The 54,268-nt window shown below is 43.5% G+C and overlaps 5 protein-coding genes across 8 annotated transcripts; 2 read left to right on the top strand and 3 right to left on the bottom strand.

The window, feature by feature from the left end:
- Positions 1–2,720: 2,720 nt before the first annotated feature.
- Positions 2,721–15,452, bottom strand: tmem245 (transmembrane protein 245). 3 transcript variants are annotated; one of them, XM_086218558.1, is made up of 18 exons: positions 14,811–15,452; positions 13,324–13,441; positions 12,725–12,820; positions 12,438–12,545; positions 11,614–11,823; positions 11,340–11,509; positions 9,075–9,098; positions 7,391–7,495; positions 7,027–7,109; positions 6,856–6,946; positions 6,673–6,771; positions 6,476–6,604; positions 5,474–5,596; positions 5,250–5,395; positions 5,025–5,125; positions 4,769–4,943; positions 3,795–3,989; positions 2,721–3,710 (listed from the first exon to the last, which is right to left on the bottom strand). In XM_086218558.1, exons 1-18 carry the CDS (start codon positions 15,408–15,410, stop codon positions 3,662–3,664), a joined length of 2,622 nt encoding a protein of 873 aa, XP_086074684.1. In that variant the 5' UTR covers positions 15,411–15,452; the 3' UTR covers positions 2,721–3,661. The 3 variants fall into 3 exon arrangements, with proteins under 3 accessions (XP_086074684.1, XP_086074685.1, XP_086074686.1); XM_086218559.1 differs by having other exon boundaries at positions 12,456–12,545; XM_086218560.1 differs by lacking the exon at positions 9,075–9,098.
- A 98-nt stretch (positions 15,453–15,550) lies between these two features.
- Positions 15,551–19,420, bottom strand: frrs1l (ferric-chelate reductase 1-like). Its single transcript, XM_086218561.1, has 5 exons — positions 18,815–19,420; positions 18,389–18,473; positions 18,124–18,262; positions 16,944–17,190; positions 15,551–16,868 (listed from the first exon to the last, which is right to left on the bottom strand). Exons 1-5 carry the CDS (start codon positions 19,017–19,019, stop codon positions 16,696–16,698), a joined length of 849 nt encoding a protein of 282 aa, XP_086074687.1. The 5' UTR covers positions 19,020–19,420; the 3' UTR covers positions 15,551–16,695.
- A 12,232-nt stretch (positions 19,421–31,652) lies between these two features.
- On the top strand, positions 31,653–33,034 carry LOC147253387 (phospholipase A and acyltransferase 2-like). The gene is made up of 4 exons (XM_086218781.1): positions 31,653–31,706; positions 32,320–32,443; positions 32,539–32,840; positions 32,945–33,034. The coding sequence occupies exons 1-4, from the start codon at positions 31,653–31,655 to the stop codon at positions 33,032–33,034; spliced, it is 570 nt and encodes a 189-aa protein (XP_086074907.1).
- alg2 (ALG2 alpha-1,3/1,6-mannosyltransferase) lies at positions 32,950–38,102 on the bottom strand. 2 transcript variants are annotated; one of them, XM_086218554.1, is made up of 5 exons: positions 38,000–38,072; positions 37,218–37,389; positions 36,885–37,022; positions 36,291–36,458; positions 32,950–34,790 (listed from the first exon to the last, which is right to left on the bottom strand). In XM_086218554.1, the coding sequence occupies exons 1-5, from the start codon at positions 38,011–38,013 to the stop codon at positions 34,050–34,052; spliced, it is 1,233 nt and encodes a 410-aa protein (XP_086074680.1). In that variant the 5' UTR covers positions 38,014–38,072; the 3' UTR covers positions 32,950–34,049. The 2 variants fall into 2 exon arrangements, with proteins under 2 accessions (XP_086074680.1, XP_086074681.1); XM_086218555.1 differs by having other exon boundaries at positions 32,951–34,790; positions 37,904–38,102.
- A 219-nt stretch (positions 38,103–38,321) lies between these two features.
- sec61b (SEC61 translocon subunit beta) lies at positions 38,322–42,405 on the top strand. Its single transcript, XM_086218556.1, has 4 exons — positions 38,322–38,478; positions 39,002–39,099; positions 40,156–40,260; positions 41,869–42,405. The coding sequence occupies exons 1-4, from the start codon at positions 38,476–38,478 to the stop codon at positions 41,954–41,956; spliced, it is 294 nt and encodes a 97-aa protein (XP_086074682.1). The 5' UTR covers positions 38,322–38,475; the 3' UTR covers positions 41,957–42,405.
- The last annotated feature ends 11,863 nt before the right edge of the window (positions 42,406–54,268 follow it).

Here is a 54,268-nt window from a genome sequence, read left to right as displayed (position 1 = left end):
CTGGAATTGTTCACCGCTGTGGCATTTTACATTCAGTTGTTTGGTTTGGTTTTTCTTTTTGAACAGCAAGACAGGAAAAAAGGAGGATGTGAACTGTGATCTGTGCTTGAGCTGCAGGAGGAGGAGGAGGAGGAGGTGCGTCCGGGTAGAACACCATCCGTCTTGTTTGAGAAATGGAGCTGCTCTCTGTCTCCTTAATAAACACGTCAGTGCGGCGTGGAAGCTAATGGAGTCAGGCAGCAGATGTGTTTTGGGGGAAAAGTGGATTATTCAGACTCCTGGACGTGATGGGATGAATTATTCATGTCTTAGGGTATGACCTGACGAGAGCCATCAGGAACAACTTTGAGGCAACACTTTTTTTGAGTACACATCTTGAATATTACATGTTTATTCTCCAGTTCCTTTTCAGGGTGCGTCTCCTGTGTTGTAAATAATAGATCGGGATATTTTTATACGACTACAGCTTTTCATCTCCGATCATTCCGGTTGAAATTTTATCTCCTATCGAGCCATAAAACACACGTTAGATTCTGTTGCATTCAGGGGCTTTGATTTTCTTCTGTTTATTTATTTAGATGCAAGAACGTGAAACTCTTGGATGTTCAACAGAGACCTTTACTGTCTAAAGCAGTTGAAGAGAAAGAAACTTGATTAAGTGCTAAACCAAAGAAGATAGTCTTCAAAAACAAACGTAGTACTCTACAACTTGGACAAAGATGGGAAACGAGCATCAAAAAGAGAACCTGCTGAGTTCTACCTGAGTACTAAACATACCTTTTGTCAAAACTGGATCCTCACATCTGCTGCCTTTTGGTCGTTGTGGCGATCAACCTGATGTAGATCCGGGCAAGACTGGGGCCTGACCACTGTTGTTCTCTGTGAATGAGATGAATGATTCTGCTGTTACGGAGGCTCGGCTCTGCTTCATGTGCTTCTAACTTCAGAGGAACTATGTGAAGTCTTTGATCCCAGGAAATAGATCAAAGCTGAATCAGGCCGCAGCCCAAAGGGAAGCAGAGAAAAGACAGAATATTGAGCAGTCTTCCGAGGAACACAGCGAACGTATGAACATGAATTTGTGTTAGTGTTTTATAGATTTTGTTTTGTGAAACAATTTTGATATTCTGTCAAGATAAAATCTGAATAGTAATGGCCTGAAGTGAAAGGCGGAGTGAAGCTAAGGTGTTAATCCTGCAAAAGAGAGACGTTCTATCAAGGAACCCCCTCCAATCAATACATACCAGGAATTAATTTGTTCTTCACAGGAGAACACCAGCAGGTTCTCGGGGTTGCAGCAGCACCCATCAGCCTCCTGTACGGGGGAGACGTTGTGCGTGGCCCCTGGGAGTCATGAGAGATTCCTGTGGAGGTGAGAGTAGAAGAGGCAGCAGCCAGGTCGGTCCATCACACTGAGCTCTTGTACTCTCAAAGAGGTGGCTCACATTAGCTCGGAATTTCTGATTTCCAGAAGCTGAGAGCGGCCGCGCTTTTCGTGACTTTTTCAAGCTTGTCTCCGGATTAGGAGTTTATTATGGCCCAGCAGGTTAATTTATCCACAGAGTTGGTTTTCTCCACGCAGCAAAAGCCTCAACAACACTTGTCTGTTTTGTCTCGTCAACTTGAGGAAACACATTTTTTCCCCTGTTTTCTCAAGATCCATTTGACAGTGCAATAATTAACTTGAGATCTTGAGACAACAAATTCAAGACAAGTCAATAAATGGTTGGCTGACGTCTTTCTAACATCTCTTTTTTTTAATTTCCAACAGACATGGGAACATCTTGGGAAGGAACCTTGAAGTTTGTGTGGTTTATGTAGAAGAGTAGAACGCTTCATCACGTCCGATGTATTCGTTGACATCCTTAGAACAGCACATGTAACTATCGCTTTCAAGTACATCTTGGAAGATTTATTAGTTTTTGTTATCTTACACACACACACACACACAGACACACACAGAAAACTATGCACATTCCGTCTTTCCCCAAACACGGACATCTCACTCACAGCAGTGACTTTGAAAAAAACCCTGTTTTGACCTTAAATGTTGACTTCAGTAAACAGATAATTGTCCTGTTGTTCATGTTTGTTTGGGCGCATCCAGCAGCCAAACTGTAGCTTTCCAAGGATTCAGTATTTATTCCATCCATCTGTCTGGAGCGTCGCTGTGACACACTGACAATCTGTAAAGCCTTCACACACACGCAAACCCCAGATGGCTCAGTGTGACTCAGCTCAACACAAACACACGCTTTAACTTTTATCCAGGGAAACTTCTAATGCTACAGGGAAATGCTAACAATCATGTAAAAATTTATATATATATATATATATATGTGTGTGTGTGTGTGTCTATATGTATGTATATGTGTGTGTGTGTGTGTCTATATGTATGTATATGTGTGTGTGTGTGTATATATATATGTATATACACATATGTATATATGTGTATATACATGTATGTATATATATACACACACACATATATACATATATATATACACATATATATATATACACATATATATATATATATACACTCACATTTAGATTTTTTTTCTTGCCAGTGCTAATAGTAAGTTCAACATTTGAATAATCAGCTGATATTCTCCACTCAGATTTGTTTTGGCCCTTGTGTTTTGATGTTTGATGATGGTGACATTTACCATCATCAGAAAAGTGTTTGTGATTAGTGAGATGAATCAACAAAGAACGAGCCAAACGCTAACGTTTATTGAGTCAGTGCATATCCAGTTATTAGAAAAACACAGCAACAGTGCTGAAACAACTTTTCACTTAGATGAACAGTTTATCTAGACCACGTTTGTCTCAGCTCAGAACACACACACACACTCACACACACACACACACTTACAGCTAACACAGTAGCCATGTATGATCAAACATACACAATTCAACTGTGCAGCTTATTTATTAAAGCCTCAAGTGTCATTGACTACACATACACACAAACACACTCCTATTTCCAAAAAAAGTGCCTTCTCTTCTTTGAAAGGATGAAGTGGAGGAGTAGAGCCGTTGAGGTGTGATGATGAAGATGCAGGTCAGTCATTCACTTCAAACTGCTCCCAAAACAAAACTGTGCTTCAGTGACGACAGGTGAGGTTTAAAATGATAAATTACTTATAAAAATAAAACAGGAAATTGAACTGTGTGTAAAACTAAACAACAAACGGAGTGAGTGAAGCACGGTAACAAAAGCCTGGTCCAGGAGAGCAGGCGGTGATCTGATGATCACCGGAACACTGAAAGCATGACCTCATTCTTTCACAGCAGACGTGAGGACATTGTGGTAGCAACTGTTGCGTTTGTCTACACTACAACTCCACGTGGAGGAAATGAGGGGCTTTGTAGCGTCTGACAACTCAATCTCATTAACCGAGACCTTGCTCAACGTTAGGAAATTCATTTAGGCACAAAGATCTGCAACTTTCCAGTTCGCATCAACGTCCCGGCTGTCATAATGCCCTGGTGGGGTTTCTCAGGAGAACAGCCGGAACCATGTTGGTCAGCAATAAAGCTCTGGCAAGCAAACGGCATCACGGGTATCCAGCCATCACGGCGCCATAACATCTTGGTCAGTCCGACCCTGAGGCTTGCAGGAGCATCACAGATGGGAGGAATCGGCCTGGTGCTGTCACTCGCTGGTGGTCTTCAGGACAGAGGGGGTGGAGTCTACAAACGGCCTGCGGGTGACAAAGAAACGGTACTGTGAGAGGTCCTTGGCATGTTCCCTTGCAGCGTGTGTTTCTGGAGCGATGTGGCTTAACCTGCTGGGGTGGGGAGGCCAGGTGGACTGCACCGGCGTCTGCGCCGCCGAGCTGGGGCTCATCAGCATGGCGCTGTAGATGTTAGCTGCCACCACCAGGATGCAGAGGAGGATGGGACCGATGATGGCCCCCTCCAGACCCAGATAGTACGCTCCCCCGGCCACCGCCAGACCTGTCAGATACGGGTGCCCGCCCCTGAGATGAGATGTAGATTAAACACGTTTGAAGGCTTCGTATTACAGCTCATGGTTTTGGACAATTTATCTTTTCCTTTTTTTTTCCAAAGCTCACCAGGAGTTTCAGACAACTTGAATGCTTTCATCAGTTTCTTGTCAACAGCTCTGACAGTTTTGCCTGTTTGTGTAATCAGCTTGTGACATTTTACCTCTTAATCACTGGTGTGTGACTGTTTGAAGGGTATTTCAAAAACAACAAAAAAAGAGGAAACTGGCTGAAAAACACAGGCAATATTAGAAGAGACAGCTATGAAAAAAACAGATCCTTGAATGCACCGTCTCACAGACTTCTGAGTCCAGCTGCTATGATGATTAATGATGACATATGTGACTGACTTTACCCAAACATACCAAAAAAAATAAAGCACCATTTCTAGTTGCAGTTTAGAAATCAGTGTTTACTTCAGTTATGATCTGATCTCCGTCCATCTGGGCTCCTCGTCTCCGTTCTTCCGTCAGCCTGACCGTCATTCTACCAACGCTTAAATTAAACAAACGTGAACTTTGAATTCCCGGCTAAGTTAAACACCCTTCCATTAGCTTGCCCGCTGTCTACTGCGGTTTCCATGACCTCAGCTGAAGGTTTACAAAACTGACTGTGACAAATGTGCTGTTTATGGACTTCACCAACAGTGTGGTTTCCTTTCAAAGCCTCAAACGGGACCACACGATTCCCGACAGGTCACAGGTGATGATGATGATGATGACACGTGTTGGTCAAATGTTGCAGCTACGTACCCAGAGATATCGGAGTAGATGGCCGTATCCACGAAGTATGTTGGCAGCAGATGGCAGATAAGCAGCAGAACAGCCTTGACACCTTCGCCCTGCACCAGCCACAGGTCACACACTGCTGGCACTGCAGCCCAGTAGGTCCCCAGGAACGGGACCGCACCCAGGATAGCGGCCAGAGCTGTAAGGGGGGGGGTGAGCATGGTTTTTGGCAGGTGGAGAGATACCGACGGCGTGATCCGCTGTGAATACGCTGACTCACCAGAAGGAATGAACACGATGTTGATGCCAAAGATGGTGTGAGTGAGCCAAGTGTAGAGGCCGTAGAAGCCGGCCATTTTCAGGGAGGCGTCGAACACTCCTCTAAAAAACAATCGCACAAGCTCATGAAAAGACTTAATGTGTATTTTTAGCTTCTTTATCCCTCTGACACACACACACACACACACACACACACACACACACACACACCCACACACACACACACCTGATAGCCTCCTCTACTGACTGGCCTATGATGTTAGACGAAGGTCCCGGCTGAGAGAGGGGGGTCAGGCTGATCACCCACTTGACAGGTTTGTAATATTCCCCGCTGGAGCTCAGCAGGTAGAAGAGCGTGGTCAAGAAGATCACCTGCACAGGAAGGAGCGACTGTAACACCACCGAAGGACACATTTAGGAGTCGGAACGTTTCTGTGACATCACTCATACCAGGCTGAGGGCAAAGTTGAGCAGAGCCGTGCCACTGTGAAACAAGACTGTGAGGAGTGTGGTCGTCGTGGAGATGAGGAGACCCACGTTCCTGCTCATCACCACCCACAGGGACTCCAGGATCTAGCCAAAATTATTATTATTAATAATAATAATAATAATAATGAAGACAACAACAACAACAAAAAACAAACAACAGCGACCTTTGAAGGAAAACAACAAACTGAAAATTTCATGAAATATTTTACGGTTAACTTGTTTTCAAGTATGTGTTCTTTAAATAAATGATGTTTGGGAGTAAAGGAAATATTGCAGGTAGTATTTTACAACCTCTTAAAATTATTCTTAAAAAGTATTTTATTTTTCGAAACAAGTGACAATCTCCGGTATTGATTTGGTGTCGCTAGGTCACATGACATAGACGCTATTGAAAAAAATATTTGTATAAAATAAAAGATGTAAATAAGAGCTGGGTTTTTTTTTTTTTGTTTTTTTTTACAACCTGGCACTTCCACTCATAATGCTAATCTATATGAGTGGATTATGATTAATAAAGGCTTTCAAAATAATATTAGCACTTGTGACTCAAACAGTAATTTACTGACGTTCCCTAACTCATGAGCGGACTCATGTTCAGCTTCTGCTGCAGCACTAAACTTCCATTCTAATCCAGCGATGTGTCCACAGCAGGTGTGAGAGCCGAGTGTCACTAAAGCAGAGATCTACTCCACACACACACACACACACACACACACACACACACACACACACACACACACACACACACACACACACACACACACACGTGCAGGTCGTGGCAGGTACAGGACGCTCACCCAGGTATATTAGTACTGTGGGGAGCTCTGCTATTTTTAGTGGATTACGAAACTGAACAGGCGGCTGATTAATCCTCTCCCTCTGGAACTCTTCTGACGGGATGAATGCTATTCTGTGTTTTGATGATGAACACACACACAAATACACACAAACACACGTACTTACAGACCACAGAGTCTCAATATTTTCCTGCAGAAAGGAGGCAATGTCCTTCCAGTCCAGGATGTCCACTAACCAGCTGCTCTGTCTCGGAGCCATCTTGAGTCCGCGATGGCGTCCTGAGTGGGTTATGTTCTGGAAACCAGTGCATCATTAATTTGTGTCGATATTAAGTGTAAATATTCCGGGAGATTATTAGCTACCTTCACAAACCAGGAGTGGTAAAGTCTGTCCCAAAGCTCCAAAACCTGTTTCTCAATCACGGCCGTGTGGTTCACCTTGTCTCCTAACATCTTATGAAGCTGCACACAGAAAAAAAGCAAACAGATGTATTATATAACACTTTGTTTGAGTATGAATTCTTTACAATCTTACGGTATTCTAACTTTTTGAGTTATCCACTCTCTCCCGTGCTGATAGACATTCGTAGCGGCTGAATTCAGAGCTTTCTGGACCACGCGAGCCTCTGGAAGCCAACTAGAGGGAGCAGAAGAGCAGAAGAAGTTAACACAGGAAGCAGATCATCTCCACACGGTGAAGAGAGGGGACTGTCATACTTGGCCCATTCCGGGTGGTTGGAGACGGTCTCGTTGATGAGGTTACTGGTCACCTCAATGATATGAACACTTTCATGATGAACCTGGAAGAATATAAAGCTCGTTAGTAATTTTTCCATGATGCTGTGACCATGAGAGAGCAGCAGGTGGCAAGCAAACCGTGCACCAAAAATTCACTTCAGAAGAAAAATAAAAAGTCCCTCACGCATGCATGTATGTAGATGATCAAGCTATTATCTTCATCACTGATTAATGAGCCAATTATCAATACAATTAATCTATGAAGTGTGTTTCCAGATTTGTGTGCGTAGGAATTGACTTCTTCTTTGAAACGAAGTGTAAAGAAGGAAACACTAACGAGTACCATGGCGGTGAGCAGCAGAGCCATGAGCAGGGTTCCTGTGACCAAGAGGAAGATGATGAAGATGCTGATGATTTTATCCAGGGATCGCTCCAACCACACCACCATCTGCAGCCAAGAGGAGGAAGATACAGACGAGAGGAAATAGAGGAAGAGGGGAGGATCGGAGGGAGAGTAGAGGAGTGAGAATCGGGAGGAGGTGCTGATGAGAGATCAGTGCTGTTGTGAGTGACGGTGTTAAACACGGACAGGGGTGACGAGACGCACGGAGAAACCAGTGTTCTTCCAGTATGAAGACGCTGTCACCTTGGAGCAATAATGAACTACCAGCATGGGCAATTTCTGGACAGTTTCCGGGAGTTAGGTTCAGTTAGCTTCAAGCTAAATGAATGTGGCTGGCTCACAAAGAAGCAACACAGCTGTGAAAAGACACATAAGATGCACCTTTTGGGTGGAGTATCGCTTTAAGGACTTTCAGAGTATATATTGTTACACAGAGTGGTGCTATTCTTGACTCAGGTTTCTCGATGCTCCAGCAACTTCCATCAACTTTAGACAGTGTGCGTGTGCGTTCGCATGGCCATTGGACACCTTTTGGTCTGAATATGAGGTCTGAATAGATTTCAGACAATAGTCTACAAAAGGAGATCAACTGTATCTATCAAAGCCAGTTAACCAGACAATGGAAACACCACACACAAAAACACAACTGTGGAATCCAGTCGGTCAAAACCTCAGCTGGAGCACCAACTAGCAGCGAATAGTTCCTAGAGGAGGCAGGGTTCCACGCAGCCCCTTCTCCTCTCCTGAAATAAAGACCATTAGCATTTCAAACACTGTGATGAGAAATCTAATGGCACCAACACCTCTGTGACAACGTCTCAACAAAAACTTGACAAACTGTCGTCCCGGAATCACAGCGACAAATAAACTGGAAAAGGACGATCTTCATTATCATCTTCATTATTTCGCCTGCATGCAAATCAGGTCACACCATAAGGAGGCTGAGACGGTTCTGGTTTAGAGGGGAAACTGTACCAGCATCCCAGGACTCAGGAGCTCAACTCAGCTGATATCACAAACACACTCTTGTTTCCTTAAAACAGCCACTATCCTCATGATGGCACCACGAGGCAAAGAGCGGTCGCAATTTTTCAAACTAGTGTTTCCATTGTTTTGTCCCACCCTGAAGCGTGAAGACATCTCTGAGTTCTACCTGGGAGGCCACGGGCAGTGTTTCTCCTCCACCTTCATCAGGGGGTCTCAGAATCACTGCCCTCTCCCACCCACTCTTCATCCGCCATCTCTCCATGCAGCTCACACACTCTCAAGCCAAACCTGCCGCTTACATCACAGCAGCGAAGCTACAGATGCGGCGACGGGACTCATGAATCCCACCTCCTTCGCTGCAGCTTCCTGTGTGAGTGGGGGAGGGGTGAGTGGGGGGGTGGTTGGGTAAAAAGCAGGAGGCAGCGGGAAAGCAGCAGTGAGAGGATGAACGTGTAGACGGCATGAGAGGGTGAGAGCAGTGGATGGGTGAAGCACAAGTCCAAGCTACTACAAAGGTGAGATTACGCCTTCACACACACTTACACACCAACAGATTAATTCCTTTCCCCTCTCACATTCTCACACAGAACCTCAACAGTCTCTCGCTCTCTCAGCACTCCGCCCCCCCCATCATTACCTGCTTGTTAAGCCAATGCCAGAGCTTGGGGGAGGAGACAAAGAGGGAAGATTATTATTGGAAAGATCTGTGCAACAGTCAGCACATGTACCCGTGCAACTAGAACACAACCTCCGTTTGGGTACAGGGCAGGTGAGGGCAACCTTGGGGGACGGGGGATGAGGGTGGGGGGACGAGGGCAGGGGTGTGTGCAAGCACGAGGAAACTACAGGCCAAACGGGGACTGTGGACTGGCTACACAGTGGGATGCAAATCATTGTGATTTCAAACACTCAACGTGTCAAGAATACTACTCAAAAGTGTTGGAACACCCCAATAACTCAAGTGTGTGTAGTTCCGTTCCAGTTCCTAGAACTAAAAGGTTCTCAGGAACCATTGTTGTCTGTGTTTCCGTGGCTCGATGTCCTGGGGAGAGTGTGCAAATAAGGTTGGTGATGTGTACAACACCCGCAAGTGCTACCCGTATCAGAACTCTTCAGCATTGCAGCCCCGCCCCAAAGTTCCTGGGCCATCGGAAAAAGCGAGGACCCAAGCTGCAGCGGTTGAAGTGCCTGATTTTCTTATGAAGGCTCTGTGTTCCTGGGTAAATTTTGCCAAATTTGAAGACTTTTCCCTCCCTGCGTTCCTGAAATAATCACATCAACGACAAGACGACCCAAAATCTTTGGCCGACTTTGCTCACCTGCATAAAAAGGGATCAGCAGTATAGTTTTTTTCTGTTATAGAGGAAGTAAATGCCACCTTGAAAGCTGATAACAACATTCTCACAAGTGTCCCGATCCTTGATGAGGACTCTGAGACTTCTGCAGGAATGAAATCAGTGTTGGAGCAGAGCAACTTCACCCTCCTGAGTGTCAGCTGGACAGTGTTTCACTGCTGGATGTCACATCACCACCAGAAAGCGGACAGACGAACCATTATAAGACTTTCATGTTCAGATGCTCCTCCTAATGAAAGTGAATAATTAAGTTTTCCGAAGCGTCACAAGGCTGGTGGTAATCTATCAGATCTCTGACGGTCGGGCCGAGCCAAAGCCACAATACAATCACGAGACAAATTTCTGAGAGTGGAACAACAAGCAGCTTAACAGTGTTTTTTGTCACTTTTAGTGAGTTTTGACAAGAGGCAGGTTTGACAGGCCGAGTCGATCAGTGAGAGGACGGTCAGGGCCATGAAGATGTATTAGGAATGAAACACACAAAGATCTAAGAACTGGAAGGACTGGGGTGCTCGAACCATTTTGACTAGCAGGCAGCAGCACATCTCTGACGTTGTAGTGTACAATCTGAGAAAGACACAATCTGAAACGTTATGACTGGAACTGGAACATTCTTCACTCAAGATGGACCTGTTCTCTCTTGTTCAGCCACGTGTGTGTGTTTTTTACACACTCTCTCTCTCTCTCTCACACACACACACAAATGAATACAAGGGTGGACCAGTTTAATAACTGCTATCATGACGGTCCTGGGTCCAAAGTGAGGTAACCCGCCCACTGCCTTTTACAGAACATATATACATATATAATATATAGATAGATATATGTATGTGTGTGTGTATAAATAATTTATTGAATCTGATCACCACATTCAAGTGTTTACCACTTGAAGAGAGTGACCTGGCCTCTAAAGTTGCAACAGTCTTTGTGTGATGAGGTCAAAGTTTGGAGTTGTTGCCAGCCGTGTTGTAGAGCGACGGAGAAAAAGTTTGATAATACGGAGGAGCGCCAACAGCAGGTCAGTCGTAAGTTAAAAGTTTGCTTGTTCAGATCTTGTCACTATCATGACTATCATCACTATTACTGCTGCTGTTCTTATTATGGTTTTAAACAGTGCTTTCCACCTCCTATGTTATACGCTGTCAACATCTGCTAAAACCACCTCAAGCGAGCATAAAGCCAATTTTTTAAAGTTCAGGTATCATCAAGCGTTTCTGATACAATTCTTCAAAGAACGCAAGAAAAACTGTCCCGTTATGACATCTGGTTTCGTCGCTGCACACTTTGACTCAAAGGAGGTCAAAGACAAGACTTCGTTACAGCACCCAACCCTGAGGAACTACATTACATCGCTGACTTCATATTAATCCAGCCCGTGCTATTTAACAACCCCACAGACAACGTCGTTACGTCAGTGGAACCAGAGCTTACTGAGGGTCTTTGTTGGGGTCCTTGAAAACAAAAACAACAACAAAAAAAGGAAAAACACCAGTACAACAGAATGTGTGTTTAGCATCACATAGGGAGGGAAAACGGGCGGGTGTTACCTTGGTGTCGATGCGCAGCAGGAACTGAGCCAAGCCTTTGATGGGTCCGGGCAGCAGCGCCTCCTCTCGCTCGCGTCCAAACTTCTCCAGCACAGTCCACCACGAGCTGAGGGTCCGCTCAGCAAAGCTCTTCAGACCAAAGTGGACCACCAGCTTCTTCAGCACCCACACTAGAGTATCACGGCAACAGTGGCGTGAGCACAGTGGGTCTGGGCGGGGTGTGCGTATGCGTGTGTGCGTGTGTGTGTTCATGTGTGTTTTGTACTCTCTTTACCAGCCACAGGGATAGGCAGCAGTTGTAGGATCCAGAGGTTAAGCCAGACCTGAACCAGGACTATGGCCCAGGCCAGCAGGATGAAGTAGATGTCACTGGCCCTGTGGGACCTCTTCTCTTTCTGGAAGAGTCCTGCCGGAAAGGAACGAGAACCTCGAGGGAACCCAGGAGTGGAAGAAATGTGTCCGGCGTCCATAGACTGGGCGCCATCTTAGAAGAAACGAGAGAGAAGGAGAAGAGAGAAGGGTGCTGAGTGAACCATCAGAGAGGCTGTTGATTCATCGGAGGGTTTATTCAAGGCTCGCTCCAAATCAGTAAACTCCATCTCATTTTACATTTCCACAGTCCAGAAACAGCCATAAACCTAGTGGGCAGTACTGCCCCCTACTGGTGGAGGTCCTGTCAGAACATTAAACACCATCATGTCAGGGTCTGAAACGTTCTCCTGAGGTGGTTCCAAAGACACACTGATTTGGAAAAGACACACACACACACACACACACACACACACACACACACACACACACACGCACACACGGCCCTTCTTAAGAACTGGTGCTTCCACCAAAATGTTGCTGTAACTGAATTACAATGAACTGATTAAAATAAAGCTGAACTAACAACATCATGAAGCCAATTTGTTCCAATCATGCATTCATGCTTTGTTTTGTCTTCCCACAAGCACACAGCTATTAAAACGCTTGTTTTCTTAACGGACAATGGCAAATGGGTCCGAGCTGCCTGTGATGTCACTTTTCCTGTTGACATCACAGACAATCTTGTGACCAGTTGGACAAATACTTCACAGAGTTGAATCAAAGTACCTGCGGCAGAGTTTTCACCTGAGCCAGTTTTTAGCTGAAGGTTGCCACAGGAGATGGCCATGTAGATAGTGTTGGCAGCAAATGATAAAACCTGTCCCGACAGTTCTCCTGAGGAGGAGGAGGAGGAGGAGGAGGAGGAGGAGGAGGAGGAGGAGGAGGAGGAGGAGAAGACAGGAAGCATCAACACATGAAGCACAGCAAGAGAAATAGAAACACACTCCTTAGTAGGAGGAGAGAGGCTTGATACTGTGGTGAGCGTGCGCGTGTGTGCGCTGGTTAACTCTCACCTTGGCCCGGGACGGGGGGTTTCTCCTGAGAGCCCACGATGAGGAGTAAAACTACAACCACGAACAGGGGCACCCTCCACGAGCCAGTCAGAGACACTGAGGAGAGAAGAGGGCGCGGCGGTGAACTAATCATTCTGTTTCATCACCTCCATCTTCATGTTTTTGGGTCATCTATCCGTCCTGATCTCATTAGGAGTTGTTAGTTTAGTCGGCGCCATTTGGATTACGCAAAAACAACAACAAAAAAATTAGCTTGATTCTTACAAAACTATGAAAATCAACCGTGAAGCTTTTCTCTGATTCCCACAAAGCCCAGTAAGAACCCCCCCCCCTCCTCCTCCTTCTCCATAGCTCTCACTAACATTTCCCGCCTGAAGGTCAACATGTCTTTCCAACATGTCTTAAGCGCGCTAAAAATACTGGCGTCTTTCTCATCTTACGATGCGTCTCTGTGCGTCTGTCTGACGGTCTTTGTGTTCCTCTGCTGCTGCAGATCGTTTCAAGGGTGAAAAAAAAAGAAAGAAATGAAGAGAGTTTACCTAAAAGTATGAGACAACAGCATACGCGTCTCTGCATTCTTCCCCTGCTCCTCTACTTACCGATATAGAAGAGCAGGACGGCCCAAACAGGAAGAGCCAGGGTCCTCAGGTAGCCCCCAGTGTGGTGACTCCACTTGAAGCAAACCGCCAGCAAGTAGCCGAGCACCACGGTGCACACCTGAGGAGAGCAGATGGTCAGGCCTCAACAGAACCATCACTGGGTCTCTTGTTTTTGCACAAATTCCTGAACTTTCTGGCCATCTTGTTCATCAACTGATGGTGACATCAGCGAAAATGTGAGCCATAGCCGACAGGTAGGAAAAAATAACGAGACGGATGACAAGCCCCAGACCTGCGCTCTTTCTAAGCGATTGGCTGCATGATCCATGAGGTCATCGCCTCGTTAGCTCAGGAATGTTTTCACCTCCCGATCATCTCCAACGCCACGTTCACGTAGAGTTAGAATGAAACACAGCGGATGCAGGAAAGTGGCTACTTTGTCGGTGAGGATCTGACAACACAGAACTTTTTTTTCTTCTCTGTAGCAAAAAAAAAAGAAAAAAAATGAATAAGGAGTCAGTAAAGCGAGACTCTGGCCGATTAGTGGAATTGCTGAGTTACGGGTAAAATCGAATCAATTCCTGATGTGCTGACCACACTCGTCTGCTCAACAATGAAAGTCACTTGTCTTTCAAATGTTCTTTTCCCAAGAACTGTCGCTCATTAACTCCTAATTTAATTTCTGCCTCCACACTGCAGCAGGAATCTGTATGTGAGGTGAAAGTGTGTAACAGGCCTGTGATTAAGCGGCTATCATGAAGGACATCGTTCCAGCCTGGTGTCAGACAAAGGACCCTCGTCAGGGGACCTTCGATGGGGAGGGAGTGGCGTTTAATGTGGTTTGCCTCCAGCGGAAGAGTGTGCCCTCACCCCCCACCCCGGAGCTGTTCTGGAACATTAGTATCGACTGATCAAAGATTAGATCAGAGCACAAACGAGTCTGGGCGCACATTCCTGGGAAATCATTCATCAATGACGTTTGTAAAAGATGCTCCGGGAGACAGAAGTCAACAGAACCGCTTTTGATGATCAGCAGATTATGTTCTTGGTTACATGGGGGGGGGGGGGGGGTGTCTCTCTGTATAATGCATAGAAGCAAAAGGTGACATATTCCTGGAGACTGTTGACAGTGCTGGTTTTTCTTCCCCAAACTTAAACTTCAAACCAAAGAAGGAATTCTCTGACCTTTGGGACTATGAAACCAAGCACGTTGTCACATTTGAGAGGCAAAACCAGGGAGTTTGGGACAATCTCACTTTAAAAACTGATCAGTCTGATTATGAGACATAAACGTCAATATAGCTATCCTGACAGAGTGAGTTCTCCAATATCTGCTGTATATGAATATACGTACGTGTGTGTGGGGGGGGGGGCGTGGCCTCTCTAGGGTGAACCAGTCTGGCCTGACCTCTCCCACACAGAGGGGCTTTTGTCAACATTATGGGGTGGAGGGATGGAGGGAGGGAGTCAGCTGTTTGTTCACTCACCCAAGCGGCGTGGAAGCAGTCCAGCGTGGCCCCGATCATCCCACACACGTGCCCGAGGATCACCTGCATACCGATGACGCTCCAGAACAGGTAGAGGAAGTAGACCAGGGGCGCCCCGGTCCCGATCACCAGCAGCATGGTTAGCCTCTCCATAACCAGCCTGCCCATTGTCTCTACTACATAGTTGACACACCACACCGGAACCAGTAGGGTCCCCACCACGATGGGGGTCCCGGTGTCCTGCAGGCCGTTGAGCCACGAGCGGCCGAGCCGAGCCAGGGAGTGTTTGAAGGGGTGCAGGAAGGTCCCGCAGAGCACTGCCCAGAGGAGCGGACGGAGGAAAGCCTCCAGGATGAAGTAGACCAGTACGGCTGCTCCGCAGCAGATAGCCACGAAGATCATGGCCCCGGTGTTGTAAAAGGCCTGCTTGATGTTTTTATCAAACTTGAGGGAGGACGGCTGGGTCAGCAGCTGGCTCACCATCCCGACGGCCGGCTGGACGCTCTCGGAGAAGGAGACCAAGTGAGGCCGCCTAGTGCGGGGACTCTCCACGGGAGAGCCAGCGGCGGGCTCCGGCGCCGAGTCCTCCTCGTCTGCCATATTCCCCGATTCCGTCTCTCGGACGTGCCGCGTGAGGGAGGAAAACATATGACGACGCACCCAAAGGCCTTATGGGCAATGTAGTGTAAATACATGTAAATAAAGCACAACCGCTTCCTGGGTTTTATTTAAAATTTCTGCCATCGGTTCTCGTTTATTTTGATGTTCATCTGTAATATATACATTTATTGTGGATTATGTTCCCCATATTGATTCCAAATATTTCCTCCTTTGTTCTTCAATTTGTATTATTTCAATTTTTGTATATTTTGTTCATTTAAAACTATGCCACCTTATGTGGTAGAAGAGTGATGAAACACCACCAGCTATACTATAGAACCACCAGCTGATCATTACAGACACAGAATATATTTTTAAAGGTAAATATATATTTTCAATAGTGCCTCTAAGCAATAAACCAGGTTCCTTAAAAGTGTTGATATTTACTATTCTATATTATAGCCTCGCCATAATAAAATGTCAGTCTGCCTCTTCCCATACAGCTATATCATTCATTTCTAGTAAATACTGCATTGTCTTAGTTTATTGATAATATGCACAGACATTATAGACTGTTGTAATAAGGGAGTCATCTTAACACATCCAGCCTTTAAATACAGATAAAGAGCTGCAACCTGTAGGAAAACAGATCATGTTCAGGACAAATGTCTCTTCATCCAGTTTGCTCCCGTTCTGTGTGTTATTGCCATAGAAATGTCATCTCTGCGTTGTAAAGTACCGTCACAGTGTCACAGCGCTGATAAACAAACCCAACAGCCAGCAAAATTTCAAGAATAGGATGAAAATTAAAAGGAAATTATGGAAAAGTGAGATGAGCAATGCGTTTATGTGCCATTTAAAAAAGTAAAGTAAATAAACATGATGGCTGAAGGCTGTTTGGTTTCGTTTTGTCCAGCTTCAACATGACGTTTGCTCTTCACCGGTGCTCCTTTTGTGTTTCTTCTCAACAGTGCCAGTCGAGTGCATGCAGTAATTTGAAGACTTGTGAGATTTCTTAATTGCAGTCATACCGTACATACTGAAAATGAGTGGTTTATTTTAAACTAAAACACTTTAATTGGCCTTCTTGTTCTGTACTGGCGCCAGTACATGACACCGCTCCTTTATAATAACTTTTCAAACCTTCTCTGCGAGTTCTGATTAATTCATATATTCTATCTTGTTTACTAAAGGTAATACAGTGTCTCTATGCAAAGTTGCACACTTGAATGTGGCATTTATTGCTGCTACATCTTCTTCCTGTCCTCCTTTGTTCCCACCTTCTCTACGGCGTCCCCATCAGTAAGTAGAAGGTTAGCGCTACTATGAGCAGTAAGCAGAGTGGAGAATTGAAGGTCTGGTAGGCGGTGGAAGGCATGAAGATGTCCTCGTACTTGTAGATACTGATCATGTGATCGCTGACTGGCGGGCTGTCGATGTCGTGCCTCGTGATGGAGCCTGTGTGAGGAAGCAAGACCGCGTTAAGATACCGGGAAAGACAACAGGCACAAAGACAGCTGACATCATGCTCACCTTGTATAGCAGGTCCCCATGCAAACAGGTAATACCATGACAGGTGTAAGTCCACCAGTGTCTCCTCTCTGGGGACGTACAATGGCCTCTTAAAGCGACAGGTCACACGGTTGTTCTCAAAAATGCCTTCTTCATCTCTGGCCGGGTTCCTCTTGATCTCTTTGGCCCACTGGCCGACGTTGTAGAAGTGATGAATCCGCACACGTCCGTTATCGTCATGGACACAGCCCATGACGTCATCTCCACCCTGAGGAAGCAGATAGGAAGCAAATAATGAACAATAGAAGGTCAAGGCCTGACTCCACAGTGTCGTCTGCTGAAGAATGCATCTACATAAAGAGACTTAATTCACTGTTTAACATTTTGAAGAATGAAGCAAAATTGTTCATTTCATACTTTATGAAAACCAGAGGTCTGACTTTAAACACGTTTATACATGTAAATTGGGTGAGGCAAAAGAACACAAGTCATTTCAAGTTATTATTTAGGGAAAAAATTGTGCCAATCAATCGTGCTCTTGACTCTTGACCTCATGCGTGGCTTCAGCTTGTAAATGTAGCGCTGCGAGTAACCAAAGGAGGGCAGCGGGACGCCTCGCCTGTGTCTCATGTGCCAGGAATTAAAAGAAGAAGAAAACTTGATTTTCTTCCCTTTGCAGTTTACTTTGGAACTATTTCATTCCATCACTTATCAGAGAGAAGAAACACCTGTGAGAGGAAAGAAAAATACATTTTGATTGTTCGGCTTGCGACTCAAGCAACTGCCTCAAAATATTTAGCTCATAAATAATATTGTCTCCAACATAAAAATACCGCAAACTAAACAAACATCTGGGCAACATCGAACATACGGGGTTAAAACACAGGTGTTATTTTAGTTTAGACGTAGGTACAGGTACAACAGCCTCTAGTATGTTGCATGTTTTGCCTAAAAATGAGCTGACAGACTCGTACATCATACATGTACATGACACGAGTCACTTAACTAGAAGGAAATATCTAACATTTTGTTAACAGTTTCAACATTTAGGAGTAAAAGTAACTTTTGCTTTGCGTTCTTTTTTTCGTTTTATAGTTAATTGCAAGTGTAACATGTTTGATTATGAGTTGCACATTTCAGTCACTGACAGATCAGGACAGTCATTGCAGAGAGCTGCGCCGAGGTTTGTAGGGCAGCTCACCATCTTCTTGTCCGAGGAGAAACCTACAGCCACCCAGCCGTCGGTGTCCGCGCTCATCTCGTACTCCACATCTGTCCCAATGCGACGGTAGCTCAGGAAGTAGTCACATGTCTCTGCGTCGCAGCCTGGCTTTCCGTACCTGGGCGAGGACAAATACACATCTCTCTAGTCACATGATCCCAGGGCTTCACAGTATCAGGAAGGTAAGAATGTAGGGGAAAAGAGCAGCGCTGGGTCTCTGCTGGAGGGTGAATCCTCTCCTAACCTTATGCATCCTTTGGTCACTCCACAGTCGCTGACTTTGATCTTGGCGAAGGGATCCACTGGCGGGGCTGTGGGGAATGGATAACCTGCAGAAATGCAAAGTCAGCACATTGTTGGTTACAAACACACACATAAAAACCCACTGTTCAAACACTTGAGGCTTTTTTTTCTAATACTGTGTGTGTGTGTGTGTGTGTGTGTGTGTGTGTGTGTGTGTGTGTGTGTGTGTGTGTGTGTGTGTGTGAGGAACAGGAGGGGGTGGGCAGCCCACTAGGGAGCTGGCCAGGGTGCTGAAAGCGAGCTGGATGTAGGACAGAATTAGCGTGCATGTGCGGTTTCTGCACTTAATTTTTTTCGGTACGTGCACAATTAAGTGCGCACGAGATGTAAACAAATCCATCACCATCTCGCCCGGTGTGCTCTTTACCGTCATCGGACAGATATCTGGACTCCAGGAACTCGGAGGCGAAGGTGCTGTAAGAGTCCTTGTGAGGCTCCTGGTGGCCCGGTTCTCCGTGCTCCCCGTGTCCGGCCCGCAGTGTTCCCTCATCGGTGGGGCTCGGCGCGACCCCCCACCAACCGCTCTGAATCAGCAGCGTCAGGAGCTGCACGAGCCTCCGCGGAAAAATCATGGACACGGATGCAAAAACACACAAACGGCGATTAGACGACACAACTCAGATCAAATCCAGCACCCGATATTGTTACGGTGTATTCGGAGGGATCCATCCTGGCGTCACCAGAACTGGCTCCGCATCCTGGCTGCCGTTTGACTGTTTATTCCCTCAGATCCGGCGGATGCGGGGAGGGGGGGGGGGGGGTTCAGGACTGCTGACCTTGTGACAAAGAAGCTAATCCAAGTGTAAATTAGCCAGATCGGTAATCTCACCCCCTAATTGACAAACACGCTTATAATCCTCTTTGAAATCTGGATCTTGATGCCCGCGAACGCTCTTTAATCTGATTTTCATATTCCACCGGAGAATGGAGACGGCGGGAGGAATGGTTTCGCCCGGCCTGGCCTGGCCCTCCTCTCCCCCCAGCAGTCAGTCACGGTACCCACCAATGAGGAGCAGCGACGTGCTGTTAACCGGATCAATCAGTCGGGGATTTCGCTTCATACAAACCATGATGCCACACTACAAGTGATGATGATGATGACGGTGCACATAAGCTGGCAACAATTAGGAAGAAGAAAACGTAAAACGTACAAAAGCTTCCGGTGTTAATTTTAGATGCTGTTTCTGGATTTAGTCTCGTACGTGCAGAGCCAACGTTAGAATAACGAGAACACATTTTGTTTACAATGTCAAATGATTTTCAACATCAAAACACATGACTAACCACACATGATCAAATATTAAAAGCAGTTTCGCTCAAAAAAAGTCAGAGTAATTTAATTCTACTCAGAGAAAAGCATAGCTACTTTAATCTAGTTTTACTGCGGGCAAACGATTTTGATTTAGTCTTTGGACTTTTAGTGGTGTTCCAGTAGATGAAACCTCCAGATGCTTCGGTCTCCTTTTACCCACTTTGAGTCGATTGTAGCTGAGTAAATATGAAAAACTGTGGCCGATGAACATTTTTTAATCAACTTTTTGTTCACAAAATTAAAGGAGATTCCACAGTGGGAGAACCAAGCAGCGTGAAAATAACAAGTAATGGCCAGCAGAATTATACGAGCTAATAAAAGAGCAGTAAAACTTAATGGCCCCAAAAGCAGCCTTTAATTTCTTCTTCCCATATCCTTGATATCAGCTGCACCATCGGCTTTCATGAAATGCGGGTCGTTTGTTCGGCGTCAGAAACATCATGTGACCCTTCAGATTTCTCCCTGTCAAACGCAACTCTACCCTCCTCCTCCTCTTCCTCCTCTTCTTTGTGGCTGTGCGCGGTTCTGCCACACGATGGTGATAGAAATCCACTACTTAGAGAGACTTTCATTGCGTCTGGAGCGCTGGGTCTTTGAGATTGTTTTCATGATTTTGTATCTTGTGTCTTCACTCTGTGCGCTTGGAGTAGATTTTCATCGGTATAATTATTATAGGTCAGAAACACAGAGGAAATCATGTGGCATCACGTCAGCGTTTATCACTGTGGCTCCTTCTTGTTAAACAGAATAACAAATGACTCAGTGACGGTGAAATTCATATTTTACACCAATCAATGTCCAGTCATCCTCCAATTTTTACATGATGACGCACCATGATTTCGCACTGTAATGAATTCTCTGTTTGCTGGAAAGACCAACAAAAACCTTTCAAAGTAATCTGATTACCGGGGAGCTGGCCGCGGTGCTGAAAGACCCAGAGGAAACACACCAGATGTAAGACTAAATAAGGGTGCATGTTCGGTTTACTGCTGTTTATTTATCAGTATAAATGCACTGTTTGCCTATTGTGTATGACATGTACACAAAATCCATCAACCTCCAGTACATCTGAGTAAGTAATCTAAAATCTCATTACACATTAGAGGCAATGACACATGTATTCCTGGCAAAACGTTTTCATTCCTGATATGTTCAGTATCAAAGTCTACCAGCAAGTACGTTTTGTTATATTTATTTACAAAATGAGACATTTGATGATGAGATTTGAGTTAAGACATTACCATCTCCTCCTATGATGGGGTTGTTGTTTTTTTGTTTTTTGGGTGGGGGTTAAATTTTCTGTTGTTCTGTTTTGTTTTTTGTTTTTTTTTGTTAGGAGGGACAGTTGAGAGAAGAAGCTGAATTTGCTGTTCAAGCCCGCCTCCTGTAGGTGACGCTGCTGTTACACGGAGAAAAATACTCACCGCCATCAAAGAGGCTGACGGACACCTGCTATCTCACACCTGGACTTCAGTCCCTTTGGTGGGATTTGAATACACCGACAGTCATTTAATGTAACTACTCACATTCACCTTAAATACTGACACACTAATACTGTGTAACATTACTATATTATATTAGTATAATACTAATACTGTGTTTTTCTAATTGTTGACAAAGCTTTTGCTCCTGCCATCACACTTTAACTGCGATATACAGAGCCCCAGAGTGGCTGTAAAGAGATGTCCCTTGATGTTGTTTTTGTGTGAGAAAAACAACAACAAAGATTATTATGAGGCCCCAAGATATAACTTGTTCCCTCAATTTAGTTATGCTGGTATCATAAAATGTGACTTGTTCCCTCATTTTCAATATATGAGGCCACAAGATACAACTTATTCCCTCAGATTAGTTAATTCATGGCAATGACACATCTTTTTTTTTTTTTTTACCTCAAGTTAGCTATTTGGAGGCCACAAGATAAATATCAATTAAAAATATCAGATAACTGAGGAAACAAGTTATTGCTTGTATCCTCAGAATAACTAAATTGAGGGAACAAGTTATAGCTTGTGACCGTTTTATGTCTTCAAAAAATATAAAAAATTCTCTATGCCAACTCCAAGACACCACAATCTTCAGTGTAGTTTGCACGCACGCACGCACGCACGCACGCACGCACGCACGCACGCACACACACACACACACTGATCTGTGTAAAGGTCCTGAAGGGCACCATTCATGCATTTTTTTGTATACACACGTGTGCTCATACGTGTGTATACATACAAGAGCACCTGACCTTTCACCTTTCCTCTCACACCATTTCTCTCTGCAGACACAGATCAACCTGATCAATCACTTCTCTTGTTCTCAATCCACCCAATTATCCTTCGTTTATCCTTCTATTATTTCCACCCCCACCCCCCACCCCCCACCCTCCTCCTCTCTTCCTCCCAATTACCATTCCGTGTAGGGGCAACGCTTGACGTATAATGAGGAACTCTGGGCGTACCAATCTTATCTTGATAGCCTTAAAGGGCCACTCATTAACACAAACACACTCACTCTGTCCCACACACACACACACACACACACACACACATACATCTGTCCCCACACATCATGCTATAGAGAGAGATGGAGTGACAGAAAGACAGAGGGACTTGATGGAAGCAGGAGGAGAGGGAGAGAAATAGAGAATAAGACAGGAGAGAGGAAAGGGATGGTGGAAGAGGAGTGATGAGGAGACGATGAGGTGGGGGTGGGGGGGATGCGGATGGGGATGGTGGGTGGGGGGCTGTAGTCTGGTAAATGTCAGCGTTGTGTCTCCTGGGCTTGAGAGACGAGTTAGTGACAGGAGAACAATGGCTGCTGGATCCATTCAGAAAGGCAGCTGCTATGAGTGCATGCCTGGATCTGTCTAGTGCTCGGCCATCAGCGGGCACTTGTGAAGCCAGAGCTAAACACATATGCACACACACTCACAGAGACAAACACGCCAACATAAATTGTGGGTCCGGACACACAAGGTAAGCCCTGGATGTTATGAGGGATCAGCAACGATGTGGATGGCTTAGTCAGGGCTGTCAGTCAATTACAGGCCAGCTGAACACAAGTCCTGCCCGTTTGTGTATTTCATCTAGACTTTTTACTTTATAAAGACAAAAAACAACAACAATAAAATTGATGAAAAGTGGATATTGACTTTGCATCCAAAGAAGGTGCCGATGATTTGTCTTTGTGCCACAACTTCACCGAAGAAATGTTGCATCGGCGCTGTGGAGGACTGAAACTGACAAAATCAAAATAAAGAGAATGAATGCCTAAAATTGATCAAATACAGCATCGACAGGTGTTTTTGTCATTTTAATTTTTCACTTTTTTTTTCTATAAAAATCGTATCGTCTCTATTTTTGGTTCACATTTGAATTTCATTTCCTTTCTCACTTTTTTTAAACTGTTCAATGGGGTTGACTTTTCTCCAGACTTGGAAGACGTTTTTGTGGCTATAAGTACATTTAAAAATCAACGAATGGAATTAAAATGGAAACAATTAGCAGAATGTTTTCACATGGGACTTAAATGAAAATTGCAAATGGGAATAAATAAAAACTAAATAAATAGGGGTATTCATACAAATGTTAACACATAGAGAAACAAATGTAAACAGAATTATTTTGTCACATTTGATCAATGAATGCATTTTTAATATTATTTATGGTGCATTTAATAGGTTATTAATTTCAATAAATGTTCTCGATAATTATCCCCCAGTTTGCCACTTACGTGTATTGTATTTACACTTCAGTCGGACCCAGAAATCAAATAACTACACCAACTGTTCTGCAAAAATTTCAACAATCTTCAAACACTCTTTTTAAAGCAAAATAATACATTTAGCTTTTTCCTCTGCGGTTCAAAACAAAGACAAATGTCATTTTGATCATCAAAAACTCTCCATGTTATCTTGGCTCGGGTTTACTGTTTGAAGAACAGCAGATATTATTTGAGCTAGAGTTAGAGAAACTCACCTCTGGGTATTTTTTTTGCTTTTAACATCTAAATCCAATGTTGGACACCTCCCACTTCAATCACCATGGGTCAGGAGTTAGATCATTTATTGACTCGCCTCCACGTATGCGGCCAAGCTATTACCTCTGTCTCTACCCCGCGCTCTCCAGCAGTCATAAAGCAGGTGTGTGATCTCGCCGCAGGCCTCCACACCCTCAGGCCTTCATTTAGGGGCTGTCACAAATCACTTTACTCACAGAGGACAATGAGCACTATTGGCATGTTCTTCTGACTGCTGAACGAATGCACAAAGACAGTTAGAAGACATGCGTCTCTACTGGTTTACCCTTATTACACTTACTGGTTGTGTAACAGCAGAAACTGAACAAAAGAATGTCTGTCTTTGTCTTGTTTGCATACATGATTTGGTTTGTGCAGTTTCTCGACTGGGATCTCTGTGTCTACAACGGCTGAAAAGTTCCATTGTGCTGATGAAATGTTTACTTTAGAGATGAGGAGGCACGGATGAAGCATCGATCAGCACACATCAAACACCCCCCCCACACACACACACAACAACGTATGTACATACAACACACTCATACAAATGCACACATATACTGTATACTTCAACCACATGCACAAGTACAGCTGACAGAGATCATCTCAGCCTCTTGGCCTGCTGCCATGTGAGTGAGTCTCAAAGCTTGTATTGACAGCTGCCTTAAAGTGCTTGTTGTCAGTAGACTTATCCATTAAGCTGTGACACTGCTCTCTCTCCATATAGACACACCGACTGGCCCGGCCTTAAGCAGTGATTATGGTGTTGGGCACCTGGGGGCTGCACCGTCATTAGTCTGGTTAATCAGAGCCTTGCTCCAGGTTAAGCTTCACAGCCTCAAGAGACAGACTGATGAGCTGATAGCCGTGCCCAGCCTACAGTTCTCCGGTCTGGGCTGCTGTGGCTCCCCTGGCCCCAGCCTGCTCCAGTCAGTAATCTATAACGCTCCCCTGGAGCACCGTGTGGAGGCTCAGGCTCCTGGACAACACTGACACATGATGCATGGTAATAAGACACACATAGAGTGACACACTGTCACACACACACACACACACACACACACACACACACACACACACACATACACACACACACACACACACACACACACACACCTGTTCACATACCTCCACATTTGCCACTTATTCAGTGTTAGAAATCATCTGAGTTTCAATGAATTCGCTTCCACCAGCATTATTCAATGCTCCAAAACAAGCTAGTAGCAGCAGCAAGCAGTGACCTTGGCTTAGTGAATGACGTGATTGGACATCTAAATGTTTAACTACCCCCGTCTGAGGGTGCAGTAACAACCAGCTCAGCAGAATGAGAGTATAATGACCGCAGGGACTGCTGGGTTTTAAAACAGGGAAATCCAAACTCATACACACTCACATATACAAGCAAATCCCAGGATAGAGGGGCCTCAGCTCAGCAGGGACCCTCCAGAGAGGAGTATCCAAGCCAGATCTGCCATTGGCCAGCTTCCTCTATCCCAGTGTCCCCTGTGAGCTCATTAGCCCCAATCATAACCACTTCCCTATATGTCTACTTTACACGCTCCATCCATCGCTACACTGCCACACACAAATTACACCCTCCATCAGGATCCAGTGGACGGTGTGTTTGTGTGTGTGTGTTAATGCAGGAGTGCAGGTGTGTATAAAGGACAAGGAAGGACAGAGAGCCCCATGAGCCCCCTTCATATTCCCCAGTGGACTTTGCCGACCCCAGTGCAGAGAGGAGACAACTGCAGGTGAAAGATATGGCAGAAGTGTGTTTTCAGGTGATGAAGTGGATGACCAGGTTTGAGTTTGGGGGGCTCCATACTGTGCTTTTGTTCTGTGTGACCCAGATGCGCATCAAGGGAGAAAGGGAGGAAGCAGAGGATGGAGTGGGGTTTGAGGAAAGAAGGAGGTAAAGAGAGAAAGGCTTTTCATTTAAAAATGAGTGTTGGCTGCAGACACAGGAGGGACCCCAGAGATCTACAGAATGGGATGAGATAACAAAGAACCCCATCATCACTTTAGTGAATAGATCTGTCTGTCTGCCCCTCTTTATCTCCCTCTGCTCTCCCCCTTTTCCCCAGCATCTCTTCCTCTCTTAATCAGCCTCTCATTGTGTCATTACCTGAACCTGTAGTCTTAATCAGATGCTTGGCACAGACATCATTGCTATCCACTGCCCTTCTCACATGTCTGCACACGCACACACAAACACACACACGCTAAACAAACACATTTTAATGCAACACCAATCATGTCATTTACTCAATGAGCCCTTCTCCCCTCCCTCTTGTAGCCCCCAATCCAAACATAACACATGGGACACCCAGCTTGCCTGTCTATCAGTCTACCAACACACTGCTGGTCTAAAAATGTGTATGTGTGTGTGTGTGTGTGTGTGTGTGTGTGTGTGTGTGTGTGTGTGTGTGTGTGTGTGTGTGTGTGTGTGTGTGTTTGTTTCTGGTGTGTATTCCAAGGGGAGGGAGAATGATTTTAACTCAGTAACCTGAATCACCTCCTATCTCAAATCTTTGCGGCATGAATTCTGTATACACACACACACACACACACACACGCACACACACACACACACATAATATGCATGTCAGTGAGTGTGTATTGATAATGTCCATTAGCATATTTATGATCATTGCCAGCCTCTTATTGTTTGCACGCTCCATTAATCTTCATCTGCTTGCCACCGACTGACAGCTCAATCTACCAGGCCATCACTGGGCACACACACACACACACACACACACACAGAATGCATAGTTGTACATAGTGTACTTGCACGAGTAATCGAGGGGCATTGTCTCACATATGCAGACACACACAGTCAGGCGGACAGTGTGATTGGCAGTCACCCCTTCGTGTGTAATCACTGGAGGTTATCCTCCCCAGCTGTGTGGCGTTCTGCTCAGCTTCTCCTGTGCAGCGGTGTGGCGTCATACCTGTGGGCTGTGAGTTCCTCCTGGGCCGTAGGTGTATCATGATAGTGCCCCTTGATCAGGGCGGACCAATGCACGTCAACTCATGGGCACCTCCTCCCTCATGTACAAAGACTCCTTCCCTTAATCACCTAAACACACAAACTTCTGTGGAGAAACATTCAAGTTATTTTACTAAACTTGCAGGCTGTGTGTGTGTGTGTGTGTGTGTGTGTGTGTGTGTGTGTGTGTGTGTGTGTGTGTGTGTGTGTGTGTGTGTGTGTGTGTGCCAAGACTGAGCGCAGCCCAGTGGGAGGTCTGTTCTCCTGTTGTCTCTTTCTTTCCAACAGTGAAGAGCACTCAGGAAGGAGGGATGTCTGGGTGATGGTATATTATACTCACATACAGCAACAGATGAAAGACAGATGGAAATACATCTTATTAAAGCTAATTTTCCAGGTGGTTCACCACCATCGTTGCTTAAACTGAAGGGTTTTATTTCATCTTTTTATAACCCAATATTGTTCTTTGCTTCTCTAAAACCTCTCTGACCTGTTTGGAGCACTCCTTGGTCTTCACGGCGCCCGCTTTCTCAGCAGTGTTGCAGACTGGAGCCTGTCAGAGCAGTTATACTGTATATAACCAGGTCATGTGACACTTAGCCTGCAAACAAGTGGAGATTATTATGTGATTTCTGCAGGTAATTGGTTGCACAAGGTCTTACTGAGGGGCCTCTAAGCAAAGGGGGTGAATATAAATGCACACAGTACTTTCCAGCTTTTACATTTGTTCACAACCATTCTTTTTCCACATTTTTTTGGACCAATTTTGGTAGGTCCCTTCTATAGCCCCCCCCCAAAAAAACCACAAAGACATTACAATTTAGGTCATCATAGCTGTGAAATATATGGACTCCAAGCTGCAGCGATATTATTCTGTGTGGTGATGTAACCTAGTAGCTTGAAAGTTTTGCAAACTGATTTTGCTCATTTTTTCCAAACATTATTGAGAACAACACTACTCTTAAATACCTCCACCAAGGTGATATGAGACTGAAGACTTCAAGCAAACTGATAGCAAAAAAACAAAACAAAACATTATTTTTACTCTATTAAACAGATTTTCCTCGAAAACATAACATGGCCTTCCTCGGTCTTGGTCACTGAACAGCCACTGATCGCATCACATCCTTGGCAGAGGAAATAAACGGCTTGTAGGCAGGAATTTACTGTCTGGAAATCAGCCTTTCTTAGCAGTAAAGACTGCACGTGGATGTAGAAGTTAGCTTGGCTCTCTCTTAAAATCCCCACACATGACTGAGGCTTGTGAAATAGATTTGTCAGCTCTGTTGATGGGTAATGATAAAATCAAATGTGGTAGGTATTTACTTCAGTTCGCACTACATTGATAATTCTAACATATCAGAGAGTTATACTCCAATTCGACACACACTGTGAGTATGCTACTGCTGTCACAAGTGGGTGTTACATGTCTGTGCAATCCATTTCTTTTGTTTCCTTCTTCCTGTTGTATTTCGTTGTGTCTCATCTACCCGTTCTCCATCAGCGCTGGTGAGCGTTTCCTTAAAACATAACATTTTTTACGAATCAACCCGCTGTGAATTACTCGAGTGAGATCTATGGACGTGTTTATCTTTGAGCTATAAGACGCTTTAAACCACCAGTGTACATACAGGGTAGAGCAAGTCGTAACGTTTCTCTTTCCTGCATGGCCATAAAGCTGTTTTTATAGAGGCTATGTATAATATTCAACTATCAGAGATGATAGAAGTTTTATTGTGATCTCCCACAGAGGGTTGAGTTTTATGCAGCTTTAGTAAATCATTCCTTTCCTTGGAGGATATCAGCTTTTGCCTGCGTGAGTAGAGTTGTGCAGTGTTAACATTTATGGGTGGAAGTTAATATATTTGAATAGTTTATGGGGGCAGTAAAGTGTGAAATACATAATTTGCTAACATATACCATGTAAAACGTCTCTTACAGATGAGCTGTGAATACAAATGGTGGTTTTCTTTTGTTTAAGCGGATTCAGTCGCGCGGCGTGGCTCAGAGGTAGAGTGGCCGTCTAGCAACCGAAGTTGAGCTGGTTTGAGCCTCAGTTCCCCCGGGTGACCATGTCGAGCAAGGTACTGAACCCCTAAGTGCTCCCGATGGCCCTGCGACGGACTGGTGACCCGTCCGGCCTCTCGCCTGATGTCAGCTGGAATAGGCTCCAGGCCCCCCTGGATAAGGATAATGGATAAGCAGCATAGAAAATGGATGGATGGATTCTGTCGTTCTAGACCAGTTCTCTCTGTCCATCCCCAATGACATAACTCCCATCAGCTGGAAGAGAATAAAAGAATATTTCATGAGGAACAGTATTTTTTTTTAAATGCATTTTCCATTGATAACAAGTCAAAATATCTTTCAACAACTGGAGTTCCATGGATCAGTCGTGTGGAGGGAATGACAACTATAATACTGTGAGGAATACAACAATATCAGGAGTGCTTTTCCTGATTGAACTGCCACGCACCGCCATTAAAAAATATCATTCTGCATTGAAAAATAAAAGACTGAATTGCATTTTAACTCTTGTCTGGTTTGTCACACAAACGCAGTAAACATTTACTGATCCTGCTGTACATCCCGGCGACTGCACACCTGATTTTATGGTCAAAGAAAAGCTATCAAACGCTCTACTAGACACTTGTAAATAAACACATATTACAAACCCAGCTGTCCGTCTCACAACTCACTCCTGCTTCGTTCCTGTACCATCTATTTTATTGGATTTTCTTTAACTCCTGATTTCAGTTTAAAAGAGAACTGACAACAAAGGTTTAACTCTTGAATCTCAATTGTCTGCAAGATGAAAGTTGAAAATCATTTCAAGATGACAATAAATGATGTTTGTAGAGCGCTTTAGATGACATATTCATGGTGTTGTAGTCACATTATTAATTGATGACCTGCATATAAATAAACCAGGCGAACGTGTACCAGTTATTACTGCATTCTGATGGACAAACACTGTACTGTTAGTAGGACATTTGAATGAAAACGAATCTGTCTTATAAAAGTTGTGTATATATCATAAGCGTGTCTTCCATTCTTTCTCTCAAGCGTGTCAAAAAGCTTGTGAGCGAAATGAATTTGTTTTAGAACACAAGAATCTCACTAACCAGAGAGAGCGTAACTACTTTATTGATATAACCTCATTCATTAGACATGGACCTTAATAACACACAGCATGTGCTGCTCTAAGCACCTTCCAGTACTCCTGTTACATCTTTGTTTTCAGGCCAATGAGTGCATGACCTGGTTAGAGCGCAGGAGGAAGAGTTCAGATTGATGCGCCAACACTGCGTTTCCCTCGTCATCATCTTCATTTAGCCTGTGATTAACTCCCAATCACAACATGTGATTAAAAGTCGGAGTAAAAATATTCCATACATATTTAATACTGCGCTAACAAGGTCCCCAAACTGCCAACAAAATAGATATACACTCAGAACTCGCACACACTCCCACATACATCTTTCCTCGCCTGAGAACACACACCTGAACATTTCATGGCTATCTCCCCCACACCCCGGCGCTGGATAGTTGGAATTAGAAAACCAACCCCGCGGTCTCATTAATTAATTAAACACCATGTGCCAGTGGCACCTGGGTACCGGTTATCACTGCTACTCAGACACACCGTGATCTCAATAACCACGTCACCACAGGGCACACAGAGGCGAGGTGGAGGTGGATGGAGGAGACATTGATTCTTCTTGTACAACTTTGAGTTAAAGACAGTTTCTGTTGAAAGGAAAGCAGGATGTAAGACACCTCAAGTTTCCTGCTGTGTGTGTTTGCCTTTCCTACAAGCATCGACGAGGCCTTTTCATCACCTCATCGTGCAGGACTATGAAGTAGACACATCCTCCTCTTCCTCACTAGTTTCTACATCCATTTTGAATCCTAAAGCCGTCGTTTATATAGTTAATTTCTTAAAAACAGAGCAGAACCAAGCGTTATCTGTCCCACAGAGATTAACGAGCCAGAAAGCCCTGCGTATAACACTTAAGTAAAGATTAAAAAAAAAAAAAAATCAACAAAAAAACCTAGATGATCTCACGCAACCCTGTGGACAGAATTAAGCCTAGAAAGAACATTCAGCATGTTTGCATGATCTCAACAAGTAAGGCATCATCTATTTTAAAAACACATTTCATATTTTTGATATCTTGTGATGTCCTGAGGTTCCTTGTGTTGTTTTTATGTGATCTCAGTGAATCGAATTCCTGAAACAATCTTATTCATATTGAATATAACAATGACTCTTTTATCAATTTGTACCAAGTGTTCGCCACATCAAAAAGCCCACAAACAACAAATGTTGCAGTCATAAACGCAGTCAACAGATTCTGTAGCCCTAACAGACCCCCGGACACTCAAAGATTGTCGTATTATATCGAGCACCATTCTCAACTGCTTTTCTATCTACTCAACAAGGTCAAGGACAAAATGAATCACGTACATAAATCGACAGACACGCATCAATATTCAAAAATGTAGATTTCAGTATCCATTCCAGATTAAACCGAAGCTACAAGCACTAATTAGACCTACTGGGAAAATTAATTGTCAATTCTGAAAAACAAGCGGTATCGCTGTTATCTACATTTCAGAAACGAACTCAGAATCAATAGAAGACGTGAGAGTTGAAAATTCAAAATTCTAAATAAAAAAGGAAACAAGCATCTCTTTCTAAAATGACTCACGGTGTCCAAATGGCAGTGTGATAAAACATCGATTAATAGGTGACATATTATGCAGCCAGGTAGATTAAAGGCTATCAAGGCATTTCAGATGTTACATAACCTGAATATTTGGACCCCTAATTATCTGAAAGCATCTTGCAGTTCATGTTCTGTTCAACTCACAGGAACGATGGACCTTTTAGGGAACTGGAATAATATTTTCCCCCAGCCGACATGGAAACAGGTGAGATTTGATGAATATATATTTAGAACAGCTGAACTTCCTTGTTGTGATCAGGGCTGTTTGTGTGGTTGACAGCAGGAATGCGTCAAAACCTTGAGGCAGTGGCGAAGGCGTCGCTTGGGTAAAGGAAGGACCCGTTAAATTTGGGGGTTGATCCAGTTAACGCACAGAAACTGTTAACGCTTTTAACTTTGGGTTTGGCTGAGGTCACCATTTGTTTCTCGAGATTTATTTAATTGAACAAAACGTTATTTGGAAAACAGGCCGACACAAATATTTAAATTTTCTTTTCGTACCAAGTTAAATTTGTATGTTTGAGTTGAGAATATGAGAGAAGTGATTTTTTTTTTTGTCACCAAATCGTGCAGCACTAATACACATTAATCCATTAATAATGGGACTTTTTCCATTCAGCCTAATTATTGAGATTTTTGTTCATGCCTAACTTAAGTCTGCCAAAAAAAGAACAATGTGGTGAAGAAGTCACTCATCAACTATTAGCCTTTTAAATTCAATCCCACACACCAGTTTCTCCTCATCTGAATTCAGAGAGAACTTTAAGGAGGTTAAAAGCCCGAGGATGAGCAGCTGCTGCCTTCTGTTGTCTCTGTAGGTTGATAAGAGTGTGTCCACTGCAGAGTACGGAGACTTGATCGAGTTTGTGAACCCGTGGTTAGGATTTGCTCTTTGGGGAGTTTACATGGGAGAAGGCCGTGTTATCCATTTTGGAGTGGGAGGTAAAAGAGTGAAATATTACATTTATGATTTTTTTGGGGGGGGGGGGGGGTCGTGTTTACAATAACCCAACTGATTCTTCATACCTTCCCTCCAGATGAGAACATGACGCAGAAGGCGTGCAGAAGCTTCATGCAACAAATGGTTCCGAAGTCAAAAGGTGATCGTGTTCTGAAGAGGACCAGAATCTGCGCACAGAGTATTACTGATATCAAAGTTCCTGCGGGAACCCGTGTCAGGGTCAACAACGACAAGCACCGCCTGGCTCTGTCTCCTCTGGAGATGATGAGGCGCCGCTGTGAGACTTTTCTGCACCAGGAGTTCAAATACGACTTGCTCAACTTCAACAGCGAGCATTTCGCCACGTTCATTCGATCCGGTCACGCCGTGTGCAACCAGGTTTGTTCCCTGGCGAGTGATTGTCGTGGTAAACATTAACGGCAAGAACAAATGTAGTCATTTAACAATTAAATAATTCTCTTTTTTTTTATTTAATTTTCCAGATTCCCTTCAAGAAGCAGGATGAAGCCCACGCAGACACAACTCAAACCCTCCAGTTGATAATGCAGCAGCGCATGGAGACAGAAAGCTGAGATCTTCTGTGATATTTCACGTCTGTTGACTTTATTAATGAGCTAAATAGAAATACTTCACTGATAAACTGTCTGGGAATGTTTCAGTTAACGTCTCGCAGCACAAATCCGTTCAATGAAATGAAAAGGGGAAAAAAAAAAAGGATGCAACATTAACAATGTTTGTGTGACTCCTCACAAACTACTATAAAAGGCCAAAAAAGAGAAAGAAAGAGGAAAAAAAAACTTGTCAACAAAGCGAACCATATAAGAGGCAGGAAACTATGTGTCCTCTTGTTTATTAAGACTTCAGGAATGTCAATAAGAGCATTTCTATACAGTAGGAGGGCTGAGGAGGCCCAGACACAATGACCTTCTGCTATTCTCCTCATTGATAATGACCCAGCCGCTGGCACACTGCCCATCAGCCAGACCTCTAATGAAGCCAAACACTCTCTATCATCTGCTAATAACCTCCACGCAGCAGCAAGAGTCATGGATAGGCCAGCGTCTTCTCAATGCTAGGAGGGGAACAAAGCTCTGGGTGGACAGGAAGTAGTGGAAAGCATCCTGTTTATCGATCTGAGATGGTACACTGCCTGATGGCAAATGCTGGTAACTACATTCTTCTTCTTCTTCTTCAGCCCCCAAAAAAGACAAAGATGACTGTAGAGGGGACGGGGAAAAACAGACGGAGCAAAAACATCTCTAACAATCAATCCTTTTTTTTGTGAGCTCATTTTTTAGGCTCTTGGTTGCTGTGCTGCTACACATATGCAATTACACACACACTTGCAAGGGTGGTATTTTTCAGAAATAAGGTAAACTCGTTACTCTTTTTTTAATTGGTATAGAGATTCTGTCCTGTATCTCAGCAACCCCTCAGGGGACGGCTGATTAATTGTCCCGTTAAGTCCTCATAATACCCCCCCAACTCACACACACACACACACACACACACACATATACATTCTGTATAAGATAACACACACTTCCACTCTCAAGTTTCACAGTTCTGTAGCAAAATGTCTTCACATCACCGGCTCAGGCTGACAATGTAGCGGTGCAGCTGGTCTGAGAAGGCCTGAAGAGAGAACTTATCTTGTACCCTCTTCCTTCCAGCTTGTCCCATATCCCTGCGGAGCTGTGGCTCCATCACCAGCCTCTCCATGGCCTTAGAAAAGGCCTCCGCCGTAGGCTCGCACAGAAACCCCGTCTCCCCGTCTGCCACGCTCTCCAGGGGCCCCCCAGAGTTCACTGCGATAACAGGACAGCAGCAGTACATAGCCTCCACAGGAACTATCCCAAAATGCTCTCTGCTTGGGGTGTACAGCACTGCGTCACTCCCTCGCAGCAGCGCCACCTTTAGTGAATCCGAAGGGGAGCGCAGGAAAGTCACACAATCCTCCAAGTGAAGCTGCTCTGCCAGGTCTTTCAGTTCAGTGTAATGTTGAACATTCTCGGTAACGCGGTCATCAAAGCCTCCCGCCACCACCAGGTGAATGCCTGCTCCTCGGCCTGGAGGAAGCCTGCACCTCAGGACTGCCACAGCCTCCAGAGCCAGTCCCAGGTTCTTCTTTCGTTCATATCGGTTCAGCGAGAGAAACAGGCAGGAGGTTCCTTCGGGGAGAAGCCCTTCCAGGCCTTGTGTGTCAGCAGACGGCTGGTCAAAGGTGCGCGTGTTGAGGGAGGGATAGAGAACGTCCGTCTGGACTCCTCTTAGACTCTGAAAGGTCTCCCTGAAGACGCCTGCGGTGAACTGACTGTTTACCAGAATCTAAGAGGAAGTATGGAAAATGAGTTTATGAGGATCTCACATAAATCTCCTTTCCCTGTTGGTTGGATGGCAGCCTGAGGTCTCTGAAAGTCTGGACTGAAAGTGATGTCATTTTATTCATATCAGGGCTTCATGCTGTATCACATTTTAAATGATCTAATTTAGTTTATTAAAGCCCTTTAGCTGCAAAATGCCTCTATTTTAATATCTTGATTTATTCAACTTTATTCTTTCACAGTGAAGACTTTGACATCTGATTATAATCAAATCAAAAGTGTTTGTAGGCAAACAATTTGAAGATGACAGGGTTTCATGACGTGCGGCTACAAAGTGTTGCACTGGAGACGGACGACAAACATCTGCATCGGCTGGAAAACGTCTGCAAGTGAAGCCGGATGCACAAGTGACGCATCCATGGTGACGTCTGAGCCAATCACAGTTCCTAGCTGCTACACGATAAACTCGCACATCCTGAGCTCAGAGCGCCAAAGACAAGCAATAGTAATCCTGACTCACATCTGGTTTTACAAGTTCAAAAACAATAATGAACATGGATGAGTGATCTCAGCTATGGGTGAAGGTCCAAACCGCAGCAAAAATAAAATTCAATCTGTTTTGTTTTTGTTTTTTTTTTAAAAGACAATCTATGCAGTTGACGCTTTTGATATTCAAATGGAGATGCAATCGTCAACCCTGTCGACCCAGACTGGAAGATGCACGGGGATGAATTCACATTCATGGTCTCCAGAGGATGATCAGTCCTCAGCGATACTTTGGACATCATCTCATTCACCCCTGCCACCATCAGCAGGTCCCAATTCTTTGATTTATGACAAATAATAACTAATTAATAAGCACGTTGCCAAGCTGTAACAGGCCAAACTTGGAGGGTCAATGCTATGTTGCACAGTGGCCACATTAGCATTTAGCACAAAGCTTCTTGCTGAGCCTCGGCCAATTTGTACCATGTTACCTGCGTGCAGCAAAGCTGAATCATTTCTCAGTGGCTGTACTTCTGCCGGGTGTCTAGGTTTTATCTTAGATGTTTGTGTATGAGCCAAGATGGGTTACAGGTATTCATCTATAAGTCACACTGCAAGTCAGGGTAAATGTCAGTGTCTTCACTCCCAGGGGTCTGTGCTTCTTTCCTGTCCACAAACTACAACAGCATGACTCAGAAATAGTTCATAAAATTGCTTTTATCAGGTTAGGAATTCTTTTCAATATTTTATGCATTCTTCATTCTCGCCTGAGCATTTACTCTCAGTAGCCTTAAGAGGCTCAAAAAGCAGGCCACATCATGAGCAACTTTCCAAAATTAAAAAAAAAAAATCCCTATTTTAGTTTGTTGTATTTCATTATTTTGGGGGGGGAAGGTGGGCTGGGCATTCCTTTGTAAAAAAATATGTTTTTGCAGTATGAATCCAATGAAGTGAAGTACTAAATCAAAATCCTGTCTGGTTAAGACATCGTCGCTTGTGACCCTCGGTGTTTACGTACCATATCAGCCATGCCAGTGGTGCGTTCCTCCAGCAGGTCGATGGGAGCTCGGTAGAGCTTCTTCAGGGTGGATTTCCTCTGGGTCAGCAGCTGGTCCGGGAAGTGACAGTAGAACAGAACCTTCTTCCTGTGACGCGACAGTCTCAACACTGGGATACACACTGACACCTGGGGTTAGAATGACAGGTGTTTAAAAAAAACTGTTCCTCCTTCACAAATTAAGCAGTACCAGGATTTATTTATTCCTCTTACAGCAGACTGTCATTTAAAACACGGTTTTCTGTTTTGGCAGAACAAAACAGCCAAAAACTAAAATTAAGGAAGTATAAAAACACAGCTACACATTATAGTATTTAGTTTTATCAGTGATTGTGTTTTAGAGAGATTGGTGGGACCTGAATATATTTGTGTGGAGACTTAACAGTGGAGCGCACCCATAGTTTGTGACATGGTTTAGTCAAAGGGCATGACAGAAAACAGGAGCCATGAAGACAAAGAGGCTGTTCTCTTAAACAATCCCTTACACGAAGCAGAAGCCTCAAATGAACTCAGCAGCGAGACAAACAGTTACAGCGGCTGTGTGACACAACTAACCTGGTCACAGAAGATTACATCATACTCCTCCCCACTGAGGAAGACCAAGTAGAGCGCCACATAGATCATCCTCAGGTATGCACACAGGGCATGTAGGTAACCAAACACACTGGTGGGGAGCCAGTCGCCCACACACATCTGTTTGAGGACACATACACATATCGCCCAGATAAATATAACACTTGTGCATATATATTTGGGATTGTCTGTATTTTTGAGAGACAATATTTTGTGTGTGTGTGTGTGTGTGTGTGTGTGTGTGAGAGAGAGAGAGAGAGAGCATGAGTGAGTGTGTGTGTGTTTGTTTGTTTGTTTGTTTATTTCTTCACACACCACAGGCAGATCTGGGTCCAGCGTCTCAGAGAAACAATGGGTTGGGTCGTAGTGGGCTGTCCAGATCTGGACGCTACATCCTTGAGACTTCAGAGCAACAGCAGCATCGACAACCAGCCGCTCTGCTCCACCTATACCCAGGTCTGGATGGAGGAACACCACCCGCACCATCCTGGACACAAATACACAGAGGAAACTGAATTTGCAATATATTCTCATTCCAAAGAATGATACATTGTAGAAGAAAGTGCCTTTCTCTGCAAGATATCTTTTTTGTTTTGTTTTGTTATCATTCACGTCTACAGAAACAGATAGAGAACTATGACTCCAGTCTCTCTTTCAAAAAGGGCAACTGCATTGTCTGGACTGAAAAAAATCAAGTCTGTGACGCTTAATTCATCATGTCAGTTACGTCTTTAAAAGATCTCCACTTCAAGCAACGCAACGCTGTCTTTTCCCCAAAGTACTATGAGGAGGTCAGCATTATGGTACACGTAAAACGTTAAAATAATTAAGAATGTCACTAATGTTACTTTTTGTTTTGAATAACGTGACATATCTTGTCTTCGGCTGCAGTGATAAACCCATTTGAACTCATATATCTAATAATATAAGCAGAGCTGTTTTTAATCACAGCACAACAACCACGTCTCAGTACAAGTCAAATATAGTTCACCTTTACTTACCTGAAGATAACTCGACCAACCAGTCAAAGTTTGGCTACCTAAGACTATGCTAGTCTTGCTCAGTGTAACCGCAATACTCCTGTCATGAAAAAATACCGTCGGAACGCCATGTTGGCTCAAGTTCTCCGTTGAAGTCAGGCTCCTCGCGCTTCGTGATCGCGCCACAATGGCGCCAGTTTCCCCAATGGAAACCACACGCCCCGTAGCAGACACGTCTTCTTGTGACCCAAGGAAGCTCTTGAGGTTGCCTTTGAATTAAAGTGAAAAAACAATTACCAAATTTCATGGCACATAAAAAATTTACTTTGCAAAATATGTGTCACCAAAGCTGTATGAATTTGTTGCCTTTATATTATATTTAATCGAATTCTTTTAGTGTTTAATTTGACAAGGAGATCAGGCTTGTGCTCGGTCGCCTATATTGGTCTTGCGTTTTACAGTCGTGTCCTTTTTAGACAAGCGTCAGCTTTGTGAGGTCTCTTTTCTTAAGTTTTGACCAGCCATTCATTTAACGTGGACATCACCGAGGAAAGCTTTTAACGGACTCAGCTCGAATCGGCTCTATTGAAAAAATGGTAAGGTTCCTCCTCGTCATTTGCAACTTTCCTACTAAATTGAAGCGGCGTGAGTTGATTCATTTAGACATCAGCTAACATTTTGCTATCTGTTAGCCAGCTAGCTAAGGTTAGCATCATCGTTTGTAGACGTGGCTTTCCCCTCAACTTATCAAATCATGCTAAACAGATATTTTAAGCTGGTTTAGCTCTTGAATAATAGATTTAATATATATTAGGCATCTTGACTTTGTGTCACCAAAGCAAATTGAAAACAGCGAGCTCTGAAGAGTTAGTCATGGCCTGTGCTTTCAATGTCTTGAAACAAATTCACTATCCTGACCAGTTTACCCAATACAGCAAGCTGGCTTTTTTGCTATTTGCTTTTTCGCTAATTGCTATCATCCATATCCGAATGATTTATGATGTTGCTTTCAGTTGGAAGAATGTTTAGTATATGTGTTTATATGGCAATCAGACAGAGTCATAGCAGACACAAACATAACTTGTATATGATTATGAAATGTATGTGTTTCCTTTTCAGCCTGGACCAGCAGCAAGTGCCACCAATGTTGGGGCTTCTAGCCGTTCACCCAGCAAGACAGTGGCTCCCCGTGCAGCAGGCTCCACAGTCAGACAAAGGTGCACACGTTTACAATTATCTTAAAAAAACAAAACCAAACTTAACACTATTGAATACTACCCACAATACAATACTAAAGAAAAGGGAAACTCTTAAAAAAATAAATGAGTGCATACAGAAGCATGGATGCTGCCCACAGTTATGGGCCTTTACAGATGGCTGATTTAAACCCAGAGACATTTTGTGGGGCTTCTGTAACTCTATGACCTTCATAAAAATGGAAAAGATAAAGGAATATTGACTGGGAGAATGGGGGTCTTGCTTGAAGAAGAGTTACTACTCGCTTTGGAAGCACTTAAGCAAACTTAGTTTTTAAGTTTGTCACTTATATGCACGTTGCCTACTAAAACAGCTGATTATTAAAAGTTAACATTAGATACACATTTTACATACATGTATATTTTCTCGTTCTATCTTGTCATGGCATTGTTGACCCCACTGCTGTGTGACATCACACCGAGAGGACTGATTAAAAGCTTTCAGATAGCCCTTGTTTGTGTGTGTCCTTTGTAGATTAGAGCAGAAGATAGATGCTTTGCTCTGGGCTTAATCAGTGTGTAATCAGGGACTGGCTGTTACTCCTCTCGTTATTACCCATTACTATCACCCCCTTCATTACTTCATTAACCTCTGTTTAATCTCATCACTAGAGTGATACTGCCATGAATCATTCTTGCTTTTTCATCACCAGACCTGTAGTTTGAGTTGCACTGTGAACAAGGCGTAGAGAAAGGCAGGTTCCGGTAGTCGTACTGTGACAGTCCCAAAGTCTTATTTCCAGTTTGAGAAGAATGGGCTAAAATGTTTTGACAAAGGGTAAATTATGCAAAACTTTGAATGTTTCTTACAAAATTAGACTGCTCAATTTATAATCTGTATCACAGTAAATTTTGATTAGTAGGTGAAGTACTTTTCAAAGTTGTTTCTGATATTGTGGAACTTTAAGTAAACCGCTGATAATGACACATTTCATAAAACAATTATTGTTTTTTCAAATGTGTTACTTTATAAGTATCTACATATTCTAGACTCTGTGTGTGTTTGTGTGCGAACAGGAAAGCCACCAGTAGTGGGACACGTAGCGGTGGCAGGACCACAGGATCGGCAGGCACAGGGGGAATGTGGCGCTTCTACACAGAAGACTCGCCAGGCCTGAAAGTGTAAGGGGGCACTCACACTCAACCAGGTTGCGTTGCAGCGTGGTGAGGCATTATTGTCACTGAGCTGCACACGTATACTAGAGCCTGGGCTCTTTAGATTTTAGAATTTCATTGAGTCGTGGGATGGGTCAGGAGTAATTATGCTGTACCATGCACAGTACAGATCACCCTCTGAGTGTATTGTTTATCATTTCTGCATCCACTTACGTCTAAACAAATTCTCAAACTAATTTCTGACGCTTATTGTCATTAGCGTTATTCATGCATGTAAAATGGGAGCAGTGTTCAAAGGCAGTCGTGCTCTTGTTCCCAGGAGATTGAGAGGTTTCTAGACATGTGTTCTTGCAGGACACACATACCTAACAACACCCATCTAAGACCAATCTCCTAAACTTTTTACAACCCACCCCCTCTCCCTAATATTAGAGAAAGCATCCTGCCCTCCCGGTCATAGGCAGCGGCGGTTGATCGATGGTGCTGTGCTGGTTATTGAGTGTGTCTCTCCAGGCGAAGGAGGGCACACTCTCCGTACAGTGCTGTATATCGAGTGTGTGTTTGTTCCCACGTTAGACGTCGGCCTCAAAGCTTCATTAAAGGATCCACTCTGAAAGGTCAACTCAATTACAGCCTTCTGACAGGGAGGGGGGGCTGCGGAGGAGATGGTTGGCATGGCGATGTTGCTACTTAGTGATGCGTCCCACCATCCCACTCAGTCCCTCCTTCAGAGATGAGAGCCCCTCCTTGTTTCAGAACCCATCAATAAAATCCACCACTCCAACAAGAAGATTCTCACTCCGGTTGGTGTTACAGCCGAAGGGGGTGTGTGTGTGTGTGTGTGTGTGTGTGTGTGCGTGCGCGCTCCTGTTAGCAGCCTGTCACACTTCTCCATCAGTGTGTGTGGTATGAGTAAACGACTAAAGTTGTGTTAAAAATAAATGCAGACAGGTCACGTTTCGCAATTTAAGTCTGACTGATAAAGTTGTTCAGTTGAACATTTTTTATGTAAATATTCATATTAAAAATGATCAATATCGACCAAACTTTTATCACGATTCAGGGCTATTTTGAAGTGTGGCATTAACTAGATGGAAATAGCAAGATTTCAAAAGAAGATTTGATGCTCTTAATAGGAGACAGAACCTTTTTTTGGATTAAGTTTAGACACAGTGAGCTTTAACTCTCATTATAAAATAAGAGACTTCATCTCTGAAAGAAATCAATGCATGTCCTTACAGTGAAGGCAACCTGAACCACTGAGGACACAAACTGCAGCATAAAAGTTGCACATTTAGAGTAACAAACTAGCAGAGGTTAAATGTCACAATCAGAATCCACATTGACAGGATTTTGATTGTGACATTTAACTTCTGCTAATCAATATGATCTTTGATATGGACTGATAGAGGGACTGAACCAGTGTGTCTGACTGTGGGAGGGGGGAGAGGCTCAGGACGTTGAACCTCCTCCTAATAGCACAGTAGTGAATGGAGACACATTCTTTTCTTCTGTAAATTGTATCCAAAATGTGTGTTTCATTTGCATTGAGTGTCCTCACTAAGATGGCTAAACAAACTGGTTGCAGATGGTGTTTTTTTTCCTCCCTCACAGCGGCCCAGTACCGGTGCTGGTGATGAGTTTGCTCTTCATCGCTTCAGTCTTCATGCTTCATATCTGGGGGAAGTACACCCGCTCCTAAACCCCCTCTGGATGACCTCTGACCTTCGGCATCTTAACTCATCAGACCTGGACCAAACGACAAAAGAACATTTTCCCGACATCACTACAACACACAAACTCAACTTTTATGCAAGACCACGATCTACACCTGATGTGGCTTTGGGGGAGGAGGCCATGTTTGCCCACCTCAGAAATGACGTGTGTGTCCATGTGTTATGCCCCTCCCCTCCCCTCCCCTCCACGCAGCTGCAGCAGCAGCAGCAGCAGCAGCAGCAGCAGCAGCATGCTTCCTGTCACGGCTGCATGAAGGTTCAGCGCAGTGTTTGTGGACTTTGTTGTCTTCAGGCCCCTCAACAAACATACAAAAACATTTCTCCTTGTCGCCTGATGTTTGTTTGTGGTTGTTTTTTGTTAACAGGATTTGTACAAAATGAGATGGTAATATTGTACAATAAAAAGTCAAATCGATGAGGGTTAGTGTGATTTGGAATTGACCTTCTTTTTTTATATTGTAAAATGATTGGACATTTTAAGTTGAATGAGGCTTTTGTGTGTCCTGTGACACACAATGTGATGCTCTTTCTGAAAGCTATACATGTTGCCAAAGCCAGGATTTTGGCCATATGAGAAGTCATTGTTTAAAGCAGGGGGTTTTCAATGGGTGAGGCAATGCTCCAGACAGGTTTCATGGGAAGCTCAGTGAACAGAGGTGAAATCCAATTAATTATCCATGGACATTTTGTAGTTTTGGGGAAATTTTATCATTTTTCCTACTTTCCAAGGGTCCGAAACTAATAAATGCCTTAGGACAGACATTTTTTTACGTATTTGGTGTACTCTGAAATTGTTTAAAACTGCAATATTAGGCTAGCTTGGGTAAATATTTGACTAATACAAAAACAGGTGCTCTATCTAATGTGAGGACCCTCAGTCTCAGACTTGTTTCAGGTAATCATGTCATCCTATGGCTCTGCATGTTGGCCTCAACACACTCATAAACCAAATCTTCCTTTCATGTGCAGAGAAGCCCAGACTTGTTCTTTGCATAAGTACAGCAGCTGCTTAAAAGTGAGGTCTGACTGGGTTTAAGTGTCAAACTCTGCATACTTCTGTAGACACCCAGAGGCATCAGGCTGCTGCGAGCTTTGTTTGCACCGTCACCAAAGCTCTGTTGTTGTGTTGCTTTCAAAAAGACTGCAATTGCTGTCAAAAGTTTTTCTTTTTTTTTTTTTAATTAAGTCTCTGTGTTGCAGGACATCGGCAGGTTACTTAAGTCTGGTGGTGAACTAAAGCCTTATGGATTGAAGGAAATTTGATTCATGAATATCAGACAACCTACTTTGTCATCCATTTTCTTCCTCTTATCCTGTTAAGGGTCGTGGGGGGGCTGGAGCCTATCCCAACAGCCTTTGGGTGTGAGGCAGGGTTCACCCTGGACAGGTCACCAGTCCATCACAGGGCCAACACATAGAGACAGACAACCATTCACACTCACAGTCACACCTACAGTCAATTTAGAGTATCAATCAGCCTCGTCCCCTCTTGATGTCTTTGGACTGTGGGAGGAAGCTGGAGTACCAGAGAGAACCCACACAGGAACAGGGAGAACATGCAGACTCACACAGAAAGATCCTGTGCTGGAGCCAGGACTTGAACCCAGAACCTTCTTGCTGTGAGGCGACAGTGCTGACCACTGCACCCTTATTTAGACAAAAAGCAAATTTTAACATCTGTATTTTTTCATGTGTAAACAGAAAATGTAGTTTAATGGCATTAGGAAACTCACTGAAATCTACCAAAAGTGTCTCCCAGCCTGAAATACTGATTTGCATAATGAATACTGAGAATATTTACATGTTTCACCTCATGGGCTGCATCTGCATGTTGCTCAGGTGTTTTTATTTCTTCTCCTGAGGGGGGCACTGCAGACTATTTCCTGAGTGTCTCCAGCTCAGACGAGATGAAGCTCAGTCCTTGCTATGAACACATTTTGTGGGTTTCATTTTTTTCCCTCCCTTGTTATATCATTATAATGGCTCTGTGGTGTAATATACTCATATCACTAATTTAACGCTTAATTAAACGCTTATTGATGAGTTAAACTGTTAGATAATCCTTTGCGTCATAAAACTAAAGATTTTGTAGTGTTGAGTAATTAAGTCTCCATGAAAAACTAAGTTATCTAAGATTTGATATTTCTCCTTGCAGTTAAATAACGATGATGATGAGATGATGCTGTGTCTACTGTCTGCTGCATGTTTTCTGGTTGTAAAATCAGTTCAGCCCAGACCTTCATCACCGGGTCATCAGTGATGAATATGAAACCACCAGCTGTCACAGCTTGTGTGTGTGTGTGTGTGTGTGTGTGTGTGTGTGTGTGTGTGTGTGTGTGTGTGTGTGTGTGTGTGTGTGTAAGAGAGAGCTTGTTGGTTGTGTTAAACGTAGCATTTGGGCCCTATTCATTAATTCATCATGGTGCCGTGGCTCTGCTTCCCCAAAGGCTCCCAGTGTTCGTGGCAATCTTGGGCACCGTTGCCACACCACAGTCCCTCTTGTCCCTGTCCAACATGCACACACTCAGATACACTGAAACTCCTCGGCCCAATTCACGGTGGCACAACACGGCAAGGAGCCAGAATAATTCAACGTTAACGATTAAATATGGAGGAGCTGTGGTGAGGCAGAGCTGAGGAGTCGAACAGGCCCGGGGAGCATGCAGAGCGCCATGACCCTCTATACTGCTGCGACCTGTCGGTTTCAACTCTTCCTGACATCTCCTATACCTGACAACTCTGTTTCATCAGGCTCACCTGACCTGGGCTGAGAAAAACCCATCTCCCTTGCGAGGCTATTATCATTTGGGAGTCTCTTATCAAGTTAATTTATCATTTCATCCTATAAAACGGTGCGTGAGGGATATTACTCGGACTTTGGTTTAGAAATTGTACGCGACAATGTGTAATGTGTAATAAACTTAATGAAATAATTAAAAGACATACATGATAATATTCGCACATTGTAAGTTTCGCTAAAAGTCTGATGTGCAAAAATGTGCCAACATTCACTTGATATTGCAAAGCAGCTGGAAATCAGTCAAGTTGCTCAGTAGCTCCATACCACAGCGCCAGCACCAGTTTGTGTTTTTTGATCACCTGTCTCAGTCCAAACTTGCAGAAATGTTTTTCAGAGGTGAAACAAATGCTTGCTTCTTTGTTACCAGTGTACTTGACCTAGCACCGCATCAGAATGTGTGTTTTCCTTGTTTTCTCAGCATGTAGGAAAATAAAGGTCTTTCACTTTAAATGACATTTTTCTAGACAAGCAAGACAGTACCAATGTTACCAGTCAACGAGCTGCTCCGTGAGCTCTATCTGTCTTCGTGAGACTTGAATTCTGAGGAGAGTGATTTATCAGAATAGATACATTTCCATCAGTGTGCGTGTTGAGCAACCAAATGAATAAACCAAAATTGCTTTATTCTATGTAAACTATACAAAATGTGTGAGATGAAGAGTGAGATGAGAAACTAGAGTGCTTCCTCTCCAAGTCTCTTTCACCAGAAACCCAGTTCCTGTGAAGAAACCACATGCTTTTACAAGGGAAGGTCCCTTAGACAAAGAACACAAACACAAAGACAGACACACACACGCACAAGCATGCACGCACACAATGAGGCCCAGAGATGTTTCACCCTGCAGGTGAACACAACTATCAAGTTCAGCAGAGAGCTTATGATCTCAAACTTTCCCTTTAAACCCTGTACCAATAAAGATTTCTTTAGATAAGCGTGAGCGCCCGTCGGGCACACGCAAGTGTGTCTCAAGTGTGGGTCTGAAGAGGTGTGTGTGTGTGTGTGTGTGTGTGTGTGTGTGTGTGTGTGTGTGTGTGTATTTTTTGAACAGATCACATGGTTGGTAAAGCATGCAATGGACAGGCGGGTAGAATCGACCCACTCTGACTGAGCATGTGAATCCTGAGGGATGTCCCAAAAAGTGAGCGCCACTAGAGGGGATGCAGGGACACTGTAACGTGAATGACAGACACAAACTCATTAGATAACCTCCTAATTCTTCTTGTTTTTAATGCCTCTGCAACAGCAATGAGGGTGAACAGAAAAGCTTTTCTCATTTAACAATAATGTGATATCTCAGGAATTATTGAGAGAATTTCTTTAAATTTGGCTCAAAACAAAACAAAAAATAATACACATCCAGTTGGACAAAAGGAGAAAGTGGGGGTCAAAGGTCACAGTTACACATCACAGGGGGATGCAACCACAATGTGATATTTCAGGTTGTGTTTGCTTGTAATCAGAACAAAGGTGTGCTTAAATACTCTGGAAAGCACATAATTATCATTATCATTACAACTGAAGAAGAAGAATTAGTTCCAGTAAGGTAACATTTACCACAGAACCGGTTATTATTTAGGTTTCATGAATGATTCTGTGACTGTGGATCTGTTGATCATGAGAACAGTGATTAGTCAGCAGCTAACTGGTGCAGCAGTCTGTTAATGGTCAGTAGCCCAGCCTGAGAGGCGAGAGCTTGTTCACTGTAAAATAATCTGACTCCATTTTTCTGCCATCCAGATGACCCTGGTCCCTGTTATGTGTATTGTATGAGGGTCAGGTGGTTCAGTTAGTGTGTGTGTGTGTGTGTGTGTGTGTGTGTGTGCGTGCCTGCATGCGCGTGTGTGTTGTGTGCCGGGTCTTTCTGGATCTTCCCTCAGACTGAAATCAGAGCCAAGGCTGATTATGTATCTTCCAGAAACTCATCTTTCTGATCCACCGTGTGACACTCGCCTTGTGCTTATTACATGAAAGCTGAGTGGTGTGGAGCCCCCTGACCCCCAGAAAAGGTTTCATTATAATTGGACAATGAGGTAACTGCTTGAATTTCCTTTAAAATGTCAGTTGTACATTCTATTGGAGCTGTAATAAGTTCCAAATCCAGAGGTTTTATTCATCTTACGATCACTTGATAATCTACTGACAAGACAGTTCGAAAGAAAAAATTATTCTAGCATCTAGTACATTTAGTTCCATATAATTGTGTCCATAAATGTTAAATACTAATTAATAAGCAGTAAAGTATCTTCAATAATTCCAGTATACTTTCTGGATCACTGCTGACTCAGTGAAATGTTGTCATAAGACCAGCAGTCATTTTCTATAACCCAACATTATCATTAGTTAGTTTGAACATAAACCAGGTACTGATTCCTGCTTCAGTGAGTGTTTGTTTAATTCAGTGAAAGCTGGTGTGATTAGATGAACTGCAACAAAAAGAAAATGGAACAAAGAAGAAGTAAAACGCTGAAAAAAATAGTAAGTAAAGGGAAAAACAAAGAGAGGGGGAGTTAAGAGAAATCAAAACACCATAAATAACTACAGGAAGATGGAAAGAGGATGGTGGGAGAACAACAGAAGAAACTGAACGGTTCTAAAAGACCCTTGAAGACACTGTAGTCAAAAGAATGGAAGAATGTGGAGGCTCAACAAAAGACAAAAAACAAGCGCAAAACTAACCTGATAGGAGCAGGAAAGGAAACCATATCAACACATATTTTCCTTTTAGATGAAAGGACAGCAGGTTCAGTTAAAAAAAAAAAAATACACTCACGTATTAAGTAGTATCTCGAAAATATACTGTACTCATCTGACTTGACACACATGGACCATGTTGGTGTCTGTGACCTTTTAACACACTTATGTCTCCCCTCCCTTTCAGTGGCGGGGGCCACGTCACGCCTGGTGATGCCCCGTGTGACTGCTGAAGGCATGCAGGGACAACTGGGCTGTGATGCCTGTGACCTGTGGGGGACACATAGGGGCGGGGGGCAGGGGGTTGGGGGGTTGAAGGGAGTGACACCACCGACACCGCTGATGGTCTCAGGTGTCAGCCTTGTGCTTTCTAATATTAAAGACACCTGGCCTGGGGACAAGCGTGTAGCCGTGTGTTTGTAAGCGTGTTGTTTCTATGTAGTGTATTTTTAGACGGCTGTATTTTCCACTCCTTCTGCAGAGCCACCGGGGCAGCAGCACAGAGGGGACATGGGGGGGCTTACGGCGAATTATTGAGAATATATGAACAAAATTTAGAAAACATTCTGAACCCTAAATTTAATGACAATTCAACACTCACTAAATTCATTCAAGAAGCAGCGCTGCGTTCATTTCATTGAGTCAAAGTATCTAAGCCTCCATAAATAGCAGGAACGGCCCATATAATGAAGTGCACAGTGTCTCTCTTAAGATGCCAGCTAACAGATTTCATTCTGTGATTCATTCTCTTGGCTTGCTCAAGCACTCCTAAATCTCCTACAATACATACAAATAAGATAAAACAACATTTTGTGAGTCAAAGAACAAGCTGAGCTGTAATTCTCGGTAACACTGCCCATCGTGTTGCTGAGCTTAGTAAGAAGATAAGAACTGCAATTTAACGGATGACTGAAATCTTTTGCATTTGTTCTCTACAAATTTGTGAGTCACGGAACGTCGATAGACATCACAAGTCAACTGAAATTCGAACCTGTTCTAAAAATAAAAACCGTATTGACAGATTTCTTGACAATAACATCATGCTTCATTTAAATGGGAAATCTTAGTTTATTTAATTGCTGAGGACTGCAAGACTGTTTGTGTGTGCATGTGTATTGGTATACATACTGCAGATGCATGAACAAGGTGTGTCGCTCCTTTGTTTATTACATGTTTCATCTGCCCCCATTGAGAATGACTCCATCCCACTCCCTTTCGCTCTCGGCTGCAGGCCAGGCAGTCTTGTTAGACAGAGGTTGTGGTTTTGTGGTTTATGATTTCAAAAACCTTTCACACGGTGAGTTGCGGCGTTGATGAATAAAGAAGGCTGTCGAATACCATGAGAGCAGCATGCGTTCACATGTCTACTGAACAGACACCGAACATGCTGCTTTTCTAATCAACTAATAGACCACAGACTGGATGTTTTCCTTAAGATATTATTTGTGGGAGTTTCCTCTTAATTTGAACCTGAAATACCAGAATTTTGGAGGATCATACCAGATGAGCCAAGCTGAGTGCAGTAATTATACTTGTAAGCAAGCCACATCCAGCAGTCATTGCAATTACTCTGCTTGCTGTGTGTCTTTTTGGTCTCCAACAATTTGCAGAGGGGAGACAGATAGCAGAGTTTTTTTATCCTGAAAGTGAAATGAGTGCCATCAAAACCAAAACATTAGATGAAACTGAACTGAAAGTTTAATTCCCAAAGATCTGTAGGATTTCAGTGTCGCGTGATAATTATTTGTAGATTAATTACTTCTAACATCACGTATTTCACCAATTTATTTACATACAATTAGATAAGAGATGGTGGCACGGTGGTGCAGTGGTCAGCGCTGTCGCCTCACAGCAAGAAGGTTCCGGGTTCGAGGCCCGGCTCGAGCACAGGATCTTTCTATGTGAGGGTCTGCATGTTCTCCCTGTTCCTGTGTGGGTTCTCTCTGGTACTCCAGCTTCCTCCCACAGTCCAAAGACATCAAGAGAGGACGAGGCTGATTGATACTCTAAATTGACTGTAGGTGTGACTGTGAGTGTGAATGGTTGTCTGTCTCTATGTGTTGGTCCTGTGATGGACTGGTGACCTGTCCAGGGTGAACCCTGCCTCTCGAACGAAGGCCGCTGGGAAAGGCTCCAGCCCCCCGCGACCCTTAACAGGATAAGCAGAGGAAACTGGATGGGTGGATAAGAGTTGATTTAAAGTTAAAGGTCAAATACCAAGTCAGGAAATGTTCCCCTCTTTTCAACATTGCATCCTTTATTTAGTCTCAAAGCGTAGTCTTTCCTCACCTACACACTTCACCATGCAACACAATGAAGGAAATATTAAATAACCCACGGATCTCCCCACAAAACATCTTGCAAAACATCCTCATCAACTACAACGTATTACTTCTGACTTTATTTGCATGTATCGGCTACCTGATTTGCATGAAACATGTTTGGCATGTTCACTCCTTCTCAAGAACTCTGTCTGAGCATGTTACAGCGTGTGAGTGTGAGGTTGAAGCAGGTGTATGTGTATTATGCGATTTTATGTCTTAAGGGAGTGGAAGCGTTCAGGGAGTGGGGGCATAAAGAGAAGAATTAAGTTATGGCTGCAGCTTTAGAAGAACTCTATGTATGTATTAACAGTTGCTGTACCTGGACTTTGACTAATTCATGCAGAAGTCAGGATAACTTGTGTAACAGTCATTAAATCAGAAAGTAAAACTCTAACATATAATGGCAGTGTTTCTCTAAACTCTTTATACTGTGACCTGCCAGGCAACAGCTGCAGTCTTGACACACTGCCCTGACTTACACATCCTCTAACCCTGTTATGCAATCTCCTCTCTGCTTATGATGCCAGAATTTGTATACTGGCATTGTTTACTTTTACAATCTTCATGCTATGGACTCACAGCATTTGCACATACTGAAGGTGACTATAGGCTCCAGAAATGACTTTCTCTGTCTGTCTGCTGCCTACCTGCTGCAGGTCTGAGCAAGGGCATTCCCTGATAATGATCAATTATATATCAAGATGTGCTTTTGGGGTGGTGGTATGTATGTTTGTGCATGAATTGGTGTGTGTGATCATGACAATGCCCTTGGCGATAGAAAGACTACTCACCTAATCACAAGCCAGTCCACAAGTTATAATTCACCCGTTGCCTCGGGGTAGGGTGTGTGTGCATTCGAGTGTTTGTAAGGTGTGGATTCAATGTTAAAATGTAAGCTGCTTTTATGGACACAAACAATCTAAAACCACTTAATTGTAGATGCCGTGTGCATTTGACAAAAGCGTCTGTGACTGGAGAAAAGATTATTTTTTGGTGTCGGTAGTTAAGGGAAGGGTTAGGGTTGGGTAACAATGGTTAGGGTAGGTCTCTAGGAATGAACGCACCGGTACAACCTTGAGAAGAATTTGAGTACATCACATCCTGAAAAAATGCTCTACAAATATTTTTTTTTTATGAATTAAGTATTATTAGAGAAGTAGGTTGGTACAAGAAACCTCATAGAGAAATACACCCTTTACTGATATATTTACCCTATCAAATATATTAGATATTATATATATTCATATATTACTACAGATTAATGGTAGCACATCAGAGCATCTTCCAACGACCAGTTTGATGTTAATCTGTACATGCAAGAGCATGTAGCAAATAGCTGATATTTCATAGTATTTATATTCATATATATGTAAATATACACACATATATAAATACACACACTCACACACACACACATACTGTATATATATGTATATATGTGTATATATATATTCATATATTACTACAGATTATATAAATATATACTGTGTGTGTTTTATATATATATATACACACACACATACATATATACTGTATATGTATGTGTGTGTGTGTGTGTGTGTGTGTGTGTGTATACAGTATATAGTGACATGTGAAATATGAGCTATATCTATATGCTGGGTGGCACGGTGGTGCAGTGGTCAGCACTGTCACCTCACAGCAAGAAGGTTCCAGGTTTGAGTCCCGGCTCCAGCACAGGATCTTTCTGTGTGATTCTGCATGTTCTCCCTGTTCCTGTATGGGTTCTCTCTGGTACTCCAGCTTCCTCCCACAGTCCAAAGACATCAAGAGGGGACGAGGCTGATTGATACTCTAAATTGACCGTAGGTGTGACTGTGAGTGTGAATGGTTGTCTGTCTCTATGTGTTGGCCCTGTGATGGACTGGTGACCTGTCCAGGGTGAACCCCACCTCTTGCCCGAAGGCTGCTGGGATAGACTCCAGCCCCCCCCCCCCGACCCCTAACAGGATAAGCAGAAGAACATGGATGGATGGACGGAGCTATTTCCTACATGCTCTTGCATGTAGAGATTAACATCAACATGTTGTTGGAAGATGCTCTGATTTGGGCGGTTGAACTTGTCCATATCCTACATTTTTCAGGCAAATACTTAAGATCCAAGTATTTACAGGTTTTAAAAGAGCAGAAAGTATGTTTTTAAAAGCAATAACAACTCATAAGAACTGTGACAACCCCATGTTAATCCTCTAACAAGAAGGATTTGGAACTACCAGCTTAATCCTAAAATTGTATAATATGGTCTCTCTTGACTGGTTTGTCCACCTCGTCCATTCACCTCATCCTCTCAGGGCCTCCTTCCATGAATAAATAGATGACAGGAAGCCCTGGTGAAAAAAACAGAAGAAAGAGAAAAAGGGAAATCTGCTGGGCGAGAAAAATGCAGACTTGCAGATTTTTCTCACAAGAGTTTTGTCACGGTGAATGACTGATGAGAGGGGCAGACGAGTAAACATGGCAGTGGAAGCATGTTAGCTTTGAGCATTGGACTGCGGTTGTTTCTCTGTGTATTATTAATAAGGTGAGAAATACAAAGAAACACAAGAGCTTGTCTGTTTAGCGGGAAACTTTTAATTATTTCATGAGCGCTTTTTCATATTGATGACTCGTTAGTGAGTCAGTGATTTGAAACCAAACAAAATTAACTTTTGATTCAACTTTTGAAAACATGGTAATGACCTTTCGGATTTCATTCTTTTCGTAGTCAGACAGTTGGGTCTGGATTAGTCACAGATTTACAAAGTAACTTACAAATGCGCGCGCGTGCGTGCGTGCGTGCGTGCGTGCGTGTGTGTGTGTGTGTGTGTGTGTGTGTGTCTGCACGCACGTAGGGCTCTGAGGCAAGGTAGATCCAGGTTGCCATTGAATGTCAAGTTTTATATTGTCCCATCATTGCTGGATCTCTATTATTCATGGGATCAATGCTCATACCCTTCCAGGCCTGATACAGGACGACCTGTCCCCCTCAGGAACTTTCCATCCCTCTCTGCATCTTCCCTCCTTCATATTTCTCAGAAGATTATTTCCTTTCACTTCCTGTCGAGATTCATTTTGAGAGTTGTGAACATGAAAACTCAAAGTGTTCACCACAAGGGATGACAGCCAGTGAGGACCATCAGTACCTCTGACACCTCGACTGACAGGGCTGTAAAGCCAGTGGCAAAAGGGGAGAGGAGAGTGGGGAAAGGCGTAAGGAGAGGGAAACAAGGTGACAGAAATGCACGGTGTAGGGGTGGCTGGGCGTCAGACACCGAGCAATGACCAGGGAAGTGTAAACTTTTGCTGTGCAACCCACAATTTTGAACTATTTCTAAAATAAATCTGAGTCACCTACTCATAAATCCCTGTTGCTCTTGTTAGTGAGCAGCAATATGATATTATTTGGGAGCTTTGCATGCAAAAGTAAATAATGTGCATTAGGAAAGAAATAAGGAGCAATTTCTTTGCTTACAATGAACCAGAAGAACAATTAGCAGCAGCCAAGAAAAAGCTTTGATTAAAATGACAAAAATGGGGGGGGGGGGACTAAATCTGAAAAGGAAGGATAGAACAATGAGGAACACTGCGGTCGATCCTGTTAACACTTTCCACAACTCCTCCAAATCTCAACATGCACAATTTCCACCCACACAAACACAAATACACACAATGTATTCTTCCATGTGGAAAACCTGATTGGTGTGCTGGGAGCTGGAGGGACAGGGAAGGAGGGAGGATCCATGCATGCTACTTGATGCCTCCCAGGTCCATCAAATATGCACATTTTACAGCACAACAACCATCATCGCTAGAGAGCAGACAGACTCGACTCACGAACCGTGAGATTTTGACTTGTCGTTCCAGGAAAAGCGCAGGTGTGCGCACATGTCAGTGTGTTATTCAAGTGTACAGCAATCAGCCATGGGCATGAATAATATAAACAATGGCTCCAATTAATCAAATAAATCATCTGATTGAGGCAGCAGTGAAACTGCTCACCTTCATGGAACGCAGCCATAAATTAAGTTATTAAAAACCCCGTCTGTTTAGATGTGAACAAGATTACACGAAGACCAAATGCAAAGGAGATTTGGAATTAGAAGCAAATCAAAGTGCAGATACACTTAATATTTCTTGCTTTTGTTAGCATTCTGAGATAGGACAATAATCGACCCAAATGTTCAGAAGTTTGAGATTTATCTTTTTCTTTATGCATAGTTTGTTAATCTGAGTTTGATTTTCTTTTTCATAGCAAATGAGATAAAAGAATCCAAGCTAGCATTTTCTGTTGAGAGTATTGTTGACTATCTTGAACTCCGCGGGATAATATTTCTTAGTGGCCCAAAGCATGTGTGCTTTTAAAACAGCCACAAAAAGGAGCTACATCAGTTTGTGCACACTTTTCAAATTTTTCAGTAAAAAAATGAAAATGTTAGATGACCTATACAGAAGTCTTTGCTCTTCC

This window comes from Aulostomus chinensis, chromosome 11, assembly GCF_037954235.1.
Source record: "Aulostomus chinensis isolate RoL2024-O1b breed Wild chromosome 11, RoL_Achi_v1.0, whole genome shotgun sequence".
Taxonomy (NCBI): Eukaryota; Metazoa; Chordata; class Actinopteri; order Syngnathiformes; family Aulostomidae; genus Aulostomus; species Aulostomus chinensis.
This window is presented reverse-complemented; position numbering and strand designations above follow the sequence as displayed.

Bases quoted from the DNA above. Each gene is read 5' to 3' on its own strand.
- tmem245 (XM_086218558.1), bottom strand. From the start codon at position 15,410: ATGGCAGACGAGGAGGACTCGGCGCCGGAGCCCGCCGCTGGCTCTCCC. The intron at 7,496-9,074 runs GTAATGATGGGG...TCTTGGCTGCAG, and splicing joins GGCATTGGCTTAACAAGCAG to ATGGTGGTGTGGTTGGAGCG. The intron at 5,597-6,475 runs GTAAGTACGTGT...AATTTTGGCTAG, and splicing joins ATATTGAGACTCTGTGGTCT to ATCCTGGAGTCCCTGTGGGT.
- frrs1l (XM_086218561.1), bottom strand. From the start codon at position 19,019: ATGATTTTTCCGCGGAGGCTCGTGCAGCTCCTGACGCTGCTGATTCAG. The intron at 17,191-18,123 runs GTGAGCTGCCCT...CTGCTTCCTCAG, and splicing joins TCTCCTCGGACAAGAAGATG to GGTGGAGATGACGTCATGGG. The intron at 16,869-16,943 runs GTGAGCATGATG...TTCCTCACACAG, and splicing joins ATGGGGACCTGCTATACAAG to GCTCCATCACGAGGCACGAC.
- LOC147253387 (XM_086218781.1), top strand. From the start codon at position 31,653: ATGGACCTTTTAGGGAACTGGAATAATATTTTCCCCCAGCCGACATGG. The intron at 31,707-32,319 runs GTGAGATTTGAT...TTGTCTCTGTAG, and splicing joins CCCAGCCGACATGGAAACAG to GTTGATAAGAGTGTGTCCAC. The intron at 32,841-32,944 runs GTTTGTTCCCTG...TTAATTTTCCAG, and splicing joins GTCACGCCGTGTGCAACCAG to ATTCCCTTCAAGAAGCAGGA.
- alg2 (XM_086218554.1), bottom strand. The intron at 36,459-36,884 runs GTTAGTTGTGTC...TTCTAACCCCAG, and splicing joins ATGTAATCTTCTGTGACCAG to GTGTCAGTGTGTATCCCAGT. The intron at 34,791-36,290 runs GTACGTAAACAC...ACTTCCTCTTAG, and splicing joins CCACTGGCATGGCTGATATG to ATTCTGGTAAACAGTCAGTT.
- sec61b (XM_086218556.1), top strand. The intron at 39,100-40,155 runs GTGCACACGTTT...GTGTGCGAACAG, and splicing joins GGCTCCACAGTCAGACAAAG to GAAAGCCACCAGTAGTGGGA. The intron at 40,261-41,868 runs GTAAGGGGGCAC...CCTCCCTCACAG, and splicing joins GACTCGCCAGGCCTGAAAGT to CGGCCCAGTACCGGTGCTGG.